This window comes from Lactuca virosa, chromosome 1 (assembly GCF_052849685.1).
Source record: "Lactuca virosa cultivar CGN04683 chromosome 1, Lactuca_virosa_CGN04683_v6, whole genome shotgun sequence".
NCBI lineage: Eukaryota > Viridiplantae > Streptophyta > Magnoliopsida > Asterales > Asteraceae > Lactuca > Lactuca virosa.
In genome coordinates, this window is record NC_136426.1 from 58,171,815 (window position 1) to 58,243,903 (window position 72,089).

General features: G+C 41.7%; 3 protein-coding genes and 1 pseudogene across 5 annotated transcripts; 2 read left to right on the forward strand and 2 right to left on the reverse strand.

Moving 5' to 3' along the window:
- The first annotated feature begins 22,914 nt into the window (after nucleotides 1-22,914).
- On the forward strand, nucleotides 22,915-25,299 carry LOC145135495 (stromal cell-derived factor 2-like protein). Its single transcript, XM_079069793.1, has 6 exons — nucleotides 22,915-23,364; nucleotides 24,147-24,287; nucleotides 24,365-24,505; nucleotides 24,571-24,620; nucleotides 24,714-24,843; nucleotides 24,950-25,299. The coding sequence occupies exons 1-6, from the start codon at nucleotides 23,263-23,265 to the stop codon at nucleotides 25,031-25,033; spliced, it is 648 nt and encodes a 215-aa protein (XP_078925919.1). The 5' UTR covers nucleotides 22,915-23,262; the 3' UTR covers nucleotides 25,034-25,299.
- Nucleotides 25,300-27,474: 2,175 nt separating this feature from the next.
- LOC145135597 (small ribosomal subunit protein eS12-like) lies at nucleotides 27,475-29,157 on the reverse strand. The gene is made up of 5 exons (XM_079069875.1): nucleotides 29,076-29,157; nucleotides 28,326-28,372; nucleotides 27,934-28,225; nucleotides 27,769-27,834; nucleotides 27,475-27,678 (listed from the first exon to the last, which is right to left on the reverse strand). Exons 2-5 carry the CDS (start codon nucleotides 28,334-28,336, stop codon nucleotides 27,619-27,621), a joined length of 429 nt encoding a protein of 142 aa, XP_078926001.1. The 5' UTR covers nucleotides 28,337-28,372; nucleotides 29,076-29,157; the 3' UTR covers nucleotides 27,475-27,618.
- A 1,821-nt stretch (nucleotides 29,158-30,978) lies between these two features.
- LOC145135682 (putative CCR4-associated factor 1 homolog 6 pseudogene) lies at nucleotides 30,979-32,593 on the forward strand (annotated as a pseudogene). The gene is made up of 3 exons (XR_013719991.1): nucleotides 30,979-31,170; nucleotides 31,284-32,298; nucleotides 32,404-32,593. The product of XR_013719991.1 is annotated as a putative CCR4-associated factor 1 homolog 6 pseudogene (transcript).
- Nucleotides 32,594-34,243: 1,650 nt separating this feature from the next.
- Nucleotides 34,244-37,443, reverse strand: LOC145135790 (factor of DNA methylation 1-like). Of its 2 annotated transcripts, none has more exons than XM_079070034.1 (7): nucleotides 37,252-37,443; nucleotides 35,900-36,800; nucleotides 35,642-35,823; nucleotides 35,455-35,544; nucleotides 35,089-35,376; nucleotides 34,793-35,008; nucleotides 34,244-34,712 (listed from the first exon to the last, which is right to left on the reverse strand). In XM_079070034.1, exons 2-7 carry the CDS (start codon nucleotides 36,798-36,800, stop codon nucleotides 34,485-34,487), a joined length of 1,905 nt encoding a protein of 634 aa, XP_078926160.1. In that variant the 5' UTR covers nucleotides 37,252-37,443; the 3' UTR covers nucleotides 34,244-34,484. The 2 variants fall into 2 exon arrangements, with proteins under 2 accessions (XP_078926160.1, XP_078926208.1); XM_079070082.1 differs by having other exon boundaries at nucleotides 35,900-36,804.
- Nucleotides 37,444-72,089: the final 34,646 nt, after the last annotated feature.

Genomic DNA, 72,089 nt, shown 5'->3' on the forward strand with positions numbered 1-72,089 from the left:
ATTAATTATGAATTAATTTAGTGATCATAAGGTGACTAATTAAATAATGGGCTATTGTACTTATATAGTGTGGGCTAACACTCATAAGGAAATGGGCTAAGCTTGAATGGGAGTCCATGGATGATCCATGGAGCTTTTAACCCATGGATCCTTGGAATAGGAAAAGACATGGGTTATTAGGGTTTGCATGGTTCATAACCCTAATCATCTACACTATATAAAGAGGCTTATAGTGCCTGAAAAGAGACTATGTGTGTGTGCATAAGGTGTGGCCGATTTCTAGAGTATTAGAGTGCTCTCTCATAAGTTTTCCAAGTTTGTGGTGATTTGTGATTTCCATTTGAGGCATTCACATTATTGGTGCTTGGATCTCAAACTCTCAAGGAATCAACTCACTAACAAAGGTATGTAATTCTTCTAGTATCTTTTATGTTTAAAAGTACCCCATGTATGCTAGATAGGTTATGAACCTTGGAAAATTATTTTGCATGTATTTTAGACAAACATAGATCCAAGGTTTCTAGGGTTGCATGAACACCTTAGGAGTGTTAGTTTGCTCAAAACCCAACAATTAACACTTCGGTTCCATTCTATATTCAATAATCCATCCTTGTGGTAAAATGATCATTTTACCCCTGACCTAATATGATCCAAAACCAAGGCCCAAACCACTTGTTCCTCCAAGGCCCATTTATGGCCTAATTTTCCAAATTGGGCCCAAACCCCCAATATGGGCCTTAACTCTAGGCCCAATAAACTTACTCAGTCCAAAGGCTCGTTTTCAGATGGCCCAATAAGGCCCAAAACAGCAATGTCCAAGGAAGTAGCCCAAAAGATGCAAAGCCAGTACGCGGGGTGTACTCAACCGTATGCTAAGCGTACATGCTGCATGGCTTGTACGCTGCGCGTACGAGCTTGTACACCCAGCGTACTCACCCATTAAGCCATTTCTCCAATAAGCTCTTAAATACTTAAGTCTAAGGGTCCCAAACACAGATCTGAGTCATACGCAACATCTTAAACCATAAAGTCATCAACTTGGCGGCTTTGCATGCCCCAAATGAACCCAAACCCAAAATACAACCCTCTACTTCCATAAGATGAACTCAAACTCATGCATGGATGGTTCTAAGCCTCAAAGATGGAAACTTTATTATTCTAGGACCAAAAGAACACCAAGAGTAGCAACACTAAGCTTCAGAAATAACAATAATCACAAGATCTCATCTATGGGACCAAAAAGGTCCAAAAACTCAAACAAAGGAGATCTAAGCTATAATACAACAAGTTCTGAGCTTTATACCTCAAATGAGTGCCAAAAGATGATGGTAACCCGAATCTTCAAGCTCAAGGTCCTACCTTTTTGCTACCACTCTCTTCATCTTATGAGGCTAAAAAAATCATATGTGGCCTTAAAAAAATCTTGTGTGGCAACATGTTAAAGATGCTATCACTCCCTCCATCTTTAGTATGATATGCTAAATTATTTTTTATATTATTATAAAAAAAAAGTAATACACGTTAATATAATTTAAAATTCGTTTATAGACATAGATGTACATACATTCTCTTATTGCTTAAAGATTTGCAAAATAGTTTTAGGAATACTTTTGTAAACCTTAAAAATAATCCTAATCAGCACTCCAGCTGTTACGAAATGACCACGTGGAGTAATTTTATTTGCTCAAAAAGTACAACCAACGTGAAGGAGTACGCATGGCATAGTTCCATAGGAGGAAATTGGTCATTTTAGGGCTTTAGGTCATGTTTGGAAGGGTAAAATGGTCTTTTACCCTAGAGAGAGAAAGTATGAAATGGAATCTTGATTATGATTATTACCCTAATTATTAATTAGGGTTGGTTTTGATATGTATAGTATGAGGAGGTTCTTGGACCAACATCTCGGGTGTGAGAATTATCTGTTATCGATTGAGATGAGTCTCTTCACTATCTTGTGGGTCGAAGGCACCAATGTTGGCCCAGTAGATTATGTATGTAGGATGCTAGTTGTCTTTGTGACTCTTGCATGTGTTTGTATGTAATATCGGGTGGGGCCTAATGCCAGGCGGGGCTCGATAGAAGTCGTGCAGGGCCCGATATATGTATGGTATGTGGTATTTTGGGGAACTCACTAAGCTTTATGCTTACGGTTTTATGTTTGTTCTTCAGGTACTTCCGGTACGAAAGGAAAGAGCTCGACGTGATTGCATCACATCCGCCAGTGTTCCACATTTATGTTATGATATGTACTCTGATAACTATATATATATATATATATATATATATATATATATATATATATATATATATATTCACGCTTTGATGGGTTTTTGAATGAATGGTGATTTTGATAGACTTAAAACAAAAAAAAAAATTACTTAGTATTTTTGTGATGCTACAATAAATCAGTAAAATAAATAAAAAATAGATTTGGGTATATATGATATTAAAAAATATTAAGAAGGGCCAATACGATATTTAGAGTTTAGGTTGGACAAATACGATATTTACATGTTTAGCAAGGGCATATACGAAAATTTGTCTTTCTTTCAAAGCACCAAACGAAAATATTTCTTATAAGTACCAAACAACAATATTTATCTTAAAAGTATCAAGGGCGTGTTCGACATAGAATGTTTAGGAGCGTTTGAGAGCTTCTACCTTCTAGCATTTGACAAAACACTTCATTTTGAACAGAAAACATTCAAATCCAAATGCTACTTCATGTAGCGTTTAACAAGTCGCTACCATCTAGAAGCCACCCTCTACCCCTACAAGCTACCCGCTACCAACTGTTTTTGTCGAGCATGCCCCAAACCTCTATACTAAAAGCACCAAACGACAATATTATAAAAATTATAATTTTAATAAGAAGATGTTGAATAATTTCATCGTCCGAGATATCTACATTGTTGACAGTACGAGTGGGTGGCCATATAGGTGGGTGCCATATAACGATGAACCGCAAATATGATTTCCATAACAATGTGGAGGACAAGTGAGAATTGTGTAGGTTACACGACATTCATTTTTGAAACATCGAAAAAAAAAGGAAAATGACATTGTAGCACAATCAACTATTGTCATTTACCTTATTTGGTCACTAAAGTAAATTTTTTTTTTGCGTAATAGGTCATTAAACTTACAACTTACCTGTGTATTAGGTCATTTTCATTAACTTTTTATAGATCCTCCGTTAACCATTTATTCTAAATTACAGGAATGGTCCCTATGATTTCAATTTCTTACGTGGTTTGTCCCTCACCACCACACCACCACCACCGTTCACAGCCACCACACCACCGTTCACCTACGTAAGAAAAGAACAAGAATTTGATATTGTCGAATTACAAAGACAAATGAAAATCAAAACAGTCGAGATCTATATGTTGAGTATTACAATCAATTCGTTACAAACCGAGAGAAAAAAAACTTCAAGAAGAAGTCGTTAATGGAGCTAATTATAAAAAGGAATTAGATGCAGCCATGAAAAAAATTCAAGGAGCTTCGAAGGTAGTTTCAACTAAATGTGAATCAAACGAAAGGGAAATTATTGTTGTTGAAACAAGTTGGGATTCTTCAAACGAAAGGACAATTGTTGTTATTCAAGAAGTTCGCCTTTGAGTTTGACTTCTTGTTCATCAAGCTATTTGACTAATTTTTGTAATCGTTCAAGTTCGTTTGCGTTGTGTAACGACGTAAACTTTCAAACCAATTTTTTTTCATTTTCAAACACAAATAAACACATGTCACATTTCTCAAAAATCTCAAGTATCAAACATCAACACATTTTCTTTTAAAAATTGTTTATCACAATCCAGGATCCTCCAAAAACATATCTCCACTGCGAGTGTGTGTACAATCAAGCCGGGGCCTTACCGCGATCCTCGGTAGTACCTGAAACACATAACACATAACACGGTAAGCACGAAGCTTAGTGAGTTCCCCAAAATACCACACACGGCTCATTAGCCACTCTAGGCTATAATTCAATAAGACCCTCCGGTCAATGTGTCTCAGTGGGACCCTCCGGCCCCAACTCAATAAGCTCATAATAACAATACTCAGCATAAATCACAAAGACATAATGCAGATATTAAGATGCACATGTAAGCACAATAAACATCTTAATCACACAAAGGTACCACTCATGGTAAGTATAGTGAGAAGACTCACCTCGTAAGCAAGTAAAGGTCTCGTACTCGAAACTCTCGAACTAGCATCCGCCTAACACATAGGATAATTATCTCTAATTAATACTCTACTCATGCTCAAAATATACCAAGGGTTGTTGTCTCTCTCTCTCTCTCTCTCTAACTCTTGGTATGGGAAAAAGACCATTTTACCCCTCCATGGTCTCCACTATCCAAATTTGACCAAACCCTAAAGTCAACAGAAAACAAACCCGAGTCAACAGTCCATGTTTGACTCGACTCGCCGAGTGCACTCATGTGACTCGTCGAGTCCACTCGTTTTCCTCAAAAGTCTCGTGAAGGTTCAACTCAGCTCGTCGAGTTGACCTCCAACTCGCCGAGTTAATCGCAGGATCCTGCTCATCGGGACAAACCCTAACCGACGCGTCGAGTCGGTTCATCGACTCGGCGAGTTCATTCGAACTCTTTTCTTATTCAGGAGATTTCAAGGCAGAAAACCTTCCCACACTTTAGATTTAAACTCTTAAGGCTCGTTTATCACGTAAAGCCACGAGCTTTACGTCCATGCATGGCACTTAGGGGTTGAAATGCCAAGAACATGCTTTATTATGGGTTTTTCAATCAAGAGCTCTATTATGGCTGAATAAAGCAGGAACCTTTGGACTCTAGGGACCTCACATGGTCCAGATCTGAAGTTCAAACCCCTATATGAACTCAAAACACTCAAGGTCCTAAAGTTAGATGGAAAAAGACCTAAACTCCCAAAATCATGAGATATACTCAATAAAATAAGAAAGGTGCGAACTTTTACCTTTCACAGAAGCTTTAGGATGAAATAACCACAAATCTAACAACCCCTTCTCGTCCCTTGGCTTGGAGTCCTTCCCTTCTCGTCAAAAAATGCACCAAACACTCAAACTTAGCTCAAATACTCTCTCTTGGCTCAATGGCAGAATAGGGTTTTCTCTCAGTGAAGATGGGCAGCTGATGAGCCGCAAATGAGGCTATAAGTGCCCTTAAATAGGCCCCAAACCCGGGGATTTAGGGTTTCATCACTCAACGTCTACTCGGCGAGTCGACTCTCTGACTCGTCGAGTAGGTTATTTACAAACACGACTCTACTCGACGAGTTGTAGCACCAACTCGTCGAGTTGCTCAATAGACTTCAAAATGAATAAATGAATAATATACCCGGGAGTCCGGATGTTACAATTCTCCTCTACTAGAATCAGACTTCGCCCTCGAAGTCATGCTCATGAAATAGCCCTGGGTAATGCTCTCGCATCTCGGATTCTGGCTCCCAAGTCAACTCGGACCCTCTCTGATGTTGCCACTGGACCTGAACTAGGGGAACCTCTTTGTTCCTCAGAACCTTCACATTTCGATCCAAGATCGTAATCGGCCTCTCGATATAATTCAGGCTCACATCCACCTGAATGTCCTCTAATGGCACTACTGCCGTCTCATCGGCTACACACTTCCTCAGTTGGGACAGGTGGAAGGTGTTATGAATCTGACTCAACTCTGCAGGTAGCTCCAACCAGTATGCTACCATGCCCACTCTGGCGGTCACTCTGAAAGGACCGATGTATCGGGGCCCCAACTTGCCCCGTTTCCTGAATCGGATCACCCCTTTCCATGGGGATACCTTCAGGAGGACAAAATCTCCAACCTGAAACTCTAGCTCGGATCGTTGCCTGTCTGTATAACTCTTTTGGCGACTCTGGGCCGTCAGTAACCCCTGCCTAACCTGTTGAATCTGCTCAGTTGTCTTCAGCACTATCTCAGTGCCACCCATCACTCTCTGCCCCACTTCTCCCCAACAAATAGGAGTCTGATACCTCCTTCCATATAAAAGCTCAAAGGGGGCATATCAATACTCGAATGATGGCTGTTGTTGTAAGAAAACTCAACCAAGGGCAAATACGTGTCGCAACTTCCTCCGAAGTCCATAACACATGCACACAGCATGTCCTCAAGCATCTGAATCGTCCGCTCGCTCTGCCCGTCTGTCTGCGGATGGTATGCGGTATTGAAATGCAACCGGGTACCCAACTCCTCATGAAATTTCTTCCAGAATCTGGAAGTAAAACACAAGTCTCGGTCTGACACTATCGAGGTCGTCACTCCATGTCGAGCTACCACCTCTCTCACATAAATCTCGGCCAGTCTCTCTGCAGAAGAATTCTCACTGATAGCAAGAAAGTGAGCGCTCTTCGTCAGCCGGTCCACAATCACCCAAATCGCGTCAACTCCACGCGCAGTCCTAACTTGGTGATAAAGTCCATAGAAATCTGTTCCTACTTCCACTGGGGAATCTCTGGAGGCTGCAAAGGACCATGTGGACGTTGGTGCTCCGCCTTAACCCGACGACAGGTCAAGCACCTCTCTACAACCCATGCTACGTCTCTCTTCATACAGGGCCACCAATAGTCTCTTTTCAGGTCCAAATACATCTTAGTGGCCCCTGGGTGGATCAAGAATCTCGATCTATGCACTTCCTCCAACAATACACGGCGAGCTCCGCCTGTATAGGGCACCCAAATCCGCCCATGGAAAGTCATAAGCCTACGACTGTCCGTCACAAACTCAGAAACCTGCCCAATCACACGCTCTCTCTTGCGGTTCTCCGGTCTCACAGCCTCCACCTGAGCCTCGCGGATGGTATCTAAGACTGGAGTCATCACCGTCATCCTCATACACACATCTCAGATCGGAGCGCTCTCAGCTCTGCGACTCAAGGCATCAGCTACCACATTAGACTTGCCTGGGTGATATAAGATCTCACAGTCGTAGTCCTTCACTACATCCAACCATCTCCTCTGTCTCATATTCAGGTTGGGCTGATCCATCAGGTATTTCAGGCTCTTATGGTCCGTGTATATGGTACACCGGACACCATAGAGATAGTGGCGCCAAATCTTGTGGGCGAACACCACTGCCACTAACTCCAAATCATGGGTGGTATACCTCGTCTCGTGAGGCTTCAGCTGCCTCGACGCATATGCTATCACATGACCCCTCTGCATCAACACTGCACCCATCCCTGAAATAGACGCATCACAATAGACTACAAAGTCCTCGACTCCCTCCGGAAGGGCTAATACCGGAGCTTCGCACAATCTCTGGCGAAGAGTCTCGAATGTTGCCTGCTGCTCAGGCCCCCAAACAAAAGTAACACCCTTCCGGGTCAATCTGGTGAGAGGAACTGCAATCTTGGAGAAATCCCTGATAAATCTCCGATAGTAGCCGGCCAATCCCAGAAAACTCCTGATCTCGGATAGGGACCTCAGCACCTCCCATCGCATAACCGCCTTAATCTTGGCCGGATCGACCAATATCCCATTCTGATTAACGAGATACCCTAGAAAATGGACCTCTCGTAACCAGAAATCACACTTGGAGAATTTGGCATACAGCCTCTCCGACCTCAATATCCCAAGAACCTCTCGCAGATGCTCCTCATGCTGCTCTCTAGACCTTGAATACACCAATATGTCATCGATGAACACGATCACTGACCGGTCCAACATAGGCCTGCTCACCCGGTTCATGAGATCCATGAACGCTGCCGGTGCGTTGGTGAGCCCGAAAGGCATCACCACAAACTCGTAATGCCCATAACGAGTTCTAAAGGCCGTCTTCTGAATATCCTCCTCGCATACTCTCATCTGGTGATACCCGGATCTCAAATCAATCTTGGAAAACCAAGATGCCCCCTGCAGCTGATCGAATAAAATCGTCGATCCTCGGAAGTGGATAACGGTCCTTAACTGTCAACTTGTTCAACTCCCGGTAATCAATGCACATCCGGTGTGAAACATCCTTTTTCTTGACAAAAAGGATCGGCGCTCCCCACGGCGAGCTACTCGGTCGAATAAATCCCTTCCCCAGCAGTTCCTAAAGCTGTGAGGATAACTCCTGCATCTCTGGTGGTGCAAGGCGATAAGGTGCCTTGGCGATAGGCGCCGCTCCCGGAACCAAATCAATCCGAAACTCCACTTGCCTCTCGGGAGGCACACCCGGCAACTCCTCGGGAAAAACATCAGGAAACTCGCACACTATCGGAACCTCGGAGATAGAACTCGGCCTCTCGGACACAATCCGCGTATCCATCACGTACGCCAGGAAGCCCATACAACCCTGCTATAAACTCTGCCTCGCCCTAGCAGTAGAGCAGAAGGCTGACCCAGATCTGGTACCCTCGCCATACACTATAAGTACTCCCCCATTAGGGTCTCGAATAGTCACCAACTGACGCTCGCAGTCGATCACTGCTCCAAAACGGCTCAACCAATCCATGACCACAATGACACAGACATCACCCATCGCGATCGGTACCAGGTCAATCGGAAACTCGACACCAAAAATCTTCAGCACACATCCTCAGAATACATCAGTAGCAAAAACCACATACTCATCAGCTATAGAAACCCTCAGAGGTCGACTCAACGCCTCACGTCGGATACTGATGTGACAACTAAAAGCTAAAGACACGAAGGATCGACTCGCACCCGAGTAAAATAACACTAAAGCAGGTACAAAACTCACAAGAAATGTACCTAAATATAGCACAGAATAAGCACAATAAATCTCAAAATAAATAAATAAGGAAATACGTACCAGCCACGACATCAGGTGTTGCGCGGACCTCCTCCAGTGTCAGCTGAAAAGCTCTCCCACGAGCCCTCGGAACCTCGGCCTTCACTTGCCGAACATCAGTAGCACGCAAAGCAGCAGGAGTGGAACCCTGGGCTGATCCCTGAACAAGCTAAGGGCACTCGGCCTTCCGATAGCCGGTCTGATTGCAGTGAAAACAGACTGCAAATCCCTTGGGGCAATCCTTCGCCATATGCCCCTCCTTGCCATACTTGTAGCAAATCCTCGTCCGGCAAGATCCCTCATGACTCTTGCCTCACTTGCCACAAGTGCGGCCCTTCTGGCCTCCTGATCTCGAATCAGCGGGCTTAGCCCGCTTGGCTGCCGGCTGCGACTGCGCCGACCGCCGGTCTTTCCCCTGAGACTCCGCATCCTCCCTGTCCTGAGTCTCCAGCTCGATCTCCCTCATCCTGGCATTTGCCGGAAGCTCAGCAAATGTTCGATAAGACAAGTTCGCCACGAACTCTCGAATATCCCTCCTCAGAATGTTCAAATACCGGCTCATGCGTGCCTGCTCAGTCGACACATGCTCAGGTCAAAACAACGCCCTCTCGTGAAACATCCGCGTAATCACAGTCACCGACTCTGTCTTCTGCCTGAGAGACAGAAATCATGGGCCAACCGTTCCCTCTCCACCGGGGGAACATACTCATCTAGGAACATCACAACAAAACTCTCACAAGTCACTGCAGTATGCTCTGTAGGAGTAAAACTGGCTGTCACAAACTTCCACCAGTCCTTCGCTCCCAAGCGAAGCTGGTTCAACGCGAACCGTACCCTCAAATTCTCGGGGCATGAACAAGTATAGAAACACCCCTCGATATCAGAGATCCACCTCATCGCAGCAATCGGATCCTGAGCCCCATCAAACTCTGGTGGCTTCGTGTTGCTGAACTCCCGGTAGAGCAACAAGTCACCTCCATGTGGCCTGGTAGCAGCGACAGCTGCGGTGGCTGCAGCAGCAGCCGCCTCAGAAACTGCAGCATATCGCTCGTCAAACGTCTTGATCAAAGTGGTCTTAATAGACCCAAACATCTCCGGAATAGCCTCACGTATGGCTGCGGCCACCTCGTCGTGAATCATCCTACGAATCTCATCATCGCTAACTCCACTGCTCTCTGGGGTGTGGCGTGTACCTACCATGATGTCTCTGAAATACAACACAAAATCATCAGAGACTCGCTCGTGCACACTCGACCACTCATCCCTACTTCTTCCTTAGCATCCTTCCACACCAATACTACCTTCCACACCAACCTGTAGTCATCCCAAGTCCTCCTCCTAGGATTCTAATTCACAAGTACTCTATCTCTCACAATATCCGACTACTCTCTCGGAAGACTACTCATATGCTGACCTAGGTATCTCTCCCTAGATTATCTCTCGACCCAGAACTCAGCGCATACTCAGAGCAAATAACAGATAACACTGATCAAAGCATCTCCTAGGCGAAGGCATCACATATCAAGCAACTCTAGCCCTAGAATATGAAATACCTAGCCTACTCTCTAGCACGCATTTATAATAAAATATCTCATAACACGAAAGTAAGGGTATTTTGGGAAATCACCGTTCGGGCTCTGGCTGATTGTACACACTGCTCCAACTTGTTTTCTCTCAAAACTCTTTCTTGTTTTAGAAAAATCATTTCTTTTGAAATTTTTTCTCAAATCCTCAGTTTGAGTCCAAACACACCCGGAGGTGCATCCGAATCCCTCAAACCAAGGCTCCGATACCAACTTGTAACGACGTAAATTTTCAAACCAATTTTTTTTCATTTTCAAACACACATAAACATATGTCACATTTCTCAAAAATCTCAAGTATCAAACATCAACACATTTTCTTTTAAAAATTGTTTATCACGATTCAGGATCCTCCAAAAACATATCTCCACTGCGAGTGTGTGTACAATCAAGCCGGGGCCTTCCCGCGATCCTCGGTAGTACCTGAAACACATAACACATAACACGGTAAGCACGAAGCTTAGTGATTTCCCCAAAATACCACACATAGCTCATTAGCCACTCTAGGCTATAATTCAATAAGACCCTCCGGTCAATGTGTCTCAGTGGGACCCTCCAGCCCTAACTCAATAAGCTCATAATAACAATACTCAGCATAAATCACAAAGACATAATGCAGATATTAAGATGCACATGTAAGCACAATAAACATCTTAATCACACAAAGGTACCACTCATGGTAAGTATAGTGAGAAGACTCACCTCATAAGCAAGTAAAGGTCTCGTGTGATGGGTAGTACAGAGATAGTGCTGCAGACGACAGAGCAGATACAACAGGTTAGACAGAGGTTAATGACGGCTCAAAGTCATCAGAAGAGTTATGCGGATAGACGACGATCCGAGCTTGAGTTCCAGGTGGGAGATTTCGTATTCCTGAAGGTATCTCCTTGGAAAGGAGTGATCCGGTTCAGGAAGAGGGTCAAGTTGGGCCCCCGGTACATCGGTCCGTTCAGGGTGACCGCGAGGGTGGGCAAGGTAGCATATCGGTTAGAGCTACCTGCGGAGTTGAGTCAGATTCATGATACCTTCCACGTGTCTCAGTTGAGGAAGTGTATAGCCGACGAGTTGGCGGTGGTACCACTGGAGGATATTCAGGTGGATGCGAACCTGAATTATGCTGAGAGGCCAATCGCGATTGTGGATCGAAAGATCAAGGTTCTGAGGAACAAGGAGGTGCCCCTGGTTCAGGTTCAGTGGCAACATCGGAGGGGGTCTGAGCTGACTTGGGAGACAGAGTCAGAGATACGGGAGCAGCATCCAGAGATGTTTATAGCATGAGACTTCGAGGGCGAAGTCTGGTTCTAGTGGGGGAGAATTGTAACATCCCGAAATTCAGGTACAGCTATTTAACCCTTCTCTTTTGTCAAATTGTCAAAGTTAGCCCTTGAGTGAAAAGTTGTAGCAAATGAGTACGCTGGGCGTACTCAAGGGTACGTTGCGCGTACTCATGCGCTTGAAATGGACGCGGACCCTTAGAGGTACGCTGGGCGTAACCGGCCCAGATGCAAAACCCTAATTTAGACTTGAGCCCTATATAAAGAAGGTTATGGCCTTATCCCCAGCCACCATTTGAGTGAGTGAAACCCTAAAAGAGAGCCAACCTTCGTTCTAAGCTTGTGTGAGTGTTTTTGGAACTAAAGTGCCTTTGTGTGTTAGTAAGGAAGAAGAGGAGATTCTTGTGAAGGCTAGAAGTTGGAGTGCAAGCCTTGGATCTGAGTTCTACAGAGGGAAGAGCTTCACTTGGAGGTATAAAGCTCAAAGCTTTCCTTGTTATTTTGATTTGTGCTTCATGGACCATTTCTAGGGTTAAAGTCCCAAAGGTGGAGACTTTATGAGCATAAAGGACTCCATAGACCTAGATCTGTCCCTTTTCAGTGATATATGAGTTATAGATCCATAAAGTTTCCATCTTGGTCGTTGTTATGAAGTCATGCTTGAGTTATGAGCTTTCTAGAGTTGGGAAATGGAATGTTATGGGTGTTAGTGACTTGTCCATCCATGCAAAGGCTTAAAGTCACCAACTTTATGGATTAAGAGGTTTAGAAAAGGTCAGATCTAGAAGTTGGACGTGAGTCTTAACTGATTAAGACCCTAAAAGCTAAGAAGTCTGAAACTGGGAATTACGCTGGGCGTAATCCCAGTACGCGCGGCGTAGGGGGTTGCATTCCCCGATTCTGTGAGGTTGCCGGGTACGCCCAGCGTACAGGTTTGGTACGCGCAGGGTAACCCGGAGAGTTGACTTTTGTTGAATTTTAGGGTTTTGGTCAACATTTGGACTTTGGGTCAGGGAGGGGTAAAATGGTCTTTTACCCTTCTGTGGGATTGTAGAAAAGGGATGTAGTCTAGCCTTGAGAGCCGTTAATGATTTGAAATAATTACTTTATGTGATTAGGCGGGGCTAGGTCGTTGTTTCGAGATTCAGGGATATCGAGCACGTGAGTTACTAGACATCATACGAGGTGAGTCTTCTCACTATACATTACCTAGAGTGGTATCTATGTGTAGACCGGAGGGTCTTGGGTGCTATGTGTTGTATGAGATTATGTGCATTGTGATATATGTATGCTATGTGTTGTACAGACCGGATCGGAGGGTCCAACGATATAGACCGGACCGAAGGGTCCAACGATATAGACCGGACCGAAGGGTCCAACGATACAGACCGGACCGATGGGTCCAACGAGCTATGACTGGACCAGAGGGTCCGACGAGCTACGGGACTGGGGGGTCCCGCTGAGACACATCGACCGAAGGGTCGTATTATAGACTCGAGTGGCGTATGTGTTGTATGTGGTATTTTGGGGAACTCACTAAGCATTTATGCTTACAGTTGTTGTGTTATGTGTTTCAGGTACTAGCGAGGATCGCGGGAAGGCGCCGGCATGATTCGTACACACTGAGAGGATTTATGTATATGAGATCTTGGGACATGTTTTGTTATGTTACAGTGGACACATTATGTTTGGATGATTATCGTACGAATGAAAGTATGTTTTAAAATGAAAAATTGTTTTGAAAATTCACGTTGTTACAAGTTGGTATCAGAGCCTTGGTTTGAGGGATTCAGGTGCATCTTCGGATGAATCTGAACTCAAACTGAGGAATTGAGAAATTTTTCATAAAATAAACAATTTTTCTAAAAATAGTAAAAGATTTTGAGAAAGGCAGAAGGAAGTAGTGTGTACGATCGGCCAGCGCCCGAACGGTGATTTCCCAAAATACCCTTACATTATATGTTATGAGATATGTTATGATATGATATGCATGCTAGAGTAGGCTAGGTGTTCATATTAGGACTAGAGTGGCCTGATTTGTGATGCCTTAGCCTAGGAAGGATTTTGTTGCTATGTGATGCTTGAGAGCGAGTAGGTAGCAGTGAGGAGCTGATGAGAGGTCTACCGAAGGGTAGCCTATGCCAATGAGATATAGAGTACTTGTGATCTGGGACCCAAGGAGGAGGACTTAGGGTGAATACTAATGCGGTGTGGACGGTAGTATAGGGCCCGTACTACTGAAGACACCGGAGCAGTGCGCACTCTAAGTAAGAATCCTTAGGGTACTAAAGAGCAAGTAGGGTTGAGTATCGAGTACGAGTATACTCGAGCGAATCTCTGATTTCTTTTGTGTTATATTTCAGAGACATCATGGTTGGGACGCGTCACCACCCAGGAGGCAGTGGTACCAGTGGTACCAGTGATGAGGAGATCCGTAGATTGATTCATGAGGAGGTAGCTGCGGCCATTCGAGCTGAGATACCAGAGATGTTCGGGTCTATCAAGACCACGTTGATCGAGACTTTTGATGAGCGGTACGCCGCTCTTACTGAGGCTGTTGTTGCTGCGGCCACCGCAGCTGTTGCTGCTGCCAGGCCGCAGGGAGGTGACTCGTTGCTGTACCGAGAGTTCAGCAACACGAAGCCACCAGAGTTTGATGGGACGCAGGACCCGATTGCTGCGATGAGGTGGATTTCTGATATCGAGGGATGCTTCTACACCTGCTCGTGTCCAGAGCATCTGAGGGTTCGGTTTGCGCTAAACCAGCTTCGCTTGGGAGCGAAGGACTGGTGGAAGTTTGTGACGGCAGACTTCACTACGGCAGAGCTGACTGTGGTGACCTGGGAGAGGTTCACCACGATGTTTCGAGATGAGTATGTTCCCCCTGTGGAGAGGGAACGTCTAGCCCAGGAGTTCTTGTCCCTCAAGCAGGGAACTGAGTCTGTGACAGTGATTACGAGGATGTTTCATGAGAGGGCGTTGTTTTGCCCTGAGCACGTGTCGACTGAGCAGGCACGTATGAGCCGGTACTTGAGCATTCTGAGGAGGGATATCCGTGAGTTCGTGGCGAACTCGTCGTACCGGACATTTGCCGAGCTCCAGGCAAATGCCCGGAAGAGAGAGATCGAGCTGGAGACTCAGTTCAAGGAGGAGGCCGAGTCTCAGAGGAGGGACAGGCGACCGGCACAGGCGCAGCCGGCAACCAAGCGGGCAAAGCCCGCTGATTCGAGATCTGGGGGTCCGAAGGGCCGCACTTGCGGGAAGTGCGACAAGAGCCACGAGGGAGTGTGCAGAGTTGGGGTATGTTACAAATGCGGGAAGGAGGGGCACTATGCGAGGGATTGCCCCAAGGGGTTCACGGTTTGCTTTCATTGCAACCAGACCGGCCATCGGAAGGCCGAGTGCCCACAGCTACTGCAGGGATCTGCGCCAGCTGCTCGAGCTACTGAGACCCGGCCAGCGAAGGCCGAGACACCGAGGGCTCGCGGGAGAGCTTTCCAGTTGACAGCGGAGGAGGTCCGCGCAACGCCTGATGTCGTGGCTGGTACGTATTCTTTCATTTATTTATGTTGAGTTATGAGATATTGTGCTTATATGATGATATGCGTAGGTACTTTTCTTGTGAGTTCTGTACCTGCCTTAGTGTTATTTGACTCGGGTGCGAGTCGATCATTTGTGTCGATAGCATTTAGTCGGCACATCAGTAGCAGACGAGAGGCGTTGAGTCGACCTCTGTGGGTTTCCATAGCGGACGAGCTAGCGGTGTATGCCACGGACGTGACTCGAGGATGTGTACTCGAGATCTTCGGTGTCGAGTTTCCGATAGATCTGGTCCCGATTGCCATGGGGGACGTATGTGTTATCGTGGGTATGGATTGGCTGAGCCGATTTGGGGCTATGATAGACTGCGAGCGACAGTTGGTGACGATTCGAGATCCTAGTGGGGGAGTGCTGACAGTTTATGGCGAGGGAACCCGAGGCGGGTCAGCATTCTGTTCAGATGCCAGAGCGAGGCAGAGTTTGCAGCAGGGCTGCAAAGGGTTCGTAGCTTATGTGATGGATACACGAGAGGCCGCTGGGAGGCCAAGTTCGATGGATGACGTTCCGATAGTGCGTGAGTTCCCGGATGTTTTTCCGGAGGAGTTGCCTGGAGTGCCTCCCGAGAGGCAGGTAGAGTTCCGCATTGATTTGGTTCCAGGGGCAGCGCCTATTGCCAAGGCGCCTTATCGCCTTGCGCCGCCGGAGATGCAGGAGTTATCCTCGCAGCTTCAGGAGCTGCTGGGGAAGGGGTTTATTCGACCGAGTAGCTCACCATGGGGAGCGCCGATCCTTTTTGTCAAGAAAAAGGATGGTTCACACCGGATGTGTATTGATTACCGAGAGTTGAACAAGTTGACGGTCAAGAACCGTTACCCATTACCGAGGATCGACGATTTGTTCGATCAGTTGCAGGGAGCGTCTTGGTTCTCCAAGATTGATCTGAGGTCTGGATATCACCAGATGAGAGTACGTGATGAGGATATCCAGAAGACGGTGTTCAGGACTCGTTATGGACATTACGAGTTCGTGGTGATGCCTTTCGGGCTCACCAATGCACCAGCAGCATTCATGGACCTCATGAACAGGGTGTGTAGACCGATGTTGGATCGTTCGGTGATCGTGTTCATCGACGATATATTGGTGTATTCGAGATCTAGAGAGCAGCACGAGGAGCATCTGAGAGAGATTCTCGGGGTATTGAGGACGGAGAGGCTTTATACCAAATTCTCCAAGTGCGATTTCTGGTTGCGAGAGGTCCAGTTCTTAGGGCATCTCGTCAATCAGAAGGGGATATTGGTCGATCCGGCCAAGATCGAGACAGTGATGAGTTGGAAGGTGCCGAGATCTCCCACCGAGATCAGGAGTTTTCTAGGATTGGCCGGCTATTATCGGAGATTTATCAGGGATTTCTCCAAGATTGTCGTGCCTCTCACCAGATTGACCCGGAAGGGTGTTGCTTTTTCATGGGGTCCGGAGCAGCAGACCTCGTTTGAGACGCTTCGCCAAAAGTTTTGCGAAGCCCCTGTGTTAGCCCTCCCGGAAGGGATGGAGGATTTTGTGCTATATTGTGACGCATCGATATCGGGGTTAGGTGCAGTACTTATGCAGAGGGGGCATGTGATAGCATATGCATCGAGGCAGCTGAAGCCTCATGAGACGAGATATCCCACCCACGATCTGGAGTTGGGGGCAGTGGTGTTCGCCCTCAAGATCTGGCGTCACTATTTGTATGGGGTTCGGTGTACCATATACACGGACCACAAGAGCTTGAAGTATTTGATGGATCAGCCCAATCTGAATATGCGTCAGAGGAGATGGTTGGACGTGGTGAAGGATTACGATTGTGAGATCCTGTACCACCCGGGCAAAGCTAATGTTGTAGCCGATGCGCTGAGCCGTAGGGCGGAAAGTGCCCCGATTCGAGGCACTTGCATGAGATTGACAGTGATGACCCCGGTGTTGGACACCATCCGGGAGGCCCAGACAGAGGTCGTGATACCGGAGAACCGCAAGAGGGAGCGGGTGATTGGACAGGTGTCCGAGTTCGTTATCGATAGTCGAGGGCTGATGACCTTTCAGGGTCGGATTTGGGTGCCGCATGCAGGAGGGGCACGTACCATTATGATGGAGGAGGCACATAGATCGAGGTTCTCGATCCACCCCGGGGCCACGAAGATGTATTTGGACCTGAAGAAAGATTATTGGTGGCCCTGTATAAAGAGGGATGTCGCGTGGTTTGTCGAGAGGTGCTTGACCTGTCGCCAGGTTAAGGCCGAGCACCAGCGTCCGCATGGCAAGTTGCAGCCGCTTGAGGTTCCCCAATGGAAGTGGGAACAGATTTCCATGGATTTCATCACCAAATTGCCGAGGACCACGAGGGGTGTCGATGCAATTTGGGTGATCGTCGACCGCTGACGAAGAGCGCGCATTTTCTTGCTATCAGTGAGAGATCTTCTGCGGAGAGGCTGGCAGAGTTGTATGTGAGGGAGGTGGTATCACGACATGGGGTGACGATCTCGATTGTGTCAGATCGAGATGTACGTTTCACTTCCAGGTTCTGGAAGAAGTTTCACGAGGAGTTGGGCACGAGGTTGCATTTCAGTACTGCTTACCACCCCCAGACTGACGGACAGAGTGAACGGACGATTCAGACGCTCGAGGACATGCTTCGAGCATGTGTGTTGGACTTCGGAGGAAGTTGGGACACGTACTTGCCGTTGGCTGAATTTTCCTACAATAACAGCCACCATTCTAGCATTGGTATGCCTCCCTTCGAGTTGTTGTACGGAAGGAGGTGTCGGACTCCCCTCTGCTGGGGAGAGGTAGGACAGCGTATGATGGGTAGTACAGAGATAGTACTGCAGACGACAGAGCAGATACAGCAGGTTAGACAGAGGTTAATGACGGCTCAGAGTCGTCAGAAGAGTTATGCGGATAGACGACGATCCGAGCTTGAGTTCCAGGTGGGAGATTTTGTACTCCTGAAGGTATCTCCTTGGAAAGGAGTGATCCGGTTCAGGAAGAGGGGCAAGTTGGGGCCCCGGTACATCGGTCCGTTCAGGGTGACCGCGAGGGTGGGCAAGGTAGCATATCGGTTAGAGCTACCTGCGGAGTTGAGTCAGATTCATGATACCTTCCACGTGTCTCAGTTGAGGAAGTGTATAGCTGACGAGTTGGCGGTGGTACCACTGGAGGATATTCAAGTGGATGCGAGCCTGAATTATGCTGAGAGGCCAATCGCGATTGTGGATCGAAAGATCAAGGTTCTGAGGAACAAGGAGGTGCCCCTGGTTCAGGTTCAGTGGCAACATCGGAGGGGGTCTGAGCTGACTTGGGAGACAGAGTCAGAGATGCGGGAGCAGCATCCGGAGATGTTTACAGCATGAGACTTCGAGGGCGAAGTCTGGTTCTAGTGGGGGAGAATTGTAACATCCCAAAATTCAGGTACAACTATTTAACCCTTCTCTTTTGTCAAATTGTCAAAGTTAGCCCTTGAGTGAAAAGTTGTAGCAAATGAGTACGCTGGGCGTACTCAAGGGTACGTTGCGCGTACTCATGCGCTTGAAATGGAAGCGGACCCTTAGAGGTATGCTGGGCGTACCAAGGTTACGCTGGGCGTAACCGGCCCAGATGCAAAACCCTAATTTAGACTTGAGCCCTATATAAAGAAGGTTATGGCCTTATCCTCAGCCACCATTTGAGTGAGTGAAACCCTAAAAGAGAGCCAACCTTCATTCTAAGCTTGTGTGAGTGTTTTTGGAACTAAAGTGCCTTTGTGTGTTAGTAAGGAAGAAGAGGAGATTCTTGTGAAGGCTAGAAGTTGGAGTGCAAGCCTTGGATCTGAGTTCTACAGAGGGAAGAGCTTCACTTGGAGGTATAAAGCTCAAAGCTTTCCTTGTTATTTTGATTTGTGCTTCATGGACCATTTCTAGGGTTAAAGTCCCAAAGGTGGAGACTTTATGAGCATAAAGGACTCCATAGACCTAGATCTGTCCCTTTTCAGTGATATATGAGTTATAGATCCATAAAGTTTCCATCTTGGTCGTTGTTATGAAGTCATGCTTGAGTTATGAGCTTTCTAGAGTTGGGAAATGGAATGTTATGGGTGTTAGTGACTTGTCCATCCATGCAAAGGCTTAAAGTCACCAACTTTATGGATTAAGAGGTTTAGAAAATGTCAGATCTAGAAGTTGGACGTGAGTCTTAACTGATTAAGACCCTAAAAGCTAAGAAGTCTGAAACTGGGAATTACGCTGGGCGTAATCCCAGTACGCGCAGCGTAGGGGGTTGCATTCCCCGATTCTGTGAGGTTGCCGGGTACGCCCAGCGTACAGGTTTGGTACGCGCAGGGTAACCCGGAGAGTTGACTTTTGTTGAATTTTAGGGTTTTGGTCAACATTTGGACTTTGGGTCAGGGAGGGGTAAAATGGTCTTTTACCCTTTTGTGGGATTGTAGAAAAGGGATGTAGTCTAGCCTTGAGAGCCGTTAATGATTTGAAATAATTACTTTATGTGATTAGGCGGGGCTAGGTCGTTGTTTCGAGATTCAGGGATATCGAGCACGTGAGTTACTAGACATCATATGAGGTGAGTCTTCTCACTATACATTACCTAGAGTCGTATCTATGTGTAGACCGGAGGGTCTTGGGTGCTATGTGTTGTATGAGATTATGTGCATTGTGATATATGTATGCTATGTGTTGTACAGACCGGACCAGAGGGTCCAACGATATAGACCGGACCGAAGGGTCCAACGATATAGACCCGACCGAAGGGTCCAACGATACAGACCGGACCGATGGGTCCAACGAGCTATGACTGGACCAGAGGGTCCGACGAGCTACGGGACTGGGGGGTCCCGCTGAGACACATCGACCGAAGGGTCGTATTATAGACTCGAGTGGCGTATGTGTTGTATGTGGTATTTTGGGGAACTCACTAAGCATTTATGCTTACAGTTGTTGTGTTATGTGTTTCAGGTACTAGCGAGGATCGCGGGAAGGCGTCGGCATGATTCGTACACACTGAGAGGATTTATGTATATGAGATCTTGGGACATGTTTTGTTATGTTACAGTGGACACATTATGTTTTGATGATTATCGTACGAATGAAAGTATGTTTTAAAATGAAAAATTGTTTTGAAAATTCACGTTGTTACATCCATGTTTGACTCGACTCGCCGAGTGCACTCATGTGACTCGTCGAGTCCACTCGTTTTCCTCAGAAGTTTCGTGAAGGTTCAACTCAGCTCATCGAGTTGACCTCCAACTCGCCGAGTTAATCGCATGATCCTGCTCATCGGGACAAACCCTAACCGACTCGTCGAGTCGGCTCATCGACTCGGCGAGTTCATTCGAACTTTTTTCTTATTCAGGCGATTTCAAGGCAGAAAACCTTCCCACACTTTAGATCTAAACTCTTAAGGCTCGCTTAACACGTAAAGCCACGAGCTTTACGTCCATGCATGGCACTTAGGGCTTGAAATGCCAAGAACATGCTTTATTATGGGTTTTTCAATCAAGAGCTCTATTATGGCTGAATAAAGTAGGAACCTTTGGACTCTAGGGACCTCACATGGTCCAGATATGAAGTTCAAACCTCTATATGAACTCAAAACACTCAAGGTCCTAAAGTTAGATGGAAAAAGCCCTAAACTCCCAAAATCATGAGATCTACTCAATAAAATGAGAAAGGTGCGAACTTTTACCTTTCACAGAAGCTCTAGGATGAAATAACCACAGATCTAACAGCCCCTTCTCGTTCCTTGGCTTGGAGTCCTTCCCTTCTCTTCAAAAGATGCACCAAACACTCAAAGTTAGCTCAAATACTCTCTCTTGGCTCAATGGCTGAATAAGGTTTTCTCTCAGTGAAGATGGGCAACTGATGAGCCGCAAATGAGGCTATAAGTGCCCTTAAATAGGCCCCAAACCCGGGGATTTAGGGTTTCATCACTCAGCGTCTACTCGGCAAGTCGACTCTCTAACTCGTCGAGTAGGTCATTAATCCCACGTGGCCAAACACGACTCTACTCGACGAGTTGTAGCACCAACTCGTCAAGTTGCTCAATAGACTTCAAAATGAATAAATAAATAATATACCTGGGAGTCCGGATGTTACACGTTGTTCGTCATTTCAATTTCGTACACACACTCTTTCTCGGTTGTCAGAAACGGAATAGCAATCATGCCAGATAACATATCTTTAATTTCAAGTAACATGATCTTCAAAATCTGGAGTGTTTGATTGTGCATTGATTAAATTGCAAATTAATTTAACCTTATCTATTTTTTTTGAACGACAAATACAATATAATCCTAAACTACTCCTAAATCCAACTATGTCTCCGACGAGACTTGAACCCTCAACCTCAAGAAGGGAGGGCAACATCTGATACCACCGGGCTAGAAGCCCTTTGGTTAACCTTATCTGTTTCCTCTTCATCTTTATTCTGTACTAAAAAAACATAGAAACAATCATCGAATATAGAGTAAAATTGGATACGGATTTAAGAATAGCTTCTGCAATAACACATATAGTAATATGTTTTTTGCCTTCTTTTTTATTCTATCAAGAAGAAGATTCATTGTTTCCTAAGCTCCACTTTCACCATTAGAAGCATTGAACAACATCACTGTCCATACAAAGTTGTAGAAATTATAAAGAATCCCCTCTTTTTAGTAAAAAGAATCGAAAAAAAAAACTACGTAAGTTATCGAATTACCTGTTGACGGAGGACGTTTAACGTTGACCTGCTTAACTGCATAACCTGTAGTTGAAGCAACAACAATGGACCCTAATCTGAAAATCATGTAGGTATCGTGGATATGAAATTACAAGATTGTCACTCATCTATTATACATACATTCTGTGAAAATTTGATTTCAATCAACATCCTACGGCTCCATGGTCAACGATTCAAAACATCTATGGAGCTTAGATGAAACACAGTAGAAGAGTTGTTCTTTATAATCTTTTTAAATGATGGATTAGCAAATTTTGGGTGTCAATATTGAACTAGAAACATAGAAGTATTGAAGTGAACGGTGGTGGTGATGGTATGGGACCAAACACAAAATAAATTGAAATCATAGAGACCATTAGTGTAATTTAGAATAAATGATTAACGAGTGATCTGTTAAATACTAACGAAAGTGATTTAATAGACAAGTATATTATAAGTTTAATGACTTATTGCGCAAAAAAAAATATTTTAACAACAAAATCAAGTAGATGATAATAGTTGGTTGTGCTACGGTCTATTTTTCTAAAAATAATAAAAATAAATAAATTAAAAAAAAAAATTCAACACCTTCTTATCGCCCTCTTAGACCTTGGAAGATTCAAGTCTTAAAGCAAGATTTTTTTTTTTTGGTGTTTTTCCTTTGTAAACATTGTCACATCAAAATACTAAAGTTGTTTTTCATTAGTTTGTATGATATGCTAAATTACTTTATATATTATTATGAAGAAAATAACACACGTTAAAATAACCGAAATTCGTTTATAAAAATAGATGTATATAATTAATATAGGTATAATTACAATTTTTTTATTGCTTAAAAATCTGCAAAATAATTTGAAAAAATTTAGGAATACTTTTGTAAACCTTAACAATAATCCTAATCAGCACTCCAGCTGTTACGGAATGACCACGTGGAGTAATTTTATTTGCTCAAAAACTACAACCAACGTGGCACCGCCGTTGAAGAAACAATCCAACTACAAACAAGAGATGATATGATACAAGAAACTCTCAATCGGATCGCTGGGACACGCACACACACACTCGCTCTTTCTCTCGCTCTCGCTCTCGCTCTCTCGCTGTTGTTTATAGTCTGTGTATAAGCCACCGGAGGTCGGATCTCCCGCCGGAGGCTCCGACCTGAGAAAATATCCAGCCGTGGCTCCTCCGTCAGGGCAACAGCAACAGAGCAACAACAGCAACGTCACTCGAAGAAGAACCGCTTCTTCTAATTCGTCTCCGACACGTCCTTCGGCTCCTACTCGGATCATTTACAGAGAAACCCTTGGCACTTCTTCATTCTCTGAATCGGATCTAGACCTACCGTTTTGGCAACGGACCTGGTTTATTGGACTTTTACTGGTGATGGCGCTGTCTTTCTTTGGTCTTGCTGTATTTCTCTTCCTAACCCTAGACTCGGATTACACATCAACTCCTGTCTACGCTGCCACTTCCGAAGGCGTTGAGGTAATTCATTGATTATACGATTTTTATTACGAATTTATTTCATGAGATTGTTGGAGCTAATTGATTTCTTTGGAGACTCTGATTCGCTTGATTAAAATCTAATCTCGATTACTAGTTTCAACTTCGAAATTGGTTTGAATTGTGTAATATTGCAAGCGAAATTTGATGAAGGTTTCCGGTCGTTCTGACAAATAAGACGCATAAAAGAATGCTGGTGTAAGTCATTTGTTGTGCCGGTTTTTCTTTTTAATACGGACAGCGAGAAGATTTTATCGCTTGTATTTGTGGTAAATCTGTGGATGAACTCCTTTCTATCTTGGAAGAGAAATATCATGACCACTTCTTAAGGTCAAATAGACTACATAACTTCGTTAAATTCCTTGTGAAGCTAAAACTAATATCACGATTAAGTTTGTAATAAATTCCAGGAATTTTAGATTTGAAATGTAAGAATACCGAATGTGTTAGGACATCTTTTTCTTTTCTTGGGAAGGAAGCTAGTAAGGTTCGATTTTCTTTCACTTTTAACTAGGGAATGAGAAATTTTATATTTTTTACTTGTTGTATCTGGAACTAGAAAAACAAGTACTTTACATATATGTATGTTGATACTATTTCAATGAACTAGCAAAATGAGACTGTGTAGCATTTCTATATCAATGTTTAGCTTAACTGATACTTATATCACCTGATATTGCATAAAAGACTGATCTGAGGTACATACACTTCTGTTGGTTTTTCTTTTCATCAATGTTGATTTGTTGAAACTGTATATATGGTAGATTACATATGGATCAGTACTGAAGTTGATGCATGAAAAGACAAGATTCCGACTTCATTCACATGATGTGCCATATGGATCAGGCAGTGGGCAGCAATCTGTTACAGGTTTTCCTAATGTAGATGATGCCAATAGCTACTGGGTATGTTGATGGTGTTTATAACTTTATATCCATTTTAAATGGTTAAAGATATGACATAATTAAATTTTATAAACCAGATTGTTCGGGCTTCACCTGAGACGTCAGCAAAACAGGGAGACAGTATAAAAAGTGGAACCATTATTCGAATGCAACACATGAAAACCAGGAGATGGCTCCATAGTCACTTGCATGCTTCACCAATTTCAGGCAATTTAGAGGTTTGTCATTTAAATTTTAATTACTTGAGAAAATGGTTAAGTGGCTAAGTGTAAGTTTTGTGTAGGTGAGTTGTTTTGGGGATGATGGTAATTCAGACACAGGAGATTATTGGAGGTGAGAGAACTATCTACCATTCTACCAATATCATATAATAAGTTTATGAGTTGAAGTGTTGTATAATTAATTGTGATGATATTATGGGGTTAGGATTGAAATTGAGGGGAGTGGAAAAACTTGGAGACAGGATCAACGAATAAGGCTTCGCCATGTGGACACGGGTGGATATCTACACAGCCATAATAAGAAATACAGCCGCATTGCTGGTGGTCAGCAAGAGGTAGTATATGTTTAAAAAAATATTTATAGTCTTGTTCTGATTTCATTAAGTCAAAAAGAATGAGCTCCTGAAGTGGTGTTATGTGCTTTTTTTTTTTTTTTTTTAGGTTTGTGGTGTGAGGGAGAAAAGGGCTGATAATGTTTGGTTGGCAGTGGAGGGGGTGTATCTGCCAGTTTCTGGAAGCAAATGAACTATTAAATCACGATTAAATGTTAGCTTGTAGCTGTCTCTCAATCTAGAACTTTGTTGTTTTTTTTTTTATAAAAAAAGTCATTTTGGTAGATGGTATGTACAAGTGAATTGGAACACTTGAAGCAAGTCATATACATATAGGATGTTACTGTTAGGATGGATGTGTAACAACTATTGGGGGTTTTGAGATATCTGTTGTTCCACTCTACCCCACGTTTTTACCCTTTTTATTTCATTGCAATAAAATGCTATGAGTTTACCCTATGTGTGTTTACTGATAGGTTTAGGAACAGAGCCTATCTAAAAAGTACGTGTGAACATGGTATTGTACTATGGTACCAAGTCTTATCATACTAATTATAGTTGGTACATAGTTTTAGCTACCAGTACCATGTAAAGGGTTATTTTTTGCAAAATTAGTTGGAAGCTGTAATTTGATTTATTATATGAGTGTTTGACAAAAATAGATGAAATTTTTTTAATGTGTAAAATTACATAAAGACAATTGTTTAAAATAAATAAATAATAAATATAATTTTAAAGGCAATTTTAGAAATTGATTAAAAAAATCTAATAGCTTGTTCTTAAATGCTTTTTTTTTAAACTAAAAGCTAAAAATTAATACTTTCACATGAACTTTTTTGTTAAAAGTTAAAAGCTAGAATTTCCAAAACTCATTGTCAAACAAACCTTTGGTATCAAAAGTAACAAAAATTGTGATATACCATGGTATCAAAAAATTATATGATTATTAGTCATCACTATTCAAATGGTAAGATACTACCAAACAAACATGTTAGTTATCAAATATATTGACTATCTGTTTTTTTTTTTGGCTAAGTTGGTAAGATAGTGGTGGTTTTATTTGGTATAAAGTTGAAAGCCCAAAAATGTATATTTCTAAAAATCTATTATAATATCTTTTTTTTAATATAATAATAAATAATAAACATTTTCGGTTTATATTTGAATTGTGAGTGTCCTAATGAGAAATTGAAACTCCAAATCATATCATATTATGGAAATAGATATAAAACAAAGAGAACTTGGTACAAAACCCTTGTAAGGGAAATCACATTACACTCGATTTACATGTAAAATGGTATATAATAACTAAATGGAGAGAGGGGAATTTAGAATGCATAGCAACATTATATGTTTGTAAGCATCCTAACTAGAATCCTACAAGAATTCAAAAAATTCTAAAAATGGTGAATCGCACCATCTGAACGGCTTATGTGGGAGGTCAATCACGGAACATTAGCAGTATTTCGGGCGTGTCAAGATTTGAACACTGAATCTCCTTAGTGAAATTTCACACATGAACTACTAAACTCTCATCGTGGGGATAATTCTAAAAATGATAAATCGCACCATGAATTCTAAAAATCATAAACACTAAATAAATTGGAAGATTAATAAATCCTAATTACTTAAAAACCAAGCAACCAAATAACTCCCATGAAGGAGACTACGGCTCACCTTGAGACAAATTCCATCATCAATAGAAAAAACCTCCAAAAACGGAAAACAAATCTTATGCCATAGCCACTAAGGAATAGATTGAATGTCAACCAAGCTTACGAGCAAGGTTCAAACTTGGATACTGCATTTCTCCATGGCATTTGTTTTGACACAACCCACTTAAATCTGAGTGAACATAATCAAAATGTTTTTGGTGGTATGAACCAAAGTGTTAAATTTCATATTGTTTTCCAAGAATATAGCGCTCGTAGAATTTTAGCTTCCCTTTTCTATAACCTAAGGATTTAAAAATTTTGGGAGTGGAATGGATACCGGTGTAGATCGATTTTGTAGGTTTAATATGGGGAGTGGTGATCGAAATTGTAGGTCTAGCAGAACCTGTAATTGTAATGCCTAAGACATTGTAGATGTCATTAGATTTTCTCATAACTTTTATCACAATTAAGAGATCTACTTGTAACCCTTGTTGTAGAAGACAACTTAAAGTGATGGGATTTCTCTTCATCTTGGGATTGAAAAAATTAAAAAAAATATGCTACAACATATTTGAATTAAAAAAATTAAAAAAAAAATAGCCCCAAAATCAAAACTTGTTCTAGTTCGGGCACAATAGCTTTGTATTATTATTATTATTATTATTATTATTATTATTATTATTATTATGCTACATCATATTTCAAGCCACGGTTACACACAAAGGACACAATCACATCAAGGCTAATTTTTGGATAATCATTTCAACTTAACATCTAAGACAACGATATTTTTAATTTAAGTCACGTGTTAAGTGTTTGATTCTATATTAGAGAAAACATGTCATCCATGCAGCTCAAGCTTAAAAATTAGGTTAAAAAAATGTTTTATTAAGCTACACCCAACTCTCAAACAGAAATTGTATGTAATATGCTTAACAAGACATATCGTTTGAATTTTGAACAATGGCCAAACACAACAAAAAAAAAAAACTCAATAATTAATATCTAATGAACTTCAACAAGAGTTTTTACTCCAACAATCTAATCATCCCTAAGGGTCTCCTCATACCAAAACTCAAAAACAGAAAAAACAACAAGAGTATTTTCATCAACTGCCAAATAATTAGTGAGATTTCATGTACTCTTGAACAATGTGAAGCCCTTCACTTTCCTCTCCGTAATCCTGCAAATTTTATATATATAAATTAAATAAATAAAGAAATAGCACATAAACAAAACCACTTTTGACAAAAAAAAAAAAAAAAAAAATTACCTTCACAACAAGGCAAGAGCAACCCACAACCTTTCTAGCTTTGCCTTCTGAGTCAATCTTGCACAACTTTAATCCAAAAAAGTATGATGTTAGAAATTATAGAAAAACAAGTCAATGAAAGTAAACTGCTATTTCTAATCAAGTATGATGAAAAAAGAGACTTACACCAGCCCATTCGCCAAGAGTCTTTGCACTAGGAACAGTGATCAAGCTGACATTATGGTCAGCACAAAGAGCTTTGACCAACTTTTGATAGTCTGGCTGGTTACAGTCCTCAGCCAATACACAGAGCTGAGCAGCATGCTTCTCAATCACCTTTGCAGCCTCATGAAGTCCACGCACAAGACCTCCATGAGCAAGTGATTTTCTTAGCACAAGTTGCAATGCTGTCATGATGTCCATGGGTTCACCAAGAGCAGCAGGAGCTGGGACCTCAACTGGAACAACGCCCTCTTCACTACAAAAGTTAAAAAATGTCCATTAGATTTTGATAAAGAATGTATGATTGTGTTCATTTGAAATCAGAATTATTATAATACTGAATATAGAACACTTACACTGCTGCCATGTTTGCTGTTGATGGATGTAAGATGTTCAAATCAAACTGTCCAAACAAATGAGGAAAGCATGTCAGGAAGAAGATACATTGTAGTGAAGGTTAGCAGATCATTTATTTTCCTTCAAACCTCTTAATATATGTGAAGAAAGCTTTTGATAAGGAACATTCATCAGTCGCAACAGAAACAAAGCAAAACGAGAGATACTATTCACAGAAGGAAGAACAATACACAAAAAGACATGTATGCTGACAGTGTCACTTTGGTTTAAAAATAAATCCGGAAAAGAAATAATTTTTTTTTCGTTGGTGTCCCTAGCAAACGATATGATAAAACAGAATTTCGAGCATCAGCTTGAGTTTCAATCGCATACATGCACATCAAATTGAAATTTTATGTGGTCGGAAACTGCATAATGTCAATCACGAAATCAAACAAATCGTACTCAAAGGGGAAAAAAAATTCTCAGCTTTCTCAATACGTTTAGATCGGAGAATCAGGTGGACGGAGACAAAGATCAAAGCGTTTCCAAATCAGTATTCGCGTAATTCTAGACAAAATCGGAATCACAGTCGAGAAAAAACGATAGACTCATCCACTATATCAAACTGAAACAGATAATGCGTGGTTTATACTAACAATTAACAGAAAATCAGCACAATAACTCATTAATCCAACGCTATATTTACCAACAATGAGCAATCGAAGTAATTTCACTAGAGATGTAGAGATTGAGAGTGGGGGGAATACCTGATGCTGCCTCAAAATCAAAGAAATGCACGAAACGGTAAGCTCTGCCCGCAGACTTTGAGAGATTATAAAGGGTGCGGAATCTAAAACCCTAGTTCTATCTAAACTTCATTCATTTTAACGTTTAGCCCTTCTACTTTGTATTGTACAGATTATCCCCCTAATAGTTAATACTCTTTATGCATGTTGGACTTTTTCTTTTTGCCTGCTATGTCGAATCCCTTACATGGATAAAAATGCAGCATAACATGTGTTTTATAATTACTTTTGAATTTTATGTACATTAAATCCATTGAATTACTATCATCAAAAGATTGTCTAGTATAATCAATTATATGTTTGCTAGCATCAATAATAAAATAAAACAACCATGAATCATATGAAACATTAAAATCCATCAAAATCTTTACGTTTCAAAGTCCTCGACTGCTTTTTGAGAGATTATAGAGTTCTTGTATGTTTGTTCATAGAGTATTTAAGTAGTGATAAGGTGTTCGAGATTAAAAAAAAAAACGTACTGCCTAAAATTTAAGCTGAACCATTTTCATTTTTTCTTTTTCTTCATTGTCTGCGACAACTTAATACCAAATAATTTTTTCTTATAATAATATTAGTAGATACATAAAAAATGAGTCATAGAAATTTAGAGGCTCTTGACTATCGTCCATACTGTCTCACCCATTGATATGACCTTCCCTAAAACATCACAAGTGTAGAACACTTATTATTTGGGGATCTCGTGAATAGACGTTAGATCTTAATATTATTATATATATATATATTAAAGTTATGGAAGAAAGGAATAGTAAAGTTGGGATACTTTGTCCAGATTTGATCCCTTGATTTACATATCCGGACCCTGTACTTCTTTAATTAATTTATTCATATCCTTTTGTTTGTGTTCCATTCAACTTTCCATTTTTTTGGCAGAATTGGTCCCTGTATTATTGTTGGAAGTTAGGAATACTAAATTTGGATGTTTTTTTGGCAACTTTGGTCATTATTCTTTACCCATTTTCACACTTTTGGTCTTTGCAATCAATATTTTTACACTTTTTTGGAACCTTTTAATATTTAAAGTCTGGCCACAAAACTTTAACGGTTTGACAACTTTGATCCCTTTTCTAAAAAGTTGTTAATTCCTACCCCTTTAATTCTTTAGCCATTTTCACACTTCTGGTCCTTCCAGTCAAAACTTTTACATTTTTTGTCCGGGCAAAGGCCGGACTTTTCATCATTGTACTTTCTATGTCTGTCATATTTATCAATTCGGAAACAACATTGAAAGGTTCTGGCCCCCGCGTAGCGGGGGTAACCTTTCTAGTTATAAAAGTAAATATTTCGTTAAATGTTATATGTTACATAGATTAACAAATAGCCAAATAAAAAAACTAGATATAACTCTTGGAAAATCAATTTTTCAAAAACATCCCATATCTAGTCTCAAATGTCGTTTTTCTCTATTTTAATTTTTTTAACTTCAATAATTCCGTATATATTTGTTTTTCATTTATCTTAATGATAGTGTCTCTCCTATCTTCCTTATAATTGTCAACATGAGTCTATATATAATCAAATATCATGTGGAAATTCTCTACCACGATAAAAAATTTATAATCTTGACCAACATCGAGAAATACATTATTTATGAATTAAAAACTGTCAATAATTAAAAATAACATTTTTTTGTAGACGATGATTTTGCAACTCATTAATTTCATGAAATTAATGATTTTGCTTTTAATTTATAAAACCAGTTTTGTCACAAAAACTATTTTACTAATTTGCGGTGGCTTACATTTTGAGGATTTATATTTACAGTGAATAACTTTAAGCTTTTATAGACGAGTAAAATAAGATATTTAATCATTTTAAAACAACATTAATTTTGTGCTATATGAATTTAGGAACATATGTGATTTGATGATGTGCTGCCTTTTCTCTCTCTTTTCGTACACCATATAGTCGTCATCAGGACAGAGAAAGGTTCCTCGCTGCAGCGTTCACCCAATAAGTAAACCCAAAATTCCCCTTTCCATTTCCAATTCGAAACCCTAATTCTAGACTCTCCTTATTGTTAGATCTGCATCGCAAGGTTTGCATTCTTCCTAGTAATTTCTCTTTAGCAATACTTCTTTATCCCACTTCAATTTTATATTTGTTGAATTGTATCATGCTGATGATGTCTGTCGCCTGTGTATATTGCAGATCTGGGTCGACTCGCAAAGGGGTTTCATATAATTCCATGTTTATTCACGAAATTTCGTTGAAAATTTGACATTTTTGTTATGAGAAATGTCGCTTTTGTCAAAAAGCGATTCTATTCTGATTCGGGAGGTGTGGAATGACAATCTCGAAGAAGAATTCGCATTGATCCGAGGCCTCGTTGATGATTTTCCTTACATTGCAATGGACACCGAATTTCCTGGGATTGTTCTTCGTCCTGTCGGTAATTTCAAAAACAGTAACGATTATCATTACCAGACGCTAAAAGATAACGTCGACATGCTCAAATTGATCCAGTTAGGGTTAACGTTCTCTGACGATCAAGGAAACCTACCAACATGTGGAACAGATAAATATTGCATCTGGCAATTCAATTTCCGGGAATTCAATGTGAACGACGATGTCTTTGCCAATGATTCCGTTGAGCTTTTGAGACAGAGTGGTATTGATTTCAAGAAAAACAACGAAAATGGAATTGATGCTCAGAGATTTGGTGAGCTATTGATGTCATCAGGGATTGTTTTGAATGATAGTGTGTATTGGGTTACTTTCCATAGTGGATATGATTTTGGGTATTTGTTGAAGGTGCTGACTTGCCAGAATCTACCCGATACACAATCTGGATTCTTTAGTTTGATTGATATGTATTTCCCCACCATTTTTGACATTAAGCATTTGATGAAGTTCTGCAATAGTCTTCATGGTGGGTTGAACAAGCTGGCTGAACTGTTGGAAGTTGAAAGAATTGGTGTTTGTCATCAAGCTGGATCAGATAGTTTGCTTACTGCTTGTACTTTCAGAAAGTTGAAAGACAACTTCTTTAGTGGTTCTTTGGAGAAATATGCTGGTGTCTTGTATGGTTTAGGTGTTGAGAATTGACAACAATGCTTTAATTGTTGGAAGATAGTAGAAAAAATAAAAAAAATAATTTTATGAAAGCTATATGTGTGTTGTAAATGCATCACAGTTTGTACACATCTTGAGAGAAAAAAAAAAGGTTATTTTTTGATCTACACAATCTTCTCTTACGTTAACAATGGTTTCCATTTTCAATGAAATAGATTCTTTAAGGTATACAATATCTATTGTCATTTGTATGCAGGTCTGATTCCATGGTGAAGCATCTTTGACTGGTTGCCAATGCCATGCTCTCTTGCTGATCATTGATCATGTCACGGGCATGTATCTGGTTGTTGATTATTTCAGATCTTTTTGCAGATTCGTGGATGTAGTAGTATTCTAACTTCTAAGTGTAATCAATAATTTGTTATGGTATCATCATGTTTCAATCAGGAAGATGTAATCATATTCCATTTAAATTTAGTGATGACATGCCAGATATAGCTTAGGCATTGTTTTCTTTCCCCCATCAAGTGCTTACTCGATAAATGTGTTTAAAAAATTACTATGAGTCTGGTAAATGGAATGAAAAAAATAAGATGAGGGTATACTTATAAAAAGTTAGGATTATATATATATATATATATATATATATATATATATATATATATATATATATATATATATATATATATATATATATATATATATATATATATATATATATATACATGTGTTGTTTCTTTTTGCTTAAGCCCTTTTAAATGTGGTACTTGCTACAATGCTGTGAGTTTGTTGTGAACCTTGTGAAACATGTGTCACTTGGTGATGATAATTACTTTATCATGATATTGACATAATCTTCCGCTTGATGTATATGTGTTGTTTCTTTTTACTTAATAAACTTAATTGGAACATGACTTAAAGGGGGTGTTCTATTTTTATTTTTTTTCAACAAGTCATGTATGGGTAAAATGACTGAATAAGCAATGATGTTAGTTTGGATTAAGTGTTGTATACATAAGATTTGTTTCTTTTCTAGAGTGAATAAACTGTTTGAATAAAACTTAAAACTGAGGCATCGAACTTTCCAAAAGAACAAATTTCAAATTATTTATCAAATTTAACAATATTAATCATTTTAACATTAAAGGAGTTGAGAGGAAATAAAAAGAAGGGAAAATATATGTGTGTGTTTCTAATTTATTTGATGAATTGGTATTGACTTTTTTCATATTCAACCCTTCTATTTGACTCAAATTTTCGAGCAACAGATGACATGAGTGCAATATTTGGTGTCGAAGAGGGATGATCCAAGCTTGTTGTGGCTCACAAACATAGATGATGTGAAGAAGTTGCAAAGTTGCAGCAGTGGTTATTAATTATGATTTTAATTAGTTGTAACTAGAATTGATACTAATGATTTTGAGATTAAATTTAATTATTAATCATGTTTTCATTTTATATAATTAAATTTGTGTCGTTATGCACAATTAGTCCGTAAATAAGCAGTAATTTAATTTCTTCTTTAATGGATAGAGGGTTAATTCTGTCATATATTCTAATTTGGATGGTTGATTCAATCTAAAAAAGGAACAATCTTCATTCATTTCAGCATTCATGTATCTAATTATCTATTTAGCACTTTACCCTTATAATTATTTAATAGATAATAAAAGGAAGTTGTGGGGGGGTACTTTACGCTTATCTCAAATGACAAAATAATTACATAAAAATTTGATACAGTAAGTTGTCAGTTGTCACTGATATGGTCTGATGTGATTGATTGTGTAATAACACAGTCCCTTGGTTTGATAATATACATTTCAATTTGTGTAACTAACTCTATTTAATTATTGTATTTTTTTTTGGCTACATTTCATTTTGTGTAACTAGCACAATTTCTTGCTTGATTGCATTTGCTTCATCAAAAACACAGCCCACCACCCAGCCTTATGTAATGTTTAAGTGTAACTTTTCGTTTAAAAATATGCACAAGAAGTGCCCTAAAAAACTAGTCAGATGTAGCCTGAAAGGCTGCACTCCACAATATCATATATCATACACCATGTAGAGCCAAGCAATGCAGTGACAAATAATAATAACAATAATAGTGCTTCCATAATATATATGTTCATTTAGCTACACAGTAAATCCATATGATTTAGGCAGTAGTAATTTCAGAAAGAAACCACAAGTTAAGAATCCAAGGATAGATGAGTATTTTCAAATCTCATTCCCATCACCACTACATACCAGACCTCCAATAAAAAAAACTTAACAATTCCTCCTAAGTTAGCATAATATATAAACCATCATGTCAAACAGTCAACTCATCATCCATCACCTTTTGCGTTTAAGGCTCTTCAAATTCTTAAAAATATAGCTAATAACCTCCTTCAATGTAGCTTTCCTGTTGTCTTTAAAGTTCCAAAGCTCATTCACAACATATCTCCCACTTGGATTATACTCATTCATCTCCTTGAACGCCCCAACCACCGCATCAAATACCCCATCCCCCCATTCTGCCTTGAGATTCTTCAGCAACTCATCCTCTTCATTTATCACTTCCTGCATCATCACCATCATAAATTAATAACAACATTCATAATTCATCCCTAAATTTAAGACTATAAACATAAGCAGCATACCTTATGATTATCAGCATCTACTTTAACCATTTTCATGGGATGCCACTCTGGATTTTTAAGCTTATCCTGCCACAAAGAGCATAACTCAGACGCCTTGATTTGAGCTTCTTCGTTATCAAACCTCTCTTTGCAGGCATCATGAAATGCCTTCATATCAATTTCCCCCATCCTTTTCACACCAATATTTGTTCTCCCACTTAACATATCCTGCAACCCCTGAAAACCCCACAACCAATAACAACTAATTCATAAAACTATTCAAAACATTAATGGAATTCATTCAGTAGAAATATTACTTTAATCAACACTTTGCGAGCTTCTTGCAGCTCATCATTACTCTGGCGTTCCTTCACCACAAGTGTTTGATTCAAATTCTCCATGTTCTCCATTTCTTCCATTTTTGTTTCCAGCTCATTGTTCATCTCCTTAATCTTCTCCTGAACAGCAGCATCATCTTCGTCTCCTAAATGCTTCATCACCTGCAACTTCCCTTTCAATTCTTCAATTTCCATCTCCAATTTCTGTTTAGCATCCAGCTGTCTTTCCAACTCAAGCACTTTCTTCAGAGCCTCCTCTTTCTCTCTCTGCAATTTGCAATTTCCAATTCAACTCAACAAAACTTGTTATAAACAAACACATACAACAAGTTCTTACAAATGTACCTTTTGCTCTTCAACCAGTCTTAACACACTCTCATCAGCTTTCTTTTGCTCAATGGAAGCCATGTGCAGAGAGTTGTTTTGCACGTCATTCTAAATTTACAAAAAGGATGTCAACCACAAAATATAATGATATTTAAAATATGTGTAAACAACTAGACATGTAGATGATATTAAGGAATACAATCACCTTTTTTTTCTCTTCATCCAGCTTTTGTTTCTCCCTTTCTGTTAGAGCTTCCCTCTTGTTAAGCTCTTTACTCCATGAATCAAGCTTTTTCCTCCTTTTCTCCAAGTCAGCATTCAACATTTCTTGTTCATCCAACACTCTTTTCACATGCTCCCGTGCAAGGCGCTGCATCTTTCTTGTCTCTGGGTAGGGACAAGATTGTCATGTTAGCATAAAAGTTAATATAATCTTAGAAAATAGAAAAAAGGAGTAAAGAACCTTCATAGAAAGCTGAATGAAGGCTGTCTTTTTCTTCAAGCATTCTACTCAAAGACATTGTTTTCTGGTTGTATTTAATCTGCAAGTCATCAAGATTTTCATTCCTCGTGTCAATTTCACTGGTTAATTCCACAACTGCCTTGTTTCTTGTCTGCATAGCTTCTTGAACAAGGTCTGATATGGTTTTGAGTTCACGATTCTTGCGTAGGAAATCTCCAATTGCCCCTTGTGACTCAAAGTCATTTGCACGTGCAAGCCATGCATAAATACTTGAACCAGAAGATTTATCAGAAGCAACCCACTCTCTCTTGCTATGGTGATTAGCCTCAAAAGATTTCTCAAACTCCATAGCATTTTTAAACCCTGTCCAATCATTGTTGAATCTGACTAAGGCTTGAGCAGTTGTCTTTTCCTCATCCCAAGATATCTCAACCACTTCAGGCTTGTATTTTGAGAACCTCTTCATCCAGTATTCAGTGCTTTCAATAGCTTCCTCATTCTCAGGATCTTTGACTATATTCACAACTATCCCAGTCCATGGCCAGCAAAACAAATCATTTTCTTCTGAAACAGGAGCAACCGGTTTGGGCTCAGCCACTTTTGGTGGTTGTTCAGACTCATGGGCCAGATCATGCTCCAAGTAGATTGCTAAAGCAAGATGATTCGCCTTCTGTTTTGCACTTCTGTTAGAAGACCCTTTGCCTACCCCTGAAGCATGTTGATGCAGGTCTTTGTACTTGAAGTTTTGCTTCTTTTTTCCAGCACAGAAAGGACACCTCAGTATACCATTCGGGTATTTAACCTTTAAGGTTCCATCTCTAAGTTGCTCTAAGGGTTTGTCTTTGTACTCAGCAATCTCTGACTCACTGAAGTCAGATTCTTCTCCAGAGCTGTGATCCATCTACCTTGGAAACAAAGACAGAATACAACTTAATAAGATCTTTGAGATATTTAAAAGAAGCATAGAACAGAAGAAGGAAATGTAAGTTTTAGATATAAGAACACTCATATACTGCATATCCTAAACACATTCTTACTAAGTAGTAGCATTACATATTGAGGCATAACAGCATCCTCGCTATGGTTAAAAGAGGAAAGAGCTATGGTAGCTATATTTTCTTTGCTAAAATTAGTACGACTACCACTACGTCTACCATACGCTTGATCAAAACCTTCCTATAACGAAAATAAAACCCTAAATTACCAGGCCGGACAAAAATGCACGAAGAATAGAAGAGATTAAGTTGTAATCGACAGGTTGGAGAAGACATAACATCAATAATCATCGAGAAACATCTGATCTTTCAGTGGTTAAAGAATTAAAAACAAAACTACGAGAAAACGAAATGTACCACTCGAGAATACTCAATAAGCGGAGACACCTGCGTCCGTCGACCAGTGGACTGAGAGAAACACCGTAAAGCGATCGGTGAGATTAAGAAAAACCCTAAAGGCTCGTACGGAAGAAATTCCTTTCGCTTTTGTGTGTGTGTGTGAGACTTTGGGGAGACGATGTGCAGACTGGAGAGACTAGCCACAATAGAGTGACATGTAGGAGTGAGAAATACTCGCAGGTGGGTCACATGACTCGCATCATTCTCACAGTAAACATTGGGCTGTTTAATTGTATTTGAGGCCCATGCACCAAATTGTTACTCTATCTATTGGACCATTGGTAACAAAACTAGATATCGTATATATTTAATTTTTTACTTATAATGAAGAAATGATTATTCTAAATTTGAGCAACAAAAATGCATTCAAGTACTATCTCATATGCCTAACAACGCAAGGTGACGTGTGCTCGGTACCGGAAGGGAACACAATTTCGAGTGTCACTGTAAACGGCCATATTCAGATTTAGGGGGTGTTTGGCTAAGCTTATGACTTTTCATAAGCACTTTTCAACTTATAACTTATAACTTATAAGCTAATAAGTTAGGGGAAGTTACTTATAGATTTTGACTTATTTCCGGTACGATACATTGATAAGTTATTTCTATCCAAACACTCTTTTTAACTTATACCGGTGTGGAACTGGTAATAAGTTAAAAAATGAGCTTAAATAAGTTTAGCCAAACACCCTCTTAGTTAACAACTATTAGGTATATGGATTGGATACTTGAGACCCAATGATGAATCAAGTTTCATAACTATTGGTAGGACATATGATAACACTAATCATGATAAGTGATTAATGTTGAGGACAGATACATTTAATAAAGGTATGAAAACTTCATCTTACATGAAAATTGTACATAAAACGAGAAGGCATGAGCATGTGATTGAGAAAAGAGTCTGAATGAGACATGACACCTTGTAGTACCTCAATCGAGGATTTTATTTTTATATGTATCTGTTGAATCAAAGATAATATTATTGGATAAAATATGATATTGGGATATATTGAACATATGAAATGGTATGTATTAAAAAAAACAAATTAAGTTAAGTTATGACATATGGCTAGCAATATAATAAAATTTAGGGTGAAGAGGGTGACTTCATATATAACATTGTTGAAAGTAGTCAAATCATGATAATGTATGATTATGTGATCATGATGAAGAAGTTGATTTATCCTTTTATAACGCGTTTGTATGTTTATAACAATTTTGAGGATGTAATATTGTTTAGAGGATGAAGTCATTTTGGTTATGGTGATGACTTCTATAAAATAAGCATGTGTGTTAAGGTGTTAAAAATACATGTAGAGATTATTATTGTGTGTTGCTCCGTTGAAAGAATCGTTTAACCTTACATGTTAAAGTGATCGAATGTTTGTTGTGAGTGATCTTTAATGGTACCACTTTGTTTTTGATGATGTATCTTAGTCATGTGAATGTCATGTTTAAATTGGTGTCAAATTCTTGGAATTAGAGACCATCGGTCTAAATGCGTGATTATGATGTTTTTTTTGTTTGAGAAATTCTAATCCACGGATGTTATAATAAGGAAATGATGATTTTTGATAGAACTTTTATGGAATATTTGTGACCAAGGTTGGAGAACTCGCTACTCGGTACCTGCTCGGCCGAGGGGGGAGTAGCGAGTACTCGGATTACTCGGGGAGTACTCGGATACGGTAAATCATGTAAAAAAATATTTTAAAGGAAATTATACATGTCAAAGATCATAATTTAAAATATTAATTGATTGAAATTCATTACAAAATTAGGTGAAATGTCAACAAAAGATACATTTTCAAATGTTAAATTGTTTCAAAAATAGACATTGTTCTTTAATATTATATATTTAGATTAATCATTTAATCTTCATCTTCCAATGTAGCTCCGATTTGTTTGTTGATGTTAACTCCATCCAATTCATATTCAACATCTTCATTTAGTTCTTCCTCGTCCTCCGACACAAATTCTTCTTCATCAAGTTCTCTCAATCTAGAACTTCTACGATTTTGTAAAAACTCCTCGTCACCCATAGCTTCATCGGGCTCAACTTCATCCAACAATACATCATTTTCGACAATCCAATCTTGAGCCTCACTTGCATCTTTTGCTTAAAGTACTTATATATCCTTAGTCTTCCTTTTCTTGTTATTTTCCATCAAATTTGCATTAAATTGAACAAAAACAAGATTGTTCAATTTAGACGTTTCTAATCGATTTCTTTTCTTTGTATGTACCTATAGATTTAAATAAGAAAAAAAAGTTTGATAAATATACAAGTTTTGAATAAACTACTTAAAAATTATAATTAAAATTTAGTAAACTACCAACCCCTTCAAAAGTGCTCCAATTTCTTTCACACCCGGAAGAACTAGTTGTTACGGAAAGTATCCTTGTAGCTGTTGGGTCTAAAATATTGATTTATACTTTACTTTTCTAGGAAAATATATTTTTCTGTAATGTAATATGTGTTTGCTGTTGTGTTCACGGCCCAGGTGGGTGTTTACGGCCGTGAACTGGTTCACGGTCGTAAACCCATTCACGACCCATGTCCACTATATATTGTTTTAGTGGTGAGGAGTGCAAAAGAGATAGAGTGTACGACCAAGAGAGAGAGAGAATGAGAGCATATTGTAGAGAGAGAAAGTTAGAGAGAAGAGAGGAGCTTAAGTGTATGTAAGTTGTGTGTGAATCTTGTATTTGGATCTACATTCTAATCAAATCATACAAGATTCATCATCTTCTTCTTCATTAGATCTGGCATCATCCGTTTGATCGGGATTCTGCACCATCAAACGGATCTGATTGATACACAAGCAGATTTGGGACTTACAAGTGGTATTAGAGCTTGGATTGTATCAATCAGTTTTTGCAGATCTGGAGCTTATTTGATCTTATTTTTGAAGGATTTTTGCTTTTTTGGATAGATCTCTGAAAATTAGGGGGGGGGGGGGGGGTTTGTTCTTTGCATTTTTGATAAAAACGAGTTTTGGATCAAAAATGGGTAAAAATCGTTGGTTTTTTTTCGTATCTGAAGCTGGTTTACGGTCTCTGAAGGGTTCTCGGCCTTTGAAGGGTGTACGGCCGTAATCAGTTTACGACCCACGGACGTTTACAGCCTCGCTTCGGAGTTTACGGCTCAGCATCATTTCCGGCTTCGGACACTCCTCACAAGCAGGCTCGTGTGCACAGATTCCCTCAGCAACAGCGCGTACATTAAAAAAGAATCGATTTTGGGGGTTGCCAGGGATCGAACCTGGGTGCCCTGATTCATAAACCCAGCGCCTCTTCCAACTCATCTAGGCTGCGACATGATATCTTCCTTCCAGATTTAATTCATAAGGCTTCGCTGATTCAACTTTAATTTCGCAAATTTGACACTTTTTGCCCAAAAATCAATTTTTCAAATTTTCAAATTTCATTTTCAACCAAAAACTTTAGTTTTTAATTTTTGACTTTTGACCTTAAAATTTGACTTTGACTTCCAAAATTTGACCTTTGGCTTTAAACTTTGACTTTTTCGTTTATCATTTAAATTTTCAAATTTAGCTTTTCTGTTTGACTTTTAAGTTTGACTTTTAAGTTTGACTTTTTAAATTTGACTTTTAAGGTTGACTTTTGAGGTTTCAAGTCAAAGGGCATTTTTGGTAAACAATGAGTTCCTCAAACATCAAAGTCAATGAAATTTCCTTGGAGAATTTACGTGTGCATTACGAATTATTACGTAGAGAGAACGAGGATCTAAAATATGAGAGGTACACTATTAGGAAAGAACAAAAACCATTAAAAGAAAAATTAGAGTCCAAAATTAAAGATTTCAAAAAATTACAAGAAGATTACAGCAACAAGTGTGAAAACTATAACTACATTAAGAAACAATCTGCTGCTGTAACTGAAGAACTTGACACTTTGAAAATTAAGTGTGGAAAAACAGATGTTAGTTTCCAAAATTATACTATGTCAAGTAAGACAGTCGAGTCCTTAGTTGAAAAACAATTGAGTTTTAAAGATAATCAAACCAAGGGTCTAGGGTATGATAAAGTTGCTCCTCCTTTTAATCACACTTATCAGTTTAACCCTTTAACCAAAGAAGAAATTGAAAATGAAGCACACCTTCAGTATGGCCAACCCCCTACACCAGCTTCAGTTAAGACTGAACAATCAGGGCCAACTGAGGGTGTTGAGATGAAAGATACTAATGTTTTGAAACATCCCAATAATACAAGCCAAAAAATTCGTTTGAAAACATTACTAAAACCATAATATGCAATATCATATAAGAAAACCATAAGTCGTGTGTCTCAAAATGTCATAAAATATGTCTCATATCAAAACTGATGTCAAGATCATGTCAAAAATATCAGAGTCTAACTCCCAGGCTAAAACTGTGGTGTGTGCCATGTCATCATCCCGAGCCCTTCCCCTTGCTAGCTGAAGTACCTGAAACCAAAACTGAGACTGTAAGCACGAAGCTTAGTGAGCTCCCCCAAACTAACACATACCATACAATAACATATAAAGCACATACTGGGCCTTGCCCACTGCATCAGACCGAAGTCCGGAACTGACTAGGGCCTCGCCCACTGCATCAGACCAAAGTCCGGAACTGACTAGGGCCTCGCCCACTGCATCAGAACGAAGTCCAGAACTAACTAGGGCCTCGCCCACTGCATTGGACCGAAGTCCGGAACAAACTAGGGCCTCGCCCACTGCATCAGACCGAAGTCCGAACTAACTAGGGCCTCGCCCACTGCATCGGACCGAAGTCTGGAACTAACTAGGGCCTCGCCCACTGCGTCGGACCGAAGTCCGGAACTAACTAGGGCCTCGCCCACTGCATCGGACCGAAGTCCGGAACTAACTAGGGCCTTGCCCACTGCATCGGAACGAAGTCCAGAACTGACTGAACATAGCATAACATAATCATAACATATAACAATAACACATATACTGCATACTGCATCGGGCCGCAGTCTGGAACACATAACACATAAACATGCCTGAATCACAAAGACATCAAGCATACTGAACTACTTCTCGGGACCGCCCCGGCATCGGACTGCAGTCCAGAACTACTGATATCTATACGGGCCGGCATTGTGGTCGTAGACCCATTCCAACTGGAAGGAAACTCACATCACAATGTTGTAGTCCTGCTGACAAAATCATAGCTGCTGGATGACAGATTCCCGAATCTGTCAACATCAAAATAACACCCAATTAATAATTGGGTTCCACTACATAACTATAAATACATACTTTGGATAATTACTACATTACCCCAAGCTTGGCTTATTCAAGCCCAAGGCCCAATCCAAAGGCCCAAAAGTCCAACTATGGCTTACAGCCCAACATATGGCCCAATTTTCCAAATTGGGCCCATACCTCTACATGGCCTTCCCTTGAGGCCCAATTGTTCAGTCTAGCCCAACATGTCTCATTCTAAAGGCCCAATATCATACAACCATCTAGGCCCAAACTATGGCTCATCTATGGCCCAATTTTCCAAATTTGGCCTAAACCCTCCTATGGGTCTTACCCTAAAGCCCATTAATTTGTTCTAGTCCATTTGCTTGTTCTTGGATGGCCCAACACAAAGCCCAAGTGAAATTAGGGTTTCACATAAATTGATGATTAGGGTTAAGTGTTTCTTACTAAACCCGTTAAGGACTTAATCCATTAAGTCCTTTACTCTACTAGATAAATGATATGGAGAAATTGGGCTTAATACCCAATCCAATCTCAATGGCCCAAAAGTGGGTCCAATAAGTCTAAGGCCCAATTGCACATAATCAGGGTTTTCCAAACCCTAATTAGGGTTTTCATTCAACCATGGCCCAATAGGCTCAAAAATGAATCTTTAAGCCCATTAGGGTTTTTGCTAGTAGCGCACCACCCACTACCACCTCGGGTAGTGGTGGTTAACGGCGGCACACGGCGGCGGCCACCACCTTACGGTGGTGGTTACTATTATTTTTATTATTATTGCTAATTACAATTACAGTTACAAGGCTTTAATCCAAAATTACACACACACTAACTAACACACACACACAGCCACTCTAGTGGTTGTAGAGGGTGGCAGCCACCACCTCACGGTGGTGGTAGGTTTTCCGGCCGAATACTTTGCAAACAACTTCCAAAAACACACACATACAAGGATCCACTCACACAGCCACCACCTCACGGTGGCTTGTGGTGGCAGAAAGTGGTTTCAGGGCAACAACCACCATGGTCGGCGGCCATGGTGGGTTTTCTCTCGATCTTCGGCTAAACTATCACACCCACACAACAAACATAATCAGCAGCAGCTTCACACGCAAATTTGAACAAACTCCCACCTGGTGGCGTGAGCAGACGGAGGTCGGCAACAGAAACGAACAGCCGCTGGGGCGGCGGTGGCGCGAGATGGCGGCAGCAGCTTATCTTCTTTAACAGTCTCCGTCAACGAGGGTGGCGACTAGGGTTAGCGGTCTCGGCTGGCGAACGGCAACAGCAGCAACAGCCAAAGGTGGCAGTCAAACTAAAGAGTGGATGCCGGTGGTGCCTGTCGTCGTCGTTGATCGGAAGTGGCATGGCGGCGGCTCCGGAGATAAAGAAATGGAAGGTGGCGATCTGTGGAGGGGATATAAGGTGGGTTTGCGGCTGCTAAGGGCTCCTAGGGTTAGGTTTCCCGAAGAGTGACGGGTTTATATACCCGGTTACTTTCAAACTTCCCATAATATACACTTCCAGCCCCCCCCCCCCTTCTCTTATTCCTTTCAATTTTGCTCCATTAATTACCCTTTAGACCCCGGCTCCTAAAATTCTTTTCAGAATAAGCCCAAAAATTACTAAACAACCCCTCCTCCATAATTTATTCTCAAATTGAATCCAACACTTACACTTTAGCCCCTGCCTTCATGATTTAATTCAAATTAAATCCAGAATATACCAAATCACTCTCAACTTCTATAATTATGACTTTTAATCTCCTCGAAACTAACGCCTTGCTCGATTATTCTTGCTTTTAGGGCTTCTATACATTTATTTATTTATTTTATAACCGGGGTGTTACAAATCTCCCCCACTTAAATTATATTTCGTCCTCGAAATCATTCCTTATCATACCTTTCACGCCCAACCACTCTAGTAACATGACCACAAACCTGGGCACACCATAGCTTTCCCCAGGGCAACCAAAACTATCCCTCGCAGGGTTCTAGAACCCGAAGATAAGCTAATTTCTTGCATTACAATCACATTACTCACTCTGAAATCTGTAGTCTATGGATGATCTGACCCTCTAACACACCGCCCATGCCAAATCTTCATTGCTGAATCCAGACCACTAGTCTCTCAGCTGCCTACTCACCTTCTGATAACTCAAGGCCTCCACTAGAAGAACATAATCACAGACTCCCTTATCCCTACGATTCACTTATACGTAGCTAAAACTCATATAATCTCGCTATAAGTGACTCGTCATTTCCCAATAAAACAATTATCATGTCTGCACTTACAACTTAGTGCACAAATACTAACATTGCCCAAACGCTGAAACTGCCCGAACACTGAACTGCCTGAAGCAGTATGCTGCCACATGGCTACTCTACAAATCTAACGAGACCTCCCTGGTCTCAGTTCGTTCACCAATTATCTGAAATACCGGGTTCCGGCCCGGTTGCGGAGCCAAAGGGGCTCCCTACTTAGTCGACTCGCATGACTTTTGAACAAATCCTTCTCTGGAACTAGTTGCCATTGGTTATCTTGTCACTGTGGCCCTAACGGCCTTCTGATCTAACTGATTGGTTCCATGCGTCGAATCCTGACGTCACCAAACCCAAGGCTAGAAGTGATTGCTACATGACCCTTGGTAGCCTTATGTCATGAAGGACCTTAAGCAGTCAACTGCTTCTTTGCTCTCTTAGCTGTAGTGGCACTTCTACAGTCTTATCACTGGCTTAACCAGGTCTAATCCGTCTGGGTAATTCTGAAATCCAATCCATGGATTTCCATATCCTCACTGCTACACATGAACTGGTGGGGACTACTGTTCCTTCCGCGTCCTCACAACGCGCTCATGCTATCAACCAACCAAGTGAAAGCTTATGGGTTTTGAGCATTCTAACACTCCTATGGTGTACATGCAACCCTAGAAACCTTGGATCTATGTTTGACTAAGATACATGCAGATAATTATTTTTCCAAGGTTCTTATCCTAACTAGCATGACATGGGGTACTTGAATCAAATAAAACTAGTAGAATTACTTACCTTGTAGTAGTAGTTGATTGCTTGGAGTTTGAGAGCCTAGCACCAATAATGTGGATGCCTCAAATGGAAGTCACAAATCACCACAAACTTGGAAACTTGAGAGAATAGTCACAAACTTCTTGAAATCGACCCTCTTAGTTTACACACATCAACTAGTGCAATTTCAAGAACCAAAGCCTCCTTTATATAGTGTGGTGGATTAGGGTTACATCCATGTAAACCCTAATACCCATGTCTTTTCATTTCCATGAGATCCATGGGTTAACGCTCCATGGAGTATCCATGGACTTTCCATGCAAGCCTAGCCCATTCCAAATAAGCATTAGCCCACACTATATAAATACAAGAGCTCATATTTAATTAGTCATACTTTTGATCTCTAAATTAATTCTAAATTAATTATAGATCAACACTAATTAAATAATATGATTTTATATTAATATATTAGAACTTATAATATATTAATAAATCATAACTTATACTATTCTCAAAAGATTATCCGTAAATTGTTCGGGTGAAGTGCAACCCAAATGGACCATGCCGGGTCGGGTCAAGTACATACCAAATATAGTTTTGGACTTAGACACTATCTCCAACAGTCTCCCACTTGGATAAGTCTAATAACTATAGTTGCAAGTATGACTTCAGGAACCGATCAGCAATCGTGGCTCTTAAAACTCTGTTGAACTATGAAGCGCCATTTTAGATAAGTGATCATATAATCCTCTGTTCTAGATATCAGCCGAACAAATACATGGAACATGGTCTTGCTTATTGTCCAGCATTTGTTTCCCGATTTCTGATTTGTTTGACATAGAACTTAACTGAACACATCAATTTAGTTCTGACCGGGCCCGGTACATAGGTCAAAACAAAAACATCGAGGGGCCCAGATATCGCTTCTAATCCTAGAAGGAACAGATAAACTTCGACTCATATGTTTGCTCTACTACTTGTTGAGTTACACACAAAAGCACGGTTTATAACATCGAGTTACCAATGCGTTTTCGTGCAATCAATGCATAACCAACTCATAGGCAACAAATCATATCTCTAGGTTTGAAGACTTATATGATATTACCGTCTCACGATCACTCGAGATAAATTCCATGAAGTGATACAAGTGAGCGTGGGTTGAATCCAATACTCAGAACTTATGAGCACTCATGAGTGCTGTAGCCCCGCTTTATCTAACATCTTAGACCTCTACAAGCCAACCCATGACAGTCTTGATTCATATCTACTTCCAACATATGACCGACTGTGGAGAGTTTGAATAATATGATATAAACCATAACATAATTATTCTGGAAGTCAAAACATGCAAAAAGAAATAATAGTAAACGATTGACAAGAGATAGCAACACTTTACTCATAAATAACAACTTTTATTTATCATCAAATGTCAATTACATTTTACAAATTTCAAGATTATCTAACTACTAAAACTAATATCATCCTTCAGCCCTATGCTCCGAGCATGCTGGAGATGCTTAGCCCGAGTCAGTCCCTTCGTGAGGGGATCTGCTGGGCTCTCATCCGATGATACCCTCTTTGCCACGAGGATTCCTTCTTCTATTCAATGTCTGCTAAGTGATATTTTCTGTCAATGTGTCTGGATCTCCCATGATCTCTTGGTTCCTTGGCTAAGGCAACCGCACTATTGTTGTCACAGAAAATCTCCATTGGCTCCTTTATAGCTGGTACAACTCCAAGGTCTCCGATGAAGTTCTTTAGCCATATAGCCTCCTTTGCTGCCTCGCTTGCTGCTATATACTCTGATTCACAAGTGGAATCAGCCACTGTCTCCTGCTTGGAACTTTTCCAAGTAATTGCCCCTCCGTTTAGAGTAAAGACCCAGCCCGACTGAGAGCGGAAATTATCCCTGTCAGTCTGAAAGCTAGCATCACTGTACCCTACAACTCTCAAGTCCTCACTGCCACCGAGGGTAAGGACCCAGTCCTTAGTCCTCCGTAGGTACTTGAGGATATTCTTTACCGCAGTCCAGTGTGCCTTGCCAGGGTTCCCCTGATACCTGCTAACCATGCTCAAAGCAAAGGCTACATCAGGTCGAGTACACATCATAGCATGCATGATCGATCCTACAGCTGAAGCATAAGGTATTCGACTCATTTATGCTATCTCAGCCTCAGTACTAGGGCTTTGTGTCTTACTCAATCTGGCGTTACTATGGATGGGTAACTCTCATTTCTTGGAGTTATGCATGTTGAACCTTTTCAACACTTTGTCCACATAGGTGCTTTGACTAAGTCCAATTAGTCTTTTACTCCTGTTTCTCAAAATCCTTATCCCTAGGATATAGGCAGCTTCTCCAAGGTCCTTCATAGCGAAACACTTCCCAAGCCAGGACTTTACTTCCTGCAGGGTTGGGATGTCATTTCCTTTTAGTAGTATGTCATCCACATACAGTACCAAAAAGCTGACTATACTCCCACTAGCCTTGATATAGACACAAGATCCATCTTCACTCCTTGAAAAGCCAAATTCTTTGACTTTCTCATCAAAGCAAAGATTCCATCTGCGAGGTGCCTGTTTTAATCCATAAATGGATTTCTCGAGCTTACACACTCTACTGGGGTACTCTGTACTGACAAAACCCTCTGGCTGAACCATGTAAACATCTTTAGCCAACTTTCCATTAAGGAAAGCAGTTTTGACATCCATTTGCCATATTTCATAATCATGAAATGCAGCAATGGCTAATAGAACCCTAATAGACTTAATCTTGGCCACTGGTGAAAAGGTCTTATCATAATCAACTCCCGGAGTTTGAGAATAACCCTTTGCAACCAGTCGTGCCTTATAAGTGTGTACATTACCATCCATGTCGGTCTTCTTCTTGAAGATCCATTTGCACCTAACTATCTTACGATCAGGTACATTTTCAACCAAGTTCCAAACTTGATTGTCATACATGGACTGTATCTCGCTATCCATAGCCTCTTTCCATTTAGCAGCCTCAGGGCCTGCCATGGCTTCCGTGTAGCTGTTAGGCTCATCCAGATTTACCAGTGTGTTATCACTGATAAGTGTCTCACCTTCTGCAATAATATGAAAACCATAATAATGCTCAGGTGCATTCCTAACTCTGGTGGAACGCCTCAGAGGTATAGATTCTTCAGTCGGCTCAACAGGAGTTTCCTCCTCAGGTTGAGGGCTAGGGTCTGAGGTTCCTTCACCACTTGAATCTTGAATTTCCTCAAGGTCAATTTGCCTCCTACTGTCTCCTTGGCTCATGAATTCTCTCTCTCGAAAGGATCCTCTTCTTGCTACAAAGACCACATTATCACTGGGTCTGTAGAAGATGTAACCAAAGGATTTCTGTGGGTAGCCGATGAAAATACACCTTTCGCTTCGGGGTTCGAGCTTATCGTGAGTCTCGCGTCTCACGAAAGCCTCGCAACCCCAAATCTTGATGTGGTCTAGATTGGGAACTTTTCCAGTCCACACCTCGTGAGGTGTTTTGGCAACCTTCTTTGTAGGGACTAGATTAAGGATATGGGCGGCAGTCTCTAAGGCATACCCCCAAAATGAGATTGGTAGTGAATCTCGACTCATCATGGAACGAACCATGTCCAACAAGGTCCGATTGTGCCTCTCAGCTACACCATTCAACTATGGTGTCTTAGGAGGTGTCAAATAAACAAACCAGACTCTGATACCACTGATGAGTTTTGAGCATTCTAACACTCCTATGGTGTACATGCAACCCTAGAAACCTTGGATCTATGTTTGACTAAGATACATGCAAATAATTATTTTTCCAAGGTTCTTATCCTAACTAGCATGGCATGGGGTACTTGAATCAAATAAAACTAGTAGAATTACTTACCTTGTAGTAGTAGTTGATTGCTTGGAGTTTGAGAGCCTAGCACCAATAATGTGGATGCCTCAAATGGAAGTCACAAATCACCACAAACTTGGAAACTTGAGAGAATAGTCACAAACTTCTTGAAATTGGCCCTCTTAGTTTACACACATCAACTAGTGCAATTTCAAGAACCAAAGCCTCCTTTATATAGTGTGGTGGATTAGGGTTACATCCATGTAAACCCTAATACTCATGTCTTTTCATTTCCATGAGATCCATGGGTTAAAGCTCCATGGAGTATCCATGGACTTTCCATGCAAGCCTAGCCCATTCCAAATAAGCATTAGCCCACACTATATAAATACAAGAGCTCATATTTAATTAGTCATACTTTTGATCTCTAAATTAATTCTAAATTAATTATAGATCAACACTAATTAAATAATATGATTTTATATTAATATATTAGAACTTATAATATATTAATAAATCATAACTTATACTATTCTCAAAAGATTATCCATAAATTGTTCGGGTGAAGTGCAACCCAAATGGACCATGTCGGGTCGGGTCAAGTACATACCAAATATAGTTATGGACTTAGACACTATCTCCAACAAAAGCTACAGCTACACCCGCAATCTCACCACACTCTAGCACTATCTGACTGGTAGTGAATGCTACGGCTACACCCGCAGACTTACAACACTCTGACACTATCTGACTGCTAGTGAATTCTACGGCTACACCTGCAGACTTACAACACTTCCTCGCACCATCTGGCTGCTAGTGAATGCTACGGCTACACCCGCAGACTTATAACACTCTGACACTATCTGAATGCTAGTGAATGCTACGGCTACACCCGCAGACTTACAACACTTCCTCACACTATCTCATTCGTTGATTATTAATCCGAACACATCTGACGCCGAGCATACACGCGACCTAACATCCAAAACTGAACCCATGTCCTGACTGGGATCCCCAGACTGATTCCCTAAGGCTTGCTAGCAAACATTCCGAGAACGCGATCTCATCATTGGCAAGTTTTCCAATCTTTCATCTCACACTATTCTCCAACCATACAGCCGCTTGGGCTGTCTTCCTTCCAAACAAGGATGCGGAACTTATCCCAGTTTCAAAACTGCTCCTACTTCTGAATCCTTGGATGATTCTCCCCCACTTTGATTCAACTAACGTCTTACGGAACACAATACTGGAAGGGTTCTTAATCCTTCTTACCATTCTATGCCCAATCTGTTGAAAACCACGTTTGCCATTACTAGTGTTTCAATACTAGTCAGTCCAAAAGATCACACAACTTCTAAAAATCCGAATAAATCTCCGGTAATAACCCGTTAGACCCAGGAAGCTCCGAATCTCAATTGGAGACCTCAGAATCTCCCACTGCATCACGGCCTCTATCTTGGCTGGATCGACTAGAATATCCTTTTGATTGACAAGGTGCCCAAGAAATTGTACCCCGCACAACCAGAACTCACAATTGAAGAACCTTGCGAAAATTATCTCCCTCCTCAAAGTCTCTAGCACCTCCCTCAGGTGCTTCTCGTGCTGCTCCTCAGTCTTGGAATAAACCAAGATGACGCTGTACTTTCTCAATCCCGTAATCTGGGGAATTGCTCTATCACTATTCGCTAATGCTTCTCGGCATGCAATTGGCATATGACATCTCTTGAAAATATAATTTAGACACAAACCGAGGATAACTTAGGGTTACACTTACTCAACCCTTGGAACAAAAGGCTCCCTTGTGCAGTTTCCCTCAAGTGCTGCACTGAATCTGACCCCGCTGGCCTCTCAGAAGCTGATATGAAATCTACGGTCTCCTCCCGAGACCCCTCACTAACAAAATTGATCTGGTTCCCTCTTCCCAGTGTGCTCTAAGTCAATATCCCGCTCTCGAGCTCTAGAAGTCATATCATTCAGGGTCTTGCACCTAGAGATACTCACAATCTCCATGCTATCATTCTACAGTATGTTCTGATAACTTACCTTCTACATTTCCTCATCCGATGCATACTATGGCACCATATAAGCTCTTTCCCGAGAATTGGCAGTGATCCCTGCCACAGTCTCAGTCGTCTGGTGGAGATCTAACGACTATTTCGCCAACTGCTGCGCCTCAATCGCCTGGGCACACTCTGCCAGAATCTGGTCTAAAAGTCATCCCATAACATAGCATCAACCGCATCATCACTCAACTCACTACCAACCTCTTCCTATCAATCTCGTGCTCTATCCCTCAGGAGATAGGAAGTAAGTTAGATCTTGTCTCCCTTCGAGACAATGTCTGGCACAAAAGTGTTTGCGACATCTGCCAACCATCTGCTGCTAACAATGGGGTCCCTAACCCCCATGACAATCTGAAGATTCACAAGCTCTGAACTCCCGAAACATCAATGTACGCGTCCCTATCATGACTGCTATCTCAGTGCAGAATGCACTCGACCTCTCGTCACAAATCTCTATAATGCCCTCCTTGATCATACTGGAGATCAAAAGAGTCTGGTCAATGATACTACGCGTAATCTCAGATAGAATGAACTCCCTCATCTGATCATCAACCTGCCCGGCTCCAAAGTCCAAGCATGATCCCTCGTCGACACCAAAACTACCATCTGGTCTACCACGTAGCGTCACTATACTCGGTAATATACCATCACTAACATCACAATACTCATCAAAACTCGAGGGATCTCACACACTACTAGTTCCCTGGTCTTATCTCAGCCTTCCTTGATTCGAGTACGGATCCTCAGCTTTCAGTAGTACGGGCCCATACTACCTTCCACATCTATCCGTACTTTCCTCAAGTACTGCCTCGACTCCACCAAGTCCCTTCTACTACTACTGCTGATCTCTTGCTAATCTCATCCTAGGCTTGCCCTAGGGTAATCACCAACCCACTCTCCGCCATCAGCTGCATAAGAAGTCCATGCTTTCTTCCCCTAACTAGCTCGTGAATACTATTACATATTACTCAGGCTAGATAATTCTTCGAATGAGAGATCCTACCCTACAACGGTTGGACTCAAACAAGAGCTGCGAAATAGAGCTAGACCTAACCTTCTGAAATTATTTAGTCCTTGCAATATGTAACTTAACATATTCGTTTACTAGTTAGTGAAAGATAACTAGAACTCCTAAAAGCACAAAGCAAGCAACATTCGAGCATTGAGTGCATATAATCAAGCATATACTAATCAGGCTATCATACTGACTAATTTGTACTAGCATGCAATTCATAGAGCTGAGATACATATAACAGGCACATAAGGCATCCTTCCTAGATCCTTAGTCCTAACTAGCATGCAATTCTCATAAGGCTGATACACATATAATAGGCACATAAGGCATCCATCCTAGATCCTTAGTCCTAAACTAGCATGCAATTCTCATAAGCTGATAAACATAACAGAAACTTGTATGGGTAATTTGGGAGTACTTACTTGAGCTCGGCTGATTGCATGCACCACACCCTTTTCTCTTTTCAAAGTTCTTTTTCTTTCTAAAAATTCTTTTCGCTTTTTCTAAAACTCTTTTCTTTATACTTTTTCTAAAATTGTTTTCTTTTCTCAAAATCCTTTTGTAAACATGGTTTTTCTCTTGAAAACTTTATACCACTTCCTTAGTTTGAGTTCAGACACACCCGAAAGTGTGCCCGAATCCCTCAAACCAAGGCTCTGATACCAACTTGAAACATCCCAATAATACAAGCCAAAAATTTCGTTTGAAAACATTACTAAAACCATAATATGCAATATCATATAAGAAAACCATAAGTCGTGTGTCTCAAAATGTCATAAAATATGTCTCATATCAAAACTGATGTCAAGATCATGTCAAAAATATCAGAGTCTAACTCCCAGGCTAAAACTGTGGTGTGTGTCATGTCATCATCCCGAGCCCTTCCCCTTGCTAGCTGAAGTACCTGAAACCAAAACTGAGACTGTAAGCACGAAGCTTAGTGAGCTCCCCCAAACTACCACATACCATACAATAACATATAAAGCACATACTGGTCCTTGCCCACTGCATCGGACCGAAGTCCGGAACTGACTAGGGCCTCGCCCACTGCATCGGACCGAAGTCCGGAACTGACTAGGGCCTCGCCCACTGCATCGGACCGAAGTCCGGAACTGACTAGGGCCTCGCCCACTGCATCGGAACGAAGTCCGGAACTAACTAGGGCCTCGCCCACTGCATTGGACCGAAGTCCGGAACTAACTAGGGCCTCCCCCACTGCATCGGACCGAAGTCTGGAACTAACTAGGGCCTCGCCCACTGCATCAGACCGAAGTCCGGAACTAACTAGGGCCTTGCCCACTGCATCAGAACGAAGTCTGGAACTGACTGAACATAGCATAACATAATCATAACATATAACAATAACACATATACTGCATACTGCATTGGGCCGCAGTCTGGAACACATAACACATAAACATGCCTGAATCACAAACACATCAAGCATACTGAACTACTTCTCGGGACCGCCCCGACATCAGACCGCAGTCCGGAACTACTGATATCTATACGGGCCGGCATTGTGGTCGTAGACCCGTTCCTACTGGAAGGAAACTCACCTCACAATGCTGTAGTCCTGCTGACAAAACCATAACTGCTGGATGACAGATTCCCGAATCTGTCAACATCAAAATAACACCCAATTAATAATTGGGTTCCACTACATAACTATAAATACATACTTTAGATAATTACTACATTACCCCAAGCTTGGCTTATTCAAGCCCAAGGCCCAAAAGTCCAACTATGGCTTACAACCTAACATATGGCCCAATTTGGACCTCTACATGGCCTTCCCTTGAGGCCCAATTGTTCAGTCCAGCCCAACATGTCTCATAAGGCCCAATATCATACAACCATCTAGGCCCAAACTATGGCTCATCTATGGCCCATTTTTCCAAATTGGGCCTAAACCCTCCTATGGGCCTTACCCTAAAGCCCATTAATTTGTTCTAGTCCATTTGCTTGTTCTTGGATGGCCCAACACAAAGCCCAAGTGAAATTAGGGTTTCACATAAATTGATGATTAGGGTTAAGTGTTTCTTACTTAACCCATTAAGGACTTAATCCATTAAGTCCTTTACTCTACTAGATAAATGATATGGAGAAATTGGGCTTAATACACAATCCAATCTCAATGGCCCAAAAGTGGGTCCAATAAGTTTAAGGCCCAATTGCACATAATTAGGGTTTTCACTCAACCATGGCCCAATAGGCTCAAAAATGAATCTTTAAGCCCATTAGGGTTTTTGCTAGTAGGGCACCACCCACTACCACCTCGGGTAGTGGTGGTTAACGGTGGCACACGGCGGCGGCCACCACCTTACGGTGGTGGTTACTATTATTTTTATTATTATTGCTAATTACAATTACAGTTACAAGGCTTTAATCCAAAATTACACACACACTAACTAACACACACACACAACCACTCTAGTGGTGGTAGAGGGTGGCAGCCACCACCTCACGGTGGTGGTAGGTTTTCCGGCCGAATACTTTGCAAACAACTTCCAAAAACACACAGATATAAGGATCCACTCACACAGCCACCACCTCACGGTGGCTTGTGGTGGCAGAAAGTGGTTTCAGGGCAACAACCACCATGGTCGGTGGCCATGGTGGGTTTTCTCTCGATCTCCGGCTAAACTATCACGCCCACACAACAAACATAATCAGCAGCAGCTTCGCACGCAAATTTGAACAAACCCCCACCTGGTGGCGTGAGCAGACAGAGGTCGACAACGGAAAGGAACAGCAGCTGGGGCGGCGATGGCGCGAGATGGCGGCAGCAGCTTATCTTCTTCAACAGTCTCCGTCAACGAGGGTGGCGGCTAGGGTTAGCGGTCTCGGCTGGCGAACGGCAGCAGCAGCAACGGCCGAAGGTGGCAGTCAAACTAAAGAGTAGATGCCGGTGGTCCCTGTCGTCGTTGATCGGAAGTGGCATGGCGGCGGCTCCGGAGATAAAGAAACGGAAGGTGGCGATCTGTGGAGGGGATATAAGGTGGGTTTGCGGCTGCTAAAGGCTCCTAGGGTTAGGGTTCCCGAAGAGTGACGGGTTTATATACCCGGTTACTTTCAAACTTCCCATAATATACACTTCCAGCCCCCCTTCTCTTATTCCTTTCAATTTTGCTCCATTAATTACCCTTTAGACCCCGGCTCCTAAAATTCTTTTCAGAATAAGCCCAAAAATTACTAAACAGCCCCTCCTCCATAATTTATTCTCAAATTGAATCCAACACTTACACTTTAGCCCCTGCCTTCATGATTTAATTCAAATTAAATCCAGAATTTACCAAATCACTCTCAACTTCTATAATAATGACTTTTAATTTCCTCGAAACTAACGCCTTGCTCAATTATTCTTGCTTTTAGGGATTCTATACATTTATTTATTTATTTTATAACCGGGATGTTACATGTTTCTACTTCATGTGCAGATAAAGTAGCGGAAGATGAGAACAAGGAGAACCCTATTGAACAAACCAATGACTCCTTGAACTCTGAATCTGTTGCTTCTAACACAGTTGCTTCGACCAATCTTGCTATTGACAAATACAGGCCACCAAAGCAAGTGAAACAGACAGCCTACTGCAAGTGTGCTTGTAGGAACAATCAGCGACACGACAAAGACACGCCACCAGGGGCAGGAAGAAACAACTTCCCAGTGAAGAAAAAGACATGTTTTCACTGTGGAACACCTGGACACATTGCCAGAAATTGTCCAAATCCCGCATACGTTCCCTACTACACACAAGGCTGGCAGAACGTGCAAAGTGGGAGATTCCCCAAAAGAAACCCTTCAAGGTCAAAATTGCGAAATAGCGATTGGAATGCCAACAAGGGCAAGAGTTCAACTCCCAAGGCCAAGAATTCAACTCCCAAGGCCAAGAAATCAATTCCCAAGGGCAAGAAGGGAATGTTGGCCCAAAAGTCAAGTTCAAGAGATGCTCCTGTGAAGCCAAGACCGGTTAGGTCAAAGTCATCTCGGAGATCGACTTCAAGTTCTGAAACAAGTGCCAAGGCACCCATCGGATCGAACAAGAAATGGGTTAAACCCGACTACAGATGGGTACCAAAGGTTCAATCTCCCAAATCACCTAATGACTCTAATATTTCTTCATCTTCTGTTTGTGATAAACAGGATATGTCATGGGAGAGAGTATCGTGCAAGGATGAAAAAGGTCAACCCAGTTTCAAAATGGATTGGGTTCCAAAGGCCAAATGATCCCGCTCTGTGTCAGAGCAGCTATGGAGGCATATCATCAGACTTCGGTTTGTTGGCAGTGGCTGTTCCAGGCACATGATAGGGGACATCTCTCAACTGTACAACATTCAGAACATCGTTTGAGAGTATGTGTCCTTTCCGGGAAGGGAAGAAAGGAAAGGATCACACATGGGGTTTGTGCTTAACGATGTGAAGAATTTTCGGATTTGTTCTGAGATTATGCGTGTTGTTCTCAGACCTTCTGGATGCAAATTCAATCGGTGACTTACAGTTTGAGTTTTTCTTCTCGATACTCCTGAGTTTATCTTAAACTGATTCGTTTTGAAGACAATTTTTTTATTTTCTTTTCTTATAGTTTTTTGTTAGTAGGTATTGTTTGGGAACTGATATGAAGTATAGTGCTAAAGGGCAATTTATGATGTGTGTAATGCACTAAAGCCGAATTGTGTAGACTCTGTATTCAATGTGCTGGTAGGCACAAAGGATTCAAAAGGACTAGACTCGGTTTGAAAAATTGAAAGGACTTGACTAATATGAACTTAGATAGTTTCATTTGGATTGACCATACGACGCTTGGGTAGATTGAGCAGTGAGATAAACATGGGAGCCTGCGAGATACACGAAAAGTTAATTATCAAGAACTGTGGCTGAAAATTTCTTTGATGTATGGACTCATGTCCTTAATTCCAGTATTGATAGGGCAACTGGGGGGTTCTGATAAAGTAGGTATGTACGAAATTATTTTATTGCTTTCTATCTGTCAGTCATATGTTGCTTCCTTTGCGTGATTGGAACATATCCGACCTGGAATGCAACACGGAACTTCTATCTTGTACACTTAGTCAATTCAATCAATAATCAACTTGTTTTGTTGCTTTCTGGTGCTATTTAAGGGTTCATTTAAGTGTTCTAAACTTGTATGTGACCAAGGTTGAGTTTAGGGATGAGTCAGAGTGTAGCATAGTGAGCAAAATCGGGCCATACACACCTCTTGGAGGAGTGTACGACCGTACACATGGGTGTGCGGCCGCACACCCACTCCCTTGGCAGCACACTCACTTTTGGGCAGCACTCTCACCCCTATATAAAGGGTGGACTCCTTTCCCCTTCATTCTTTTCACTCCTTGGCAGCACACTACTCTATTCTCTCAAGTTTCTCCAACTTTGAACCTTCCAAAGCTTCAAGAACGTGAGTACTTCATTCTCTAACTTGCAATACATGAAAGACCACCTTATCTAAGCCTTATGGGTGCAAAAATCGACATGACCTTCGTGTTTGGAAGTGAGTGCGGCCGCACACCCTCTTAGGGTGGCCGCACACCCTTAAAACACCCTCCAAAGTGAGAGTTTGACTTCCATATTCGAGATAGACGTGCCCCTAGCCTTATTGCACCTTAGGATGGACAATTTGGGCATCATTTTGTGGGGTGTACGACCGCACACAACTGTGTACGGCCCCACACACCCCTTGTGCGACCGCACACTCAAGTGTGCGACCACACACTCATCATAGGGCCGCAAACCCACTTCTAAGACCCCTATCTTGCACTACAATTGAGTATAGACCTAGAACACTTCGTGGATGTGAGTATGGACCTTGAGGACACTTCGAAGGCACCTCATTCCATGAGTGTGCGGCCGCACACCCATGGCTGCACACACACTCAAGGTGGCCATACACCCCCTATACTCAATCCTACAAGGTCCTATCACTTGGTACACATAGTTTCAAGTATCTAGAGTGAATTCCAATGGTATCTAGTAGTGAAAAACCTTCATTTGACTCCTATGTGTGTGACATTACATGTATTAGGATCAAGTTGAGTTCGAGGTTTCACTAGACACTCAACATCTCGTACCGGACTTTCGTGAAAACCACTCGCTCAAGGTGAGTTCATACCCCTACATTTTCCATGTTTTTAATATTTTCAGGGGGAATACAAGCTAAACATAAATGCTTTCAAAAATATAAAACTTATGAAATTCCCATACTTTAACCCTTTTGTACCATGTTGAGCATAAGGGACGTTTTCACTAAAATCGCATAGTTTTCCGGACACGCTAACCACTACATTATTCATGCAAACTATAATCGGTATAGTTTGGGATTTTCAAAACATAACAAGTACAAGAACATTCACTACTAAACATATGCACTAAGACATAAATAGTTTACAGTTTACATCACTCATGGTATTCATAACTGTAATTATCACTATACGGTATACATACGGATTTTCATTACGGTAGAACGCTACTACACTACATGTAAACTAGATTGTACGATACTGTGAGGCGCTACTTCAATACTGTACCCTTAGGTGTACAGGGATAAATCCTATCATAGTATAACCAGAGTCTCCTGGAGGGAGAGCGTGAGATTTGTGAATAGATCTATTCGGGACTGACAATCCCACACCCGAACTGCTAGCTACAGTTGGGCAGGCATGCCTAGGGTGACAAATGTCATTTAACTCGACGCCTGAAGAACGTTGGAAAGGTCTCTAGTCATATCAAGTATGGTTATACGACTCACATTAAGTATAAATCACCTTTAGTTTACAACCTGGCACTCTTCAACAGTTTTATTTATACTAAATAGAACTAACACACACTACGTATAATGGCCGAAGCCAGGATTTTCAAACAAAAATCGATTATGCAAGGATTTCATATACAATATACTTATACTTCATGATTAGCCTTAGCTAGTCACATGAAGTAGTATTTTCGCATATCACTACAGTTTTTAGTAACGAACATTCATGGTTTATACGGAACTGATAACGCTACATTCTCACTAAAGAAAATATCGGATTTTCTTGGAAACATACAGATATTCATGGTCTATTACAAAACTTATAATACTACATTCTCACTAAAGCAAATATCGAATTTCCTTGAAACTATACAAACACTTTTAGAAGCTCACCAATAAGTTTTCAATACAGACTACCGCTTATGAACTCACCAGCTTTATGCTGATATTTTAAAACTGCTTGTATTCTCAGGAAATCAGTAGACAGGTACCTGCTGGATTTTTGAGAAGCTGGAGCAATAAGAGTCTTATGTTTATATTTTATATATACTCTCTGATGTAATTCAAACAAGTTTTCAAACTGATGTAAACATTTTCATATATGTATACACTGTGATGGTTGTGTTGCTATGGTTGCCATTATACATTGGTTGTGATGCTATACATGACGTCCTGCCCCGGAACGTTTCCGCCATCGGGTTCGGGGTGTGACAACTATATCTCTAAACCCCTATCTATGTTAGTCATATGTTGTTCCCTCTGTGTGATTGGAAGACATCCGACCTGGGATACAACATATGGACTTCTATATCTGACTTCTTTCTTAATGATTGAATACTCACCTAAAGTAAGGAGTTCTTTGGAAGTTCTTGATTACCGGGGTATATCGGGAAGTAGGAAACATGTTCTAGTACATCTCAAATTGAACCATTTAATAGGTTGTCCGTAGATCTTGCTGCTTAATTTAAGTGGACAACAATATCTTTGCATGAGGTTAGACTCTCGGGTGGAGTCTCGATGCACGACCATGCATGAGGTTGTCAGTCTCAGTGGACGGTTAGGGATTTTGCACCCCCGTTTAGTAGAAGGTCTGCATGGAATCAAGAGATCTCGAGTAGATCAAATATGCAAATCCTTGGTTTTCAGAATGTGTTATGTATTGAGTCACTTACAGCCCTCCAAAAATGAGATATCAATTATGTTTTGTTTCTGTTATAGCATTATTGTTGAATTTTTAGTTAGTTTTAAACTTTCATATCAGCTTTGTTATAAGTTCATTCGGGCGGATCTTTTTAAAAAAATCGTAGTTCTGTAACACCCATAAAAATTGAGCCAAATTAAAACATTTTAATTCATTTCAAAACCATTAAGTTCATACATCTCGTTTTCAAAATAGTTTATTATCAGAGTTTTCCCCCAGAACCATATCTCATAAATCATAAAACATGAGGAGCGGTACGATCACGCCTTTGCCTTGCCACGATCTCCTGAAGTACCTGAAACATAACACTACAACTATAAGCCCGAAAGCTTAGTGAGTTACCCCCAAAATATCAACCACACATAATCATACTCATAACATATCACAAATAGAATAGCCACGCACATCGGGTCTACTGTGTGACTGGTCCGCCCGCTCCGGGCCTTCAGTCCACCTGGTCCACCCTCCGAGTCTAGTCATATACATCGAGTCTACAGTGTGATTGGTCCGCCCGCACCGGGCCTTCAATCCACCTGGTCCACTCTCTGAGTCTACAGTATGACTGGTCCGCCCGCACCGGGCCTTCAGTCGGCCTGGTCCACTCTCCGAGCCTCGGCATGTCTGGTCCGCCCTCTTGGGGCCTTCAGCCTATCCGGACCGCTCGCTGGGCCTTCGGAACATCCGGTCCGCCCTGGGTATGTTGGCCTACAGCACAAAGCAGGACCCGCCTCAACCCAACCCCAGTCCAACAACCATGTGCACATAAACATATAATCATATACAATCCTCAACCAGACAAACAGTCTAACATATCACATAGCATATCAATATCCTAACCAGGATTCCGACCTAACCGGTCACTAGCATAACATTACCCTATATCCCGGGTACCGACCTTAACCAGGTCTCTAACACATACCATCCTAACTACCAGGATGCAAACATAGCAAAGCAATATCATAACAACCACTACCCGGATTCCCATCCGATAAAGGGTCGGCCTTGGTGTCGTAGACCCTGTCGATATAGTGAGGATAACTCACCTTGCGGCTGCCGAAATCCTGCAAATCTCTGACTGCTGACTCGCCGGGAATCCCAACTATCACATGCAAATCATCACATTAGAATCCATCATGACTTTCTAGGCCAAGGGCCCACAACACTCATTAAGTCCATCATCCTCTTATTGGGCCAAGACCCAAAACCAAATTCTCATGCAAAGCCTAATATTGGCCCAATTCACTAAATTGGGCCCACCTCACCAAATGGGCCTAGATCCAAGGTCCATAATAATTATTGGGTCTAAATCACTCCATCCATAATGTTCAGTCACGGCCCAAGCCCCACTAGCCCATAAACAGCCCAATCACTTAAGGCCCAAAATCAAAAACCCAACAGAGGGCGTACGTTGGGCGTACTCCTCTGGTACGCGGGGCGTACGCTCGTCTGTACCCAAAAATCTTTCCATGTGCTTAATGGCTTAAGCACTTAAGCCCATATGCTAGATCCAGTGACAAAAAGGGCCTAGGACTCATAAAGTCTCAATCTTTATCCTTTTGGACGTCCATAAAGCTCTTAACTCAAGGTCTTAACCCATTAAGACCTTCCTACTTCTTATATGGGACAACCAAAGCCATTGGGACCTCATTTTTCTTACTCAAGACCTCTCCAATGGTCTGAAAGGACAACTCATCTTAACCAAAACACATCATACATCAAGATGGGGGTTTTTGGGACAAGAATGGTGTCAAAACTTCACCATACATAGATCTACACAAAATAGATGTCAAGCAAGAAGCTTTATACCTTCAAGTGGTTGCAAAGGGTGATGCTATCTCGGATCTACAAGCTCCAGCCACCAAGTTTCCTTCTTGCCAACCTCTTCTTTCTTCTTCTAAGCTTTCCTTTGCCAAACTAAGCTCCACAAGGTCAAATATCCACAACAATGGAAGAAGAACGGCTACTTAGGGTTTCTGAGAGTAAGAGGGCAGATATGGAGGCTAGGGTTGGAACCATAATGTTCCTTATATAGTGGCTGGCCCTAAAATTAGGGTTTTAAGACTCTGAGCGTACACTGGGCGTACGCGTCCTTGCACCCGCGGTCATTCACCCTATTACGATGGGCGTAACCCAGCCTACGCTGGGCGTACCCACGCGTGTCCCAAAGACATGCATGGCCTTCCTCGTCAACTCTTCCCATTAAGGGCTATAAATGTCAATATCTTCAAAGTGTCATAACTCCTTTATTCTAAGCCCGTTCCCGACGAACTTTATATCCACGCGAAGGTAGCGAGAAGCCCTACGCTTCTATCAACATACCCCGGTCCGAAACCTTCCCGAATGAAACTCATTGCCCATAAAAGACCGAAACGCCCTTACTCTTGATCTCGGAAATTCATAAATAAGTACTTTTCGAACGGGGCGTTACAATTCTCCCCCACTTAAATTAGGCTTCGACCTCGAAGCCTGTGGCAACACAAACTTCCAGGTGATGCTCCTAGTGCCTCTGATCTCAGACCGGCTCAGATTCCCTCAAACACAGGTATCGAACCTCTAAAATCCATCTCTTCCCTTGCATGGTTCCGATCAACTGCTTCAAGCCGGCCACCGGCTTCTTTTCTCTGATGACAGCGCTCGTCAACTGAGTGCCACCTGAAGACACTACCTTACTTCTGTCCCACGCATTCATTCGCAACTTGCGAAACGGGATACCACAACACCCACTGAGCCCTTGCCATGGCACTAATCCATCTTCCTTTGCCCAAAATTGGAGATAACCCTGATAAATTGCAACTTGGAACGAATCTTGTTCCATCCTCGGGTTCTACCCCTTACGCTCTGTCAGGATACTACATCCCTCAGCACCGGTCCAGACTATTCTCGAGTCTGTTTACCTGCTGTCTCACCTTCCTCTGTCCCAATCTCTAATTGGGAATCCCTTACCTTCTCCTCTTCCAAGGAGACCGAAGACATGCATGCGCATCATCCAACATTGCCACAACGGGCATCTCAACGGGCATCCGACCCGTATATGCTTCCATATACCTGGCACAATCCTAGTGCTTACTACCAAGCACTTTTGATCATCCATTTACTCTGCCGCCTCCCTCTCAGAGGACCCACACTCCTTCCGGAGCTACATACCTTTCCTTTCCAGGAAGTCTACTCCACAACCATAACCGCACCTATAAGTGCCACTGAGTTAAACTCCACTCTACCGATCTACTAACACATACAAAGTCTTCAGCATGACTGGATCGCCCTTCCAGGCCTCCAGCCTATCTGGACCACTCTCAGAACCTTCAACATGTCTGGACCGCCCTCCAGGGCCTTCAGCCTGTCTGGACCGTTCCCTGAACCTCCGGTCTACTCCGTCATCATGATCAATACTTGGGGCCAGACCATATCGATTACTATTGCACGGCGACATATTCACTCATTCTCCACATACCGGTCTCCTAACACATCCAGAGTCTTCAGTATGACTGGACCGCCTTCCCAGGCCTTCAGCCTATCTGGACCACTCTCAGAACCTTCAGCATGTCTGGACCGCCCTCTTGGGCCTTCAGCCTGTCTGGACCGTTCCTTGAGCCTTCGGCCTGACTGGTACGCCCACCGGCCTTCAGTCTATCCTGACCGCTCAAAGACTGTCGTACATCATCCTGATCCCTTCTTCCTGGGAATCTCTCCCATGCAGACTGTTCTAGCCCTCTCGGGGCTCCGAACTCCAGTTCCATTCCCGGAATCCTTTCCATGGCCTAAACCCAGGCCTCACATCGACCAACTACCTTAACTGAAACCATGGTATGTTCTCCGCCCCATCGGCCTGTCGCTTACTCATACCAGCCCACACTCTTAGCTGACTGAAACACTGCTGAATCCCAAATAGCTAATCATCCTCTAATGCCTGTCGATCCTCCTGAGAATTTTCCAATTCTCCCCACTTAGAGCATTGACTACCAACCACCGGTGACTCAACAGGCATAAATCAATCATCCCCACTCAACATACTCCTTTTATCCATGAACTGATTTCCTCTTAAACGAGCAACTTCCACATAATCACTTCCCGGCATCGCACATCACGAACTCTAAGGGAGTTCAACTCTCCGTTGAACACTTCTCAAATCGCAATTTCTATATCCGACAACAAGACCATACAATCAAATTCGGACCATCAAACCCCTACAACTCCTAGTTACTAACACTCCCAACCAAACCATGAAACATGCAGAACGACGAATGAAATACAACACTACATAAATAACCAGACAATAACGAAACGAAAACATACCCGCAACCGCATCCGGCTCTGCCCTGACCTCCTCTGCTGTGAGCTGAAAAGCACGCCCCTGAGCCCTCGGAGGCTCCGCTTCACCCTGGCCTCCGCCAGTAATCCTCAAAGTGGCCGGTGCTGGAGCCTGCACCGGTCCTGCAACAAGCTGTGGACAGTTGGCCCTCAAGTGTCCAACCTGATGGCAATGATAACAAATCTTCATATCCTGCACCGGGGCTGACTGTCGGCAATCCCTCACATAATGCCCCCCTCTCCCGCACTTGCGGCACGCACCACCGGACCTACAAACTCCGGTATGACCCTTCCCGCACTTCTCACAAGTGCGGCCACTCTGACTGCCCAACCTGGAATCAACGGTCTTCGACCGTTTCGGCGCCGGCTGCGACTGCACCGGGGCCTGCCTCTGCTCTCGCAACTGCAACTCAATCTCCAACTCACGCCACCGGGCGGCCTCCTGCAACTCCAGCAAAGTCTTGCACCTCTGCGTAGACACAAACTGCCTGATATCCCTCTTGAGCATACTCAGATATCGGGACATCTGAGCCTGCTCCGAAGAAAACTCAGGGCAAAACATCGCCCTCTCAGTGAACATCCTGGTGATCTCCGTCACCGTCTCTAAATCCTGCTTCAGCTCCAAGAACTCCTGAGCCAACCTCTCTCTCTCAACTCGCGGAACATAACGGGTACTGAACATCTCCCGGAACCGATCCCACGTAACCGCAGCCCGCTGGACATCAGAATAAGATCCCGTAGTCAACCTCCACCAATCCTTCGCCCCGAGCCTCAAAAGGTTCAGAGCACACCTCACCCTCTGATCCGCGGGGCATGAACACGTGAAGAAACAACCCTCCACGTCTGACAACCATCTCATAGCAATGATAGGATCCTGAACTCCATCAAAGGTAGGGGGGTTCGTGTTATCGAAGTCCCGATACTGAAAACCTCGACCGGTTTCTCCCCCTGCTGCTGCTACAGCCGTTGTAGCTGCCACGGCAGCCGTCTCAGTAAGAGCTGCATAACGATCATCGAAGTACTCTCTCATAGCGGACTTAATAGTCCCAAACAACTCTGGGATCTGACCCCGGATAATCTCGACCACCTCCTCGCGGATGATCTCCCTGACCCGATCCTATGTCAACATTGGCCCCTCCTGGCCGATAATCTCAGGTGCCACTGGGCCCTTCGGCTCACCCTGTCCTGATCCCGATCCGGATCCCGTCACAACACGCCTCGTAATCGCCATACTGCAATACACCAACGAGACCCTTAGACACATCACATATCCACCCGAGGAACTATCTCATAACCGATACCCTAGAGAGTTGTGACTTCCTTGATACGTGTATGGGTCCTCTGCTTTCAGTAGTACGGGCCCATACTACCTTCCACACTGATATGGGCTTATTTAGTCATAGAAATCACTCATTATCTTATTAATTATTGTTGATTTTATATCATTTTATGGACAAAAGGTACTTAATTAGCTTAATATTTCAATTTCAGCAATAAAAGACATGCTCGAAAGGAAAATGAAGCGGAATTGGCGATTGGAAGCTTGGATATTGGATTTTGAAGAAAGAAGGATGTTGCTGGACAGCTTGACCCCTCGTCAGTGTTTTGGCCATATCTCATGAACCGTAACTCCGATTGACGAGATTCAAAATGTTCTGAAAACTAGACACAATTTCGGACGACTTTCATGTTTTGAGAAAATGTTGATTCCAAATGGACTCGACGAGTAGGCCATCAACTCGACGAGTTGGTCAGAAGTTTCGCGATTCTTGACTTTGCCTTGCCGTACACGGGATTTTAAGTGATGCACTCGTTGAGTAGGTCACTGGACTCGCCAAGTAGCCCCTGTTTTCAGAATATATATATATATATATATATATATATATATATATATATATATATATATATATATATATATATATATATATATATATATATATATATATAGAAACGCTTCTCATTCGAACCCGAACGAATGGGGGAACCCTTGGGGGTTAATTTGCGACTGGAGGTGCAGCTAGAAGCCCTGGAACTCGTGGAACAACCCTAGCTTTCAATTTTGAGAAGATAAAAGGCAATTTAGGTTTACTCTTTACTTAATCTTTTGTTTGAACTATGTGTAAACTATTAGATTTCTTTTTTGATAAACTTTCTGCTGTAATCATGAGCTAAAACTCATATCTTCAGTTTAGGGTAGATGAATTTATGACTATGTGTTGATTTTTGTGGTTGGATTAATTGAAATTGGTGAATTTGTTTTGTTAAGCTTGGTAAAGATCCTCATGTGTTAACAAAAACTATTTTCTGTTAATTAGCTAAGTAATTAAGTTGCATGAACATCTCTTAACTGCTTATCTCATGTGATTTATGTGAACACATTGTTATGTGCCTAGGAATAATGAATGTGTAACTAGGGTTAACTAGAAAATAGGTAAATTAATGTGTGAGCCTTGTGTGACGAACCATCAACAAGAGGTTAATTGAATTAGTAATTTGATTAGCTAATTACAAGTCTTACTTAACCCGAATCAATAGTCTAGGAAACTCATTAGTTTAACCAATTGGCCAATGTTTGAATTAATTTGTTTTCTAAGGATTAGTAATAGCGAACGTGAACCTAATCACACTAATCGGTAGCCAATAACGAATACTCCATTGCACTTACCATAAAATCAACCATAGGAGTAAATGAGTCGAACCTAAACAGAAGTCTTCTCCATTATTGAATTTAGTGATTGTTTATTTACTTTAGCTGTTAGTTGCTTAGTTTGAGTTTTATTTCATTGTTAAGTTTCTAGTCTTGCAAAACTAGAGAAACCCCCCCTTTCTATTACTTGTTTTATTTAGATAATATTAGCATTTATTTTAATTGTTTACCGTTCCATGTGTTCGATACCCTACTTGCTTGAACTATATTACTAATTGATAGGTACACTGCCTTTCGTGTGTTTATTTTGTGTCTAAGTTAGTAGGATTAAAACTAGTTCGTTTCACACACATCACACACCTACCCATATTTGTCTCAAGTATCACCACAACACTCTAACCATACATACATACACCCGCTCAATCCTCGCTCCTAGAGGAAAAGCCGCATATCTCATATAAGGAAAACCCTAGGCTAATAGGCATCACATAATCAGGCAATTCTATCATGCAATTCCTGAAGATCCCTAGCCTAGTACTAGCATGATGTTCTAACATATCACATAATCAAATAACTTGCATGGTATTTTGGGGTCTACTTACTGGCTCTGGCTGATCGTACCCTCTGCATCCTCCTTTACTTATTTCAAAAACCTTTTGAAAACCATTTTGAAAATCCCTCCTTGATTTGAGACTGGATTCACACGAATGTTCCTCCAATTCACTCAAACCAAGGCTCTGATACCAACTTGTAACACCCATAAAAATTGAGCCAAATTAAAACATTTAATTCATTTCAAAACCATTAAGTTCATACATCTCGTTTTCAAAATAGTTTATTATCAGAGTTTTCCCCCATAACCATATCTCATAAATCATAAAACATGAGGAGCGGTACGATCACGCCTTCGCCTTGCCACGATCTCCTGAAGTACCTGAAACATAACACTACACTGTAAGCCCGAAAGCTTAGTGAGTTACCCCCAAAATACCAACCACACATAATCATACTCATAACATATCACAAATAGAACAGCCACGCACATCGGGTCTACTGTGTGACTGGTCCGCCCGCTCCGGGCCTTCAGTCCACCTGGTCCACCCTCCGAGTCTAGTCATATACATCGAGTCTACAGTGTGATTGGTCCGCCCGCACCGGGCCTTCAATCCACCTGGTCCACTCTCTGAGTCTACAGTATGACTGGTCCGCCCGCACCGGGCCTTCAGTCGGCCTGGTCCACTCTCCGAGCCTCGGCATGTCTGGTCCGCCCTCTTGGGGCCTTCAGCCTATCCGGACCGCTCGCTGGGCCTTCGGAACATCCGGTCCGCCCTGGGTATGTTGGCCTACAGCACAAAGCAGGACCCGCCTCAACCCAACCCCAGTCCAACAACCATGTGCACATAAACATATAATCATATACAATCCTCAACCAGACAAACAGTCTAACATATCACATAGCATATCAATATCCTAACCAGGATTCCGACCTAACCGGTCACTAGCATAACATTACCCTATATCCCGGGTACCGACCTTAACCAGGTCTCTAACACATACCATCCTAACTACCAGGATGCAAACATAGCAAAGCAATATCATAACAACCACTACCCGGATTCCCATCCGATAAAGGGCCGACCTTGGTGCCGTAGACCCTGTCGATATAGTGAGGATAACTCACCTTGCGGCTGCCGAAATCCTGCAAATCTCTGACTGCTGACTCGCCGGGAATCCCAACTATCACATGCAAATCATCACATTAGAATCCATCATGACTTTCTAGGCCAAGGGCCCACAACACTCATTAAGTCCATCATCCTCTTATTGGGCCAAGACCCAAAACCAAATTCTCATGCAAAGCCCAATATTGGCCCAATTCACTAAATTGGGCCCACCTCACCAAATGGGCCTAGATCCAAGGTCCATAATAATTATTGGGTCTAAATCACTCCATCCATAATGTTCAGTCACGACCCAAGCCCCACTAGCCCATAAACAGCCCAATCACTTAAGGCCCAAAATCAAAAACCCAACAGAGGGCTTACGCTGGGCGTACTCCTCTGGTACGCAGGGCGTATGCTCGTCTGTACCCAAAAATCTTTCCAAGTGCTTAATGGCTTAAGCACTTAAGCCCATATGCTAGATCCAGTGACAAAAAGGGCCTAGGACTCATAAAGTCTCAATCTTTATCCTTTTGGACGTCCATAAAGCTCTTAACTCAAGGTCTTAACCCATTAAGACCTTCCTACTTCTTATATGGGACAACCAAAGCCATTGGGACCTCATTTTTCTTACTCAAGACCTCTCCAATGGTCTGAAAGGACAACTCATCTTAACCAAAACACATCATACATCAAGATGGGGGTTTTTGGGACAAGAATGGTGTCAAAACTTCACCATACATAGATCTACACAAAATAGATGTCAAGCAAGAAGCTTTATACCTTCAAGTGGTTGCAAAGGGTGATGCTATCTCGGATCTACAAGCTCCAGCCACCAAGTTTCCTTCTTGCCAACCTCTTCTTTCTTCTTCTAAGTTTTCCTTTGCCAAACTAAGCTCCACAAGGTCAAATATCCACAACAATGGAAGAAGAACAGCTACTTAGGGTTTCTGAGAGTAAGAGGGCAGATATGGAGGCTAGGGTTGGAACCATAATGTTCCTTATATAGTGGCTGGCCCTAAAATTAGGGTTTTAAGACTCTAAGCGTACGCTGGGCGTAACTCTAGTACGTTGGGCGTACGCGTCCTTGCACCCGCGGTCATTCACCCTATTACGTTGGGCGTAACCCAGTCTACGCTGGGCGTACCCACGCGTGTCCCAAAGGCATGCATGGCCTTCCTCGTCAACTCTTCCCATTAAGGGCTATAAATGTCAATATCTTCAAAGTGTCATAACTCCTTTATTCTAAGCCCGTTCCCGGCGAACTTTATATCCACGCGAAGGTGGCGAGAAGCCCTATGCTTCTATCAACATACCCCGGTCTGAAACCTTCCCGAATGAAACTCATTGCCCACAAAAGACCGAAACGCCCTTACTCTTGATCTCGGAAAATCATAAATAAGTACTTTTCGAACGGGGCGTTACAAGTTCACTGTTTGGCCTCCTTATTTGCATGTGGATTGAATCACTAACATCCCTCCAAAAATGAGATGTCAGTTTTGTTTTGTTTATGTTACAACATTGTTGTTGAATTTTTATGTAACGTCCCATTTTCACAAAAAAAATCATTTTTAATTAGGGTAAAACATCATTTTCATAAAATCCAAGTTAAGAAAACTCATTTGTTCCAAAATACATTTGTTCCAAAATCAGAGTAACGTAATAAATGCAGAATCTCCAATGTTGTTGAAGAGTGTGTACAGTCTCGTCTTCGCCTTTCTACAATCATCAATTGTACCTTAAAAACATTTAATCCATAACTGTAAGCCAAAACTTAGTGAGTTCCCCCAAAATAACACACACCACAATACACATACAATGCATGCACACATGAGCCTTCAGTTTTTTCTGGCCCGCCTCGCAAGGCCTACAACATGCCTGGACCGCTCTCCTGAGCCTATAGTCCGTCTGGGCCGCCTCGCAAGACTTATAATACACCTGGACCGCTCTCTCTTAGCATACAACTAATCCACACCTATCCTACAACACACCAATGGCCCGCCTGGGTATCTTGGCCTACATCACAAAGCAGGATCGCGTCAACCGACCACCTAATATGTCAACATATAGATCAAACAAACAATCAAAGAAACACATAAGCCCAAGCAACTATCTACACTGGAATACCTATCTAACCACCCTCTACCGCATACAAGGTATCATATAATACTCTACGTCACCACTGGTAGATCACTGATGAATTCATAGCTATATGTAATAATGTGAGATAGACAGTCGAACATGTGATCCCACTCTAGAGCCACAACCAAACAAGGAACGGACAAGAAAGCCTAGATCAAGAGTTCTCAGGCTATCCTGCATGATTACATACAACCCCTAGGGCAATCAATTCGATGATCACCGACCCCTGGTATTCTAACAAGCATACTACTACTCATATATCCTAACTTACAAGGATATATATTGTAACACACAGTATAGTAAGGAAACTCACCTGAATTTTAGACCCAAGGAAATACAACAACGCCCTCACTCTATTCATTGTTTGCCCCCACGAACCAAATGACACCAAATACAGATAGATCCTCAATCAATAACCCAAGTCCTTCAAGTTTAACCTAAAGTCAAACTAGTTAAAAGTCAACGATCAACAAAAGTCGGCGTCAATAGGTCCACGACCCCCACAATATGGCTAACTAAAGACAAAGCAGTCGACATGCGGAACCTTGCCACACCGTGGATCCTGACAGAATGACATACGCTTCATTAAGTGCTTAATTCTAACATATCTAAACCCATAACTTCAGATATAGTATATTTTAATGACTTAATGGATAAAGTTTCAACTTTATCCATTAGGACTCCACCACAAGTCAAGATCTACAATTCTAAGTCAATAAGTCCTTAATGAGGTCAAATCTTGAACATGGACACAAAGTAACTCCAACCATGACTCTTTTCTCCAATAACCAGAAGCTTAGAGACTACAAAAACGACCATAACAAGCTCTGGAGTTCCTCAAACTCCAATAGCATCTGTGGAAGGAACCAAAACCACCCAAAATGACCCCAAACTTGAATCTAGAAGAAGAAATTCCAAGG

Coding starts and splice junctions, on each gene's coding strand:
- LOC145135790 (XM_079070034.1), bottom strand. CDS start 36,800: ATGGATCACAGCTCTGGAGAAGAATCTGACTTCAGTGAGTCAGAGATT. Junction 35,824..35,899: donor TCATTCAGCTTTCTATGAAG/GTTCTTTACTCC, acceptor GTCCCTACCCAG/AGACAAGAAAGATGCAGCGC. Junction 35,545..35,641: donor TGGATGAAGAGAAAAAAAAG/GTGATTGTATTC, acceptor TTGTAAATTTAG/AATGACGTGCAAAACAACTC.
- LOC145135495 (XM_079069793.1), top strand. CDS start 23,263: ATGGCGCTGTCTTTCTTTGGTCTTGCTGTATTTCTCTTCCTAACCCTA. Junction 23,365..24,146: donor CCACTTCCGAAGGCGTTGAG/GTAATTCATTGA, acceptor TATATATGGTAG/ATTACATATGGATCAGTACT. Junction 24,506..24,570: donor CAATTTCAGGCAATTTAGAG/GTTTGTCATTTA, acceptor AGTTTTGTGTAG/GTGAGTTGTTTTGGGGATGA.
- LOC145135597 (XM_079069875.1), bottom strand. Junction 27,835..27,933: donor CTCTTGGCGAATGGGCTGGT/GTAAGTCTCTTT, acceptor TTTGGATTAAAG/TTGTGCAAGATTGACTCAGA. Junction 27,679..27,768: donor GCTCTTGCCTTGTTGTGAAG/GTAATTTTTTTT, acceptor TAAAATTTGCAG/GATTACGGAGAGGAAAGTGA.